Raw genomic sequence first — 72,089 nt, forward strand, 5'->3', positions numbered from 1 at the left:
GGTATCACACTCCCTGATTTCATAATATACTACAAAGCTATAGTTATCAAAATAGCAGGAACTGGCAGAAAAACAGACAGACAGATCAATGGGACAGAATTGAGAGCCCAGAAATAAAACTAAACATCTGTGGTCAGTTAATCTTCCACAAAGGAACCAAGAACATGCAATGGAGAAAGAAAGTCTCTTCAATAATGGTGTTGGGAGAACTGGACAGCCACATACAAAAGAATGAAAGTAAAGAATTATCTTACACCATACACAAAAATTAACTCAAAATGGATTAAAGACTTGAATATAAGGCCCGAATCCATAAAATTACTAGAAGAAAATATAGACAGTATGCTCTCTGACATCAGTTTTAGCAGTGTCTTTTCAAATACCATGTCCCCTCAGGCAAGGGAAACAAAAGAAGAAATAAACAAATGAGACTACATCAGATTAAAAAGCTTCTGCGTAGCAAAAGAAACCATTGGCAAAAATAAAAGACAATTCATCAAAGGGGATAAAATATTTGCAAATCATATGTCTGACTGGAGTTAATCTCCAAAGTATATAAAGAACTCATAGAACTCAACAAATAAAAAACAAACAATCCAATCAAAAAATGGGCAGAGGATATGAACATTTTTCCAAATAAGATATACGGATGGCCAACAGGCACATGAAAAGATGTTCAGCATTACTAATTATTAGGGAAATGCAAATTGAAACTACAGTGGGATATCGCCTCACTCTCTTGAGAATGACTGTAATGAACAACACAAAAGATGACAAGTATCACAGAGGATGTATAAAAAAGAGAACACTCATACACTGCTGGTGGGAGTGTAGACTGTTGCAGCCGCTATGGAAAATGGTATGGAGACTTCTTGAAAAACTAAAAATAGACATACCATATGATCCAGCTATTCCTCTACTGGGTATTTAACCAAAGAACATGAAATCAATAATTCCAAAAGATATCTGCACCCTTATCTTCATTGAAGCATTATTCACAATAGCCAAGATGTGGAAGCAACCCAAATGCCTATCAATGGATGAATGGATAAAAAAATGTGATATATGTAATACTACTCAGCCATAAAGAAAGAAAAATTGTGCCATTTTCGACAACCTGGATGGACCTTAAGGGCATTATGCTAAGTGAAATAAGTCAGACAGAGAAAGACAAATACTGTGTGGTTTCACTCATATGTGGAAGATAAACAAACACATGGATAAGGAGAATATATTGGTGGTTACCAGAGGGAAAGTGGGTGGGGGGAGAGCAAAAGGGGCGCTTATGTATGACGATAGATGAAAACTAGACTATTGGTGGTGAACATGAGTCAGTCTATTCAGAAACTGAAATATAATAATGTACATCTAAAATTTACACAATGTCATAAAACAATAAGACTAAAATAATTTTTTAAAAAAACTATTTCTGTCTTTTGATATTTCTTATTTACTCATTATTGTAAGCATATTTTCTTTTGCATTCTTAACTCTAGGTATAATAGCTGCTGAGAAGTCCTTGCATCTGGATTATTTTGGAGTTTGTCTCCATTGATTGCCTTTTCTCTTGAGTATGAGCCATGTTTTCTAGTTTTGTTGTGTGTTGAATGATTTTAGATTGTATCTAAAATTTGCCCAATGGAATTGTGAATGAGATGTAGAGACTGTGGATTCTATTTACTTCTCTGAAGAATACTATTATTATGTTTTTAAGCAGTTAAGTTGGTTGAATTCAAATTCTTAATCTTCCCTGAATATTACAGCAACTGAAATCTCTGCTGAGTTCCATTATCCCTACTTCGGCTGCTTGGCATCTCTCTCACACACGTGTAGTTAGAGATTTGGTAAGAGTTCATATGTCCAATTTGGGATCTCTTCCTCTGGATCTCTCTTTTACAGATCTGCTCGACCACTTTCCAGCTGCTGTGGTAGCCGCAAATCATTCTTTTTTCAAACCAATAAGTCTGTATGTTGCTAACTGAGTTTTAACTGTTTGACCCACTACCAATAGAGGTCTGCCTTCAAATCAAAAGTCAAAAAAACAGAAAACTCCCCCAATACTGTCCCTTTCTTCCAACTATATACTACACTGTAGACTTTAACTGCTTTTGTCACTCTCTAGTGACTTCATGTTTAGTTTCCTTTTTTTTTTCCACATTTTTCCCAGGTTTGTAATTCTGATCTACAAGTTAAGGGTGCTATCTTTTTAGAATGAATACCTCCATTAGTGGAAAGGGGACCTCAGGTTTACTAGCTATGCATATTTAGCAATGATGTTATGTCATGTGGTGGTTAATACAGGGATACTAAGAATAGATGTCTTTTTAGGTATATGACATGATTGAACCTGGAGGGGATTGGAGATCTCAGAGGTAAGTGTGTTTTGTGACAATCACAGTATTAGCAGTATTGATGGTAAACTTCAAAAGAAATGAGCTCCATTCTTCAAAGTCCTCTACTCTGTCCAATTCTTATTCTCTTCTCAATCCTTTCACAGGTCAATATCCGTGATTTTAATTCTCTCCATGTGAATCTCTGAACTGACCCCACATCTTTTGTTGACATCTTAGGACTTTGCTAAGAAACATTAGGTTTGTGGCTGTGTGAAATCGGGTCCCATCAAGATACCTGAAAAATTGAGCCAGTAGGAAACCTAAATTCAGCATGCTCCTCTTATCAAAATTTTTCACCAGAGCTGAGCATCTTGGTGTTCTCCATATTCTAGCTTTTGTGTTCTGAGTTACAGGGTAAGAAATTTCTCACTAGAGCTCTGTGTTTTGCTACAATTATTACTTCTCCTGATTGGAGAGGAAGCTAATGAGATAGCTCCCTCTTTGGCCCATGGACCTTTAACATTTTCCCGTTTGGGAAAACCTTAAAACTAAGTAAGAGTTAATGTGGTTAAAATGTGGTAGTGGAGATGAATTAAACACCAATCTGAGTGTCAGGAAGACAACAGAGATATGAAAAATTTTTAGTTAAATTTTGTCAAAGGGGAATCATATATATGTTAATAATACCATAAGAATAGCTGGATTTCATTATGTAGCAGAGCAATTGTGTTCACAGCAAGAACAATAAAATAGAAGCATGATTTATCATCCAGATGTTCAATTCAATTAAAATCATACTTACAGCTACAAGTCTATCACCTTATCATTCCTTATATGCAACAACTTCTAATAGGTCTGGGGCAATAAGCAACAAAATACAGAAAGTCTCTAGCAATCATGCAGGGATCTGTGAGGAAGAGGAGCCTCAGAAATCAGGAGAGGTAGTACATGGGAGCAGCCATGAAAGCTTTAGGAATCCTGGTGAACGTAAAGGAGAAGGTGATCTGTTCCAATTGCCTGGAGCTCCTGACAGAACCCCTGATACCTACACTGTGGCTACAGCTTCTGCCAAGCCTGCATCACCACAAATAACAAAGAGTCCAGGATCAGCCAAGAAGGAGAGAGCAGCGGCCCTGTGTGCTGAATTCCATATGAGCCTGGAAACCTGCAGCTTAATCAGCATGCGGCAACATAGTAGAGAGGCCTGAAGGCCACTTCTGTGCATTCCATTCAATTACAGAAATTTTAGCCTACAATACAGACTCTTAGCCAGAAGTAGACATTTTTGTACCTTGTGCTAGTAGGTGGAGATTTGGTGCCCTTGAAAAGCTCTAATTACCTCTGAACAGGAGAATTAACTGGAGAGTTGGGTGGATTGAGATGTAAGATCTTTCCTTGTCACCGTATCTGTTTTCTTCTTCGAGAATAAAGAGAATCAGTCTTCTTTTGGTGATGGGATGCTGACTTCTATTGCTTGAACCATAAAGAACACGTTCACCACCTCAGGTTTTCTTCTAAGTCATAGATTCTAATAGCTTTTCTCACAGTTTCTGTAAACTCTAGTCTCTGGCGATCATCCTGATTTCTTTCCCATTTATGCTTTATTCCGATGCTGAGAAGGCCCAGTGCTTGATTCTGGTTTGATTCCTTTTTCACTAGAGAAACTCCTGGAAGTTCTGGTGAAGCTGAGGGAGGATCAGTGGGAAGTTGAAGAGTTGGAAGCTGATGTCAGAGAAAAGAGAACTTCCTGGAAGGTAGGAGAAGACACTTCCTGAAGGATTTAGACTGAAATCTGGGCCAGACCTTGGATGTTAGCCACAAGAAACTTCTTTCCTCTTTTTCCCTGAGAGTTGATATGTCCAGTAGTCATTTGATTAGTCCTCATCTTTATCCTTTCCCTGATATGGTTGGAGGTTGAAAAGTGAACATGTCCAAGTGAATGCAGATATTTGGAGGGAAGTATTCACATAGATATGCTCTTTCCTGAGGATGGCTAGTGATTTCTGTGTTCCTTTCTTGTCATGTTTTTGAGCCTTTGACTCTTCTAAGGGAAGACATTTGTCAATGACTCATGGTTTTGTCCTCAGTGCTCAACTTTTGGCAATGGGTGAGGGTCAGGCATAATGCAGGAAGGCTTGAGTGTCCTGCACAGCTGTGTGAAAGCTGAACCACACTCAGGTATCCAATGTAGCTCAGAGTTGATATCAATAATGCAGATTTGAGGCCTTTATTTTCAAATGTGATGTAGAGAAAATATTAGGAAAATTAGATTCTGTAAGAATTGTTCCCTTGCTTCTATCTTACTTCCTTGTGAGAATTTCCCTAATAGAACAGTTCTTCATCTGTCTCCCAGGGTCTACCTGAGAGCCTGAATATCTCTCTCTCTTTCTCATTCCTGAAGAATCAAATACAAAATAAGAAAAAAGTGTCCATACACAGTCTAATCAAATGAGAGGTATCTTGGACTGTGAGGAGCAGAAGGAGTTGCTAAAGCTGAAGAATGAGGAGGGAGATAGTCTACATAACCTGGCTTCATCTGAGAATGAGCCCATCCAGCAGAGCCTGTTGGTAAGAGCTCTCATCTCAGATGTGGAGCATTGGTTGCCGGGGTCAATAATGGAGATGCTGCAGGTAAAACTTAGGTGGAAGTCCCAGCCTCTGAGATTTGAGGAAAATAAAGACTAGTTTCCTTCTCCTCTGTATTACTGTATTCTTTCCGGTGGTGACACTAAAATTCCTTTAGCCCTGCAGCACCCCTTCCTGCATCTGTTTCAGAGGTTATAGGAATAATCAAATGCAAGAATAACAGGGAAATTCTTGTTTTATTATTTATTATCAAGTGCAGTGCAAAGACTTGATCTTGGAGAAAAGATCCATTGTGTCCAGTGATATTCTATAGGTCCCTGATATCTGTGGTCAATGTTAAGCCTTTATCAGGTAACTCTTCATGATCCAGTTTAGTCACAGACAAACAGCTGCTCTTCGGATTCCAAGAGTTTTTGCTATTTTTTCCCTCACAGAATAAGTTGAGATTTCCCCAATCTTTCTCTACATTTTGAAAAGAATTTCTGAAGTACTGATATTAGTTAATCTTTAAATGTTCAATAGTATTCACCAGGGAAGCCATCTCACTCTGGGCTTTTCTTTGTGGAAAGTTTTAAAACAATACTTTTTGACTTGTATTAGGTATTTAGATTTTTACAATTCTTTAGTCAGTTTTCAATAGTGTATGTCTTTGTAGGAATTTGTCCATTCTCTCTAAGTTCTATGATTTGTAGACATAAAGTTAATCATAATAATCCCTTATGAACACTTTAATTTCTACATCACTCACAGTAATGCCCCCTCTTTTATTCCTGATTTTGGTGATTTCTTTTTTCTCTTTTTTGATCAGTTTAGTTATCTTTGGTCAATTTTGTTGATTTTTCTAAGAAGAAACCTTATTATTTCATTGATTTTGTCTATTTTTGTACCCTATTATATCACTTTTTTCTTTTCTCACCCTTAAAGTTTTCTTTGTGTGTGTGTGTGCATATGCAGGTGTACATGTGTGTGTGTTTTGGGTTTACTTTGTTGTTCCTTTTCTAGTTTTCTTGAAGTAGAATCTTAGATCACTGATTTGAGACCATCTCTTCTGATACAGTGCTTAATGATAAAATCCATTGCTTTAGCTCTATTGAATACATTTTTATTGTTGAGTTTTTATTTTCACTCAGTTCAACTTATTTTCAAGTTACTTTTGTGATTTTTTTTGTTAAACCTTGAGATGTTTGAAAGTGTGTTGTTTAATTAAAAATACTCCGTGATTTCTTACTTTTTCTTCTGCTGTGAATTTCAAATTTAGTTCCTCTGTGATCAGAGAACATACATTTTATTTTTTCAATATTTTAAATGTATTGACATTTGTTTTATACTTTAAAGTATTGTATGTCCAGAAAATTTGTCTGTATGTGTTAGAAAAGACTGTATATTCTGCACTCATTGGTTGAAATTGTCTATAGGTGTCAGTTAAGTTAAGTTGGTTGATAGTATTGTCCAGGTCTGCTATATCCTTGATAGTTTTCATACAAGCTGTTCATTCATTTACTGAGTGAGTTATTGAAATCTCAGACTATTATTATTGAATTGTTTATATTTTCTTTTAGCCTTCATTTGTGTATTTTGAGGCTCTATTATTAAGTGTATATAGATTTATAATTGTTACACCTTCTTGATGTACTGGACCTTTTATCACTATGAACTTTTCCTCTCATTCTTTCATAATACTTATTGTCTTAAAGTCTATTTTGTCTAATATTAATCTAGACATTTGAGCAATCTTATGATTACTTCTTTTATGGTATGTATTTTTCTATCTTTTTACTTTTACTCTCTTTGTGTCTTTAAATCCAAAATATGCCCCTGATAGATAGTAATACTTTAATCTTACTTTTTATCCAGTCCAACAATTTCTGCCTTTTAATTAGGGAAATAAGACAATGAGATTTAATGCAATTATTGATATGGCTGTATTTAAATATGACATTTTACCATTTGCTTTCTATATATCACCTGCAGTTCTCATTCTCCTCTTTTTCCTTAAGAAGCTTTTTCTGTGTTAAACAAATATTTCTGATATAAAATTGTAAGTTTTCCTATTTTCTAACTGTATTTTGTTTTAGTTTTTTTTCCCTAGTGTTTTCTCTAAGCCTTAGAATATGCATCCTATCCCATCACAATCTACTTCAGATTAAAACTAACAGTTCCAGTAAAGTATAAAAACTTGCCTCCAACCTATTGTTTCGTTTCTTTCCAACAACAGCATAGCAAGGCTTTTAATGTGAGCACCTGATCCAATGCAGGCCATGTGGGCTTCAGAATTTTTTGTGATAATGAAGAAGAGAAGGTCTCTTTTCTTCTGTCAGGAGATTCATGTCTCCTTCATAAACTGAGAATGGAGTCAACCTAGAGGGTGTAAATAGAATTTGGAGAAAGACATAGACCAAATCCTGATGACAAGGATTGAGCTTCAAAATGAAGCTTTGACTAAAATTACAACTGACCTCGAAAATACTTTTCTCTACTTAATCTAGTTTAATTTTGCTTTTACCGTATTACCACAAGAAAGCTCTAATTCAGAGAGAAAATTTATTTATTTATTTTTGCATTTGTAGACATAGTCATTGGCCTAATTTTTAGTGACATGGAGGAAGTAAGTCTGAGGTAAAAGAGACCAAATATATTTATGCATATCGTTCAAGCAAAGAAAACAATATCTGTGATGATGAAGAAGAAGATCAGATGGCTAAAAACTGCCAAGGATATGGACGAAAGTGACTTGGTAGAGAATGAAGAAGAGGATAAATATCGTAGTTTTTAGGACAGTGACCAAGGGGATATTGGTAACAGTGTTGACAATAGAGTATAAAAGAGGAAACAATTTAGTTTGTGAATAGTAAGTTACCTATTAGACATTCTAAGTTACTGATTCCTGTGGCTTCTTTAGTACTGAATATATTAACCTGCATTTAAGAGGCAAAATTAAGTAAAAGAAAGATTTGAGAATCAATAGCACATATGTGTGTGGTGAATTAGGAATAGATGAGGTTACTTATAGATGGTGTATAAAATGAGATGAGAGAGGCTTGAAAATGCCTACATTAATACATGTGTTTCCTTGTACCCTCAGCAAAAGCCATGTAAACTTCTTGAGGAAGATTATGATTATTAGTCATCTTTGCTTCTTCAAAGCCTGGCATAATACTTGGCAAATACCTGTATATCATTCTATATTTCCATTGAATAAATGAAAGAACTATGAATTATTCAATTTGTCTCATGGGGCACCTTATGCTTTTGGGGAAAAAATTATGGACTTCTTGTTTTCTTCATAAATATGTCTAATCTCCAGATATTGGAAGCCTTGTGCTGTACTTCCACTAGGGCCAAAGCTGTTTCTACCTTTTAGGAAACATAACAACATCTAATGAGGCTTCTGGAATGATTGGCCTAGGTCTTTTCTTTATGTTTTGGTTCTCACGTTGTGATCATCTATTCCCAATGGGAGTTGTGGGGATGTGATGACGCTTTGCAAGTGGAGAGGGTGCATCACTTCTTGACTTGTGTTTCTCTTTTCTCCTTAGGATATGAATGGCTTCATGGAAAAATATATGAGGGAGACCAGAGATGGTCCTTCTGTGCTGTGAAGAGTTTTAAATCCATTAGAATTATTTAGTGGTCAATTATAATAAAACATCACTCATGGCAAGACAGCTTTGGTGTAGTTTTATCTTAAATTTCTGTTCATAAATCATGGGTTGAGTATTCTCTAACTATTGAGAACGGACAAGATTCTGTGGTTGGCAATTTAGGTGGTGGGAAATTGCAGGGTTTGGATCAGTAGCAGTATTAGCAATAAGGCATTGCGGCATCAGACCTCTGTGACTTTATAAATTTTATTTACCCTGCGTGCCTGTATCTAACTCAGGTTTCTGTATTTCATTCTTTGCTGACATATCATGAGAAGTTCCTGTCTTCTTTACCTGCCAACCACCCAGAATTAGAGACAACTCCTTCATATTTAAATTCCTGCGCTGAGAATTGAAGAGACAGATCCTTCTACAGGGTTCTGTATAGATTTCCAAAAATAGACTTGAATCCCAGGAAATATTTTGGACCTGGGGCAAACAGCTGATACATCTTAGTCATGTACCTTAGAAGCCAGAATGGAAAGGCGGCATCCTTATGTCTAAATTTGCACACTTACCTTGAAGCATCAAGCTCTATCTGAACATACGAAATTCAGACCACTATTAGTTTGCTGTTCATAATGTCTTTTTGTTCCTAGTTTGGAGTTCATAATGTCTTTTTTCCAAGTGTTTATTATTGTTCCCCAAGAACCTAAAATCTCAGGTGTTATAATGAGGGCATCCCTACTGGGGAGCAGTTTTTAAAGATCTTGTTCCTCTCCAGAACGTATTCCCACACTTGATATGTCTCAACTTCTCAGGAAACAAGTTCTGCAACCTCACTTTCTGATCATCCCCATGGGGACCCACATCCATGCAGTGATTTTTCCACAGTTTATTTTTTCAAGGTAAAAATATTTTATTTTGTTTGTTAAGTCTGTTATTTCATATAATTTCATATGTTTTCTAGAAAGAAGAGAGGGAGAGGATAATGATTTCATTTTGGAAGGAAGAAACTGTGCCCTTGATGGGTCTTGATCATTCCAAGGTCACACAGAGTGTAACTGGGAACGTGGAGTGGGCACATTTCTGACTTGAAGTGGAACAGTCTACTATCTCCTTTCTCAGAGCCTCCAGGGAAGAAGGTTCAAGTGCATCCATGTGGTGAAAAGATAGAAAGTCAGTGGTTTTTGAGGAACAAACTGTCAGAAGTGTGTAGGTCAATTTTTTTCATCCTAGTAGTGAAATCTTGATGCTGAAGAAGTGAAAAACTTTTCATGAGCAACAAAGGAAAGTATCCAGGTTCCGGTCTAGTAGGGAAACTGCATGTGGTTAAAGGTGAGGAGAGTCAGGGGAAAGGTGTAGGTGTGGGATTCTTGTAGGATCAGGGACAAATGGAGGAGCAGATATTGTTTTCAGATGAGGGTAAATGAAAAGAGGTAGGCCTGACAAAGAGAGAGTGATCCTGCGCTAAAGATGATCAGAATTAAGGGTGAATGGTAGGGTGCCTACTTTATCATCTAATTCACCAGTTCCTAGCCTCACAAGGCATTCCTCCACAGTCTCGTTTCTAGAGAGAAGACAGATATGAGTGTTTACTCCTTTGATTCCAACAACATCATTGCAAACTTTGTCGTTTCAGACCTGACAGAAGTCTGTGCAACTGGGGTAAGAAGTTACAGGATCTTCAAATCTCCATGTCCTGATCCCGTTTTAGAAGTTTTGGTTACTACTAGGTCCCATGATCCTAGCTTCATGTGTTCTTTTCCAAATGTAGCTACATGCAAGAGTTCTTAAGTGTCCTGCTCATCTCCTACCCATCAACACAAGTTCTTCCCAGTCATCTCCCAATATTTCTCCTCACAATGTCACAAGACACACCCATTCTGTATCCCCCACATGACCCTGTAATTTTCCTATTTTCCTACAGTGGATGTCATGCTGAATCCAGCCAATGTTATTTCTGTTGTTATCATGTTTGAAGATCAGATACAAGCGACACTTACATTTTAAGATTTTTTAAAATGTACATCCACATGATTTCTCTGCTTTTGACGTCTTAGGCCACCAAAGTTTCCTCTCAGGGAAATATTACTGGGAGGTAGAAATGTCTAGGAAGATTGCCTGGATCCTCGGGGTATGAAGTAAAACAAGTAACCAATAGAAATGAGATCTCTGGGTTTATTTTTGGCCAAAAAGTTAATCATCCAAATTTTTATTCCAGATACAGACCTCAATATGGCTACTGGGTTATAGGGTTACAGAATGAATTTGAGTACAATGCCTTTGAGGACTCTTCCAGCTCCTATCCCCAGGTTTTGACTCTCCATGGCTGTTCCTCCCAGGCTCATTGTTTTTTTCCTAGACTATGAAGCAAGTACTGTCTCATTTTTTGATGTCACAAACCATGGTTCACTCATCTACAGTTCTCTAGTGTCACTTTTCTCAGACTTTTGATCCTTATTTTAATCCTTGGAACTGTCCAGGCCCCATTTCCCTGTGCCCACCAAGCTCCTGAACATTCTTAATACATAACCTACCTCTGCTTAGTGCCCTGGTCCTGTGGTTTGTCTCCTGCAGCTGAGTTTATTTGCACCATTCTGCCTGCCTCTTCCTTTTTTCCCATTCTTTTATTTAGCATGTCTTCGTTTTGGTCCACTAGGATTGCCATGACAAAATACCACAGACTGGGTGACTTAAATAACAAAAATTTACTGTCTCACAGCTCTGGAGGCTAAAAGTCCAAAATCAAGGTGTCAGCAGAGTTGGTTCTTTCTGAGAGTTGTGCAGACAGGATCTGTTCCCGGATTCTCTCTTTGACTTGTAGATGGCTGTCTTTGCCCTATGTCTCTTCACATCATCTTGTCACTATGCATGTCTCTATGCCTAAATTTCCTGTTTTTATACGGACGCCAGTCCTATAGGAGTGGGGCCAACCCTAAAATCATCATTTTAACTTAATTTCCTCTTGAAAGACCCTATTTCTAAATAAGATCACATTCTGAAATATTAGGAGTTAGGATTGCAACGTATGAATTTGGAGGGAACATAATTCAATCCATAACAATTTTTTACACTTCCCTACCCATACAGTGAAAGCTTGAAACTTTTCTTCCTTATACCTTGTTTTCATTAGGAAAGAATGCTTACTTTTTCTTTTCTATCTGCAAGGCAAACACATCCAATCCCCCCTATAGAAAGAACAGTATTTCTGTAAATCCTCTGACATCTCTTTTCTTCCTGTTGCCCTCTGCTGCTGAACAGAATTAGCAAGGAAAACTTGTCAGCCGTATCCATGTTATCTAGAGCAGGGCATAGGAAGCCGTGCCTAAGTAGTGAATACTTTAGAGTGCATAGCTTTACCAGTGGCACCCCATATTATCACAGAGTTAAAGCAGGAGGTGCATAAATAAAATCTTACCAAAAGTATATATTTGGTGCTCAGAGTTTCTGAAGTCAGATGCAGTCTTTTCATTTACAAGCTGTTTAACCTTGAATGTTACTTATCATCTCTTGTTCTCATTTCTTTAAATACATATTAATGATATAGATTGGAACTAATTCCTAGGATCATTTTGAGAAAATAAATTTTATTAACTCATACACTTTTTTATGAGTCTTAGATGCAAGAATAAATATTTGTTATTATTACTGAAAAAATGTAAGCTATTTCAATGACCTAAGGTACAGTTTTGTTTTGTTTTGGTGATTTTTTTCAATAAAATGATAATTGGCTCCACTGAAGTCTCAGTTTTCGGATCCCAAAACCCCACTGTGGACAGTACTGAGGTTTCATGATGTGTCCTGTGGAGAGGGTCATGTCTGGGCTCAGTTGTGCTTATGAGACACAGGTTTTTGATGTTCAATCCTTTTCCGTGTGATGAAACACTTGAATATAGCACTATATTTATTACCTTATGAACTTTTCTTCTCTTAAAAAAGAAGTTATTTTCAAACTAAGAATGAAGAGTAGAATTACCTAGGATAGCAAAGACACAAACTGTTCTTAGAGAAGTACACATTATAACTTAGGGCAGGCTATGCCACTGTACAAAATTTGAACCAAGATTTGCAGTGCTGAGGGGGTTTGAGCCTGCTGGCCAGGAGTAGCAGGGAAGTGGTGGGCAGCCTCTACCTTGGGAAACATTCGAGAAGTGCAGACACTAGTGGAGACCAAGTGAATGTGAATTCCCAAAATGTGGTCAACATCTGGGCCTGTTTACATAGAGTATGTAACTTAATCATGGCCAGATCATCTCTTATTTGTTAAAATCAGGAGGTGTTGAAGAGATTCTTACTGCAAAAGCAGAAATACTAGTCCAATTAGCATCAAGGAGAGAAATCAGGAAGATTATGGGATTGAAATACGATGATGACAAAAACCTCCCCCAGCTGAATGAGTCAGAACAGCCCTCTTTGTTTCAAACTATTTGGCCAAACAAGCTTTCCCTTTCCCTATACCTTCAAAGCAGTGGATTCAGCCTAGCTACAGAATGAGGGCCTCACCACACCACCTGCATCACCCCCTGTGGATGGCTCACCTCCGTTGCTCACCCCTGGGGAAGCTCCCCTGCTAGTAGCCTTTCCATGGGACCACAGCTCTTTGGCACTTTCTCAGAACTTTGATGTGTCTGCCCTTTCTGCCAGACTCAGCACACCAGAAAGCACTTCCTGTTTGTCAGCCACCAGTGAGTCAGAGTTGCTCACTGTTCTCTTCTGCCCAGTCTAAGCCAATAGTGTCTCTCGAGCCTCAAAATGCATGTGTACGAGACTGGTGCCAGCATTCCATTGATTTTTCTTCACTGGAGCATTTCCATTTAATATGCAAGAGCTAGACTCAAGGTGAGGATTCAGGACCCATCTTTTTGATAAAATGATTTCATTGACATTGAACTGGGCCAAGAAGAGCTCACCTACCAAGAATTGCTCAGAGTGAGTTACTGTGAGCTGAGTGTTAATCCATATCAAGTGGATAAGATCAGAAAGTTATCCAGAGCTCTGGTAAGAAAGGATAAAGATGTTGCTTAGCTCTAAGATTTCCAACTGTTGGAACTGGTCCTAATGGTAAGTGAAAATAATTTTCTGTTCAGAAATGCTGCATTCACACTGACTGAAAGATCTTGGTAAAACAAGACAGTTTCAAAACTGACTTGGTAATATACCAGGGACTTTTATCACTGGTTATTGTGACAGTGTGTGTCACCTCTGAGCCCAGGAAAAGCCACTGATCTAAATGCCTTAGAGGTACAGGAGGACTCCTTGTCCCACTGCATAGAATACAGTAACATCATTCTGCCAATATAGGAAGTCCCTGACCCCCAAGCAGTGGTACCACACTTCCAAGCCTCTTGGTGCACACTTAACCTATTGCTTAAAGCTATGAACAGCTGAGAAGTGATCTGGAGAGGCACAAGCCAGTGGTTCTGTATTCAGTGTGTTTTACATGAAGAATGTAAGAGAGATGTCTATGCAGAAGTTGAGACAGTGCAGAGCCTATTTCTAGCCACTCTTATTGACAGTGCAACTGAAGGACTGGGATGCTCTTTTCTTTGTGTTGCATTCTTCCAACTCTCCTGAGATGTGAACTGACTAGAGAAAAAACTGGGGAAATCACCGGTACTAAACAAGGAAATTTTAGTGTGGCTCATGGCTGTTAGGTTTCACATAGCATATTTGTAATTGCTACCTACTTGGGTTATTTAAGTATTTAAGAATACATTTACCTAGTTGTAAATATGCTGGAAATCAAAAGAGCTTCCTCTGCCCCACCTTTACTTTCTAAACACTCATGACTGCTTTTCTGTCTCTAGTCGGCCACTTCTAGAACGTCATCTTGAATTAAGTGCCCTTTGTGATAACTACAGAACTGTGATGCTTTCTGAAACAGCAACCTCTTTTTTTTTTTAACTCTGAAGCGATTCCTGTCATTTATGTGTTTAATTGCACCACAAACATTGCCAGTCTGTGTTGTCCACTTTCATTTTCCACTGGAAATGAAGAGCAATTTTTAAGACAGAATCTACTGGCATTTTAAAGGTTATTGTGAGAAACTGAGCTAAAGAAGTTAGTATTGGTACTGACTAAGGGCTCTCTCCACCCAAAGCCCACAGAAGCAACTACTGTGGTACACTGGTGTTTGTGGGAAGAAAATTTATTACACAATCGATTGGTTAGGAGATAGAAGGAAGGCTCTCAACTCTGGTTCCCAATCCAGGGTATAGGGTAATGTTTAAAGGATCAAGGAGGTCAGGCTGCTATGTGGAACCACTGGCAAGATGAGTTTCGATTGGCAGATCAAAATTTTTTCTTCTGTGCATACTCCTGTCTGGCTTCCTGCCCTTGAAAGTTAGCCTTAACATTCTGTTGTTAAGAAGAAGTCAGCACAGTTAAAAGGATAAAGTTGTTATGAGATTTCAGTGATTGTCTTCTTTATTGATGAGAGTTTGGATATTTAGTCATCCTCTCCATCCTGGCTCAGAGAAATGCACCCTTACAAATGGAGATTTCTCTTATAAATGTCAATTGCTCTTACAGATGGGTAACTTCTAGGATTTCAGAGCTTCGTCTTTTTCTGCTCTTTGGGCTGCAATCAGCCCAAAGTAATTTTTATAACAAAGAGACATATTTTGGGATGGCAAATTTTCTTTCTGGCCCTGTGATTGCAGTATCTTTATTTTTAGATCAAAGATAGAAGATATTTTAAAATTATTAGGCTTTTTACACAAATCTGAAATTTGTTGCTTTTGGAAACAAATAGTTTGATCTTAGGGATTTCCCCACTGCCACCACCAGTCCACTTAACAAAGTCAATTGCGAGTCTACTAAGCTTTGTTCTGGAAAAATCAAACACCTCAAAAAACTCTTGAAAATGGCATAAGAATTTTTCAAAATGCTTCAAAGATTCTTTTTTCCTTTAGTGTCATTAATGTTAAAAGAAAAGCCACTCTCTTGTTCAAACAAGCAGCTTAACTTTAGAAATAAGAATGAGCACACTTCCATAAACAGGAGAACAGGGTTTGAAGCCAGCTGTTGAAGAGGATCCCTGCTGTTTTTAGATTTTTCCCCATAGTGCCTATGGATTCCAATAAACTTAACTTCCCAACTGGGTTAATTTTACTGAGATGCTAGAATTGAGAGAGAACATAGAGAAGATGTCAACGCAAGAGAATGATGTGCTAAGATAATGGTTTCCTGCTGCTGCCTAAATTCTGAACTTGAGGTTGAGGTGTTTTCAAGGCCAATTTCATAGAGTCACTCTGTTCAGTGACTTAATTGTATTCCACCAATGACTGATAGTGAGTTACTGTACAGTGTTTACACAGCAGAGTAAAGGTTACTTATTACCCCCTTTCTCTGGAGTGCTTTAAAGATGAAACCTCTCTTGTGTTTCAATCTATCAGAAGCTAGTTTATGTAGACATACTACACTTTTCTTCCCTTCCTTTTGGAAAAAAGTTACAATGTATTGATACGATTAAAGCTAGCTCTATCCTAGAATAAATAAATTCAGTATTAATTCGTGTCTAAATTATTAGAGATAAAACTCTTCCAGGAATCCTGATCAATTAGAGATTCTCAGAAGAAGTGGAGGCCCTTGACTAGGTAATGACCTGCAGAGGAGTAGCTCCAGGGCATTTGTTGGGCTTGGAAACAGGCGAACGAGGGTCTGACATCTCCAATGAGAGATGGGCCAACACTGGTCTCTCTTCTCCTTTAGGAAGCCCTCTGTGGTCAACTGACTCCTGAGTATGGCAGCAGGAGAAGACTGTACATTTACTGGTATGTGAGTTGAAAGCCTCAATCTATGCATCCAGATAAATATTTTTACATGCTTCATGTAATTTATAAGAATATTTTTTTGTGTAATTTATAACAAGGAATTCATGGGTTAGCTGTGAGTTGTCCCCTTCTTCTCAACTGCATATTTAAAGCCTATGCTTACACTATGTGTAAACACTCACTGAGGTTTTTTTCTTTGTGCTTTGCTGACTATTAAAACATAACAAGTATTATCACTGTTACCAGACAAAGAGCACAATCTGCTCACCAAGAGACAAAAGCTAATCATCAAGAGGCAAGATGGTGGCAAAGAAAGGGCATTTTATTACAGTTTGCTAGCAAGAGGGAGGATGGCAAGCTAATGTCTAAAAGAACCATCCTAAGAGGGGCACAGAATCTTGAAGAAGTTATATAGGCCAGTGGGTTACAGGGATGGGTGTTAGGAATGTTCACTCTCTGATGTTGCAGACTTGGAGTGGCCACAATAGAAAGACTCTCTGCCCAGGGGTCATCACATTCCCAAGGAACTCAAAGGAACAAAGTTATCATCTTATCACAGCTGGATGGTACCTTTGCAAGCAGGGATCATAAAATCTACAGAGCAGTTGGATCTCCTGGAGGGTGCTTATCCAGCTGGGTTAGTCAGAGGTCATCCAAAGTTACAATATGGTTTCTTTTCTACAATATGGCTTCCCTTATGTCAACCTTGTGTTCAGCCAATATCAATTCCCCCCTTTTGACTTTTGTTCCTCAATCTTGAGTGGCATCTTCTTGATGAGGGGCGTAGTTGTTCCATCTCATTGAACCAGTCTCTTAGTAAAATGGTGATGCAGGTGGGCTCCCAAAGTTAGGCCTGTGTTGTGTAAGCAAGTAGCCAGGTATTTAATAAGAAGCACTTCTAGAGAGACAAAAGAAAAACAAGGTTAGTGGTATGAGCAAATTATAAACTAATTTCTGAGTCCAGGTGGCAGCCAGTTAAAAATATTTCTAGGTGTCAGAGTCAAAGCATCTTTTGCAGTTTGACACGTCTCTGATGATTTCATCAGGTGTTTAGTTATCTTACACAGCAATAGACATGAATTTCTCTTAACTTTATATCTTGTTCACCAGCTTCACTTGGCAAGGCTTCAGTAAAAAGGGCAGGTTCAGTTCTCAATGATTCCAAATGAAAGTGACAGAAATTTTTTTTAAAAACATTAGTTTGGATATTTGTAGTCAGATATTACAGGAAACTGGAAGAATTCAGGATCAAGTCCAAGTAATAGCTATAAAACAAAAATATCAAAGACAATTAAGAGAACCAGAATCTAATATCTATGAACTTGTACTGTAATTTCTACAGAAAGACAATTTTTCTCTCTAAAATCACCCTCATTTTTAATAAATGATAGCCAAATTGAAATTAACTGGTTTGCAAAATAAGTCTAGCTTCAATGAAACATTTCAATAAAATGTAATTCAATTATTTACATACACACATCAAGAATAGCCATTGTTCACATAGGCTCCTTTAAGTCTGCTTTGCTGGAACTTTTTCTAAGGAATCACAGATTGAACTTTAAAGGCCACTTAAAGCCAGAAAATCCAAGCCAAGGATTTGTCCTCAGGCTTCATCTGCAATTCTTTAGATTTAGGTGAATTCCTCTCTTCTCTTGAGGTTCCCCAAAATATTTTGAGGTGCCTTGCAGCCTCCAGATAAGTGATCTTCCTTACTTACCTGATAAAGTTGCTGGGAACTCTCTAAACGAAGTACCAGGCTGATATTTTCAAGTGGCATTTTTCCAGAAAGTCCATCTTTATTCTTTGAAAGCTGTCTTGTCATATCTGATTCTGCATGTTTCTCTTGAATATGACATTCCCCAGTCAAAGCCTTGGTAATATAACCAGTTTCCAATTTTGTCTGTTATAAGGAAAACAGATTCATATTGAACTTATGCAAATAACTTAGACTGTCATGAAAACAATACTCACTCACTAAGAGTTTCCAAGTTCCGGATGGATCAGGTAGGGAGAAAAAAATAAATGTTTCAATTATGCTTACAAAGGTATAATTTACCAAGTTGCTTTAAGTCATAATTAGCTTGAGAGAAAAGAGACAGTAATATTTCACATGAAAAATCATATAAATTATAATCATCCTCATCAGTTCATTCAGTCTTGTGTAATTGGTTCTTGATCTTAATCTTCTGTTAGCAGTTTCGTAAGGTCATCAGTTTCTCTGTTAGAGTACAGAATTTCTTGCCCAGTTCAGTTTTATGCTTGGAAAGTGTATCAGAAGGCTTATTCTAGAGTAAGTGTCAGAGTCCTTTTCATTGATTTCTCTGAAGATGAAACATATTTTGCAAAAGCATCAGAGTAAAACAGCAACTCTTCACAAATGACAGAAGACTCAAAAATGTGGTTGACACAGAAACCTGGCTATTTCTGTGACATACAACACTTCAAGATAATAACTAGAATTGTGGCTGACAACCAGGACAGATCAGAATTTTAGGAATGCTATATCATTTTTAAAACATTTATATCAATAATATTTTCCCATACAATACCACCTGAGAAGATTTATCATCACATATTTGACAATGCTTCCCATGTAATTTAACATACTAAGTAAGCCTAATTAGCTTAGTGTCTTTTTCTTTATAGAAAGAGAGAACATAAATTTCTTTGAGTCATCCTAGGGGTCATCTGAAAATTCTCAAAGAAAGTTTTTTCCCTCAGGTCAAAATAAAGACTTTATTTAGGATTTGAAATTTGGGGGAAGCTTGTGAAAAATATCAAAAGGGTTTAAAACACTTGGTCAAATAGGAAACAATGCTCAGTTATCCATTCAACCAAAGTGACAACAGAAACAGCAAAGGGCAAACAGAAAGTTAAAACAGTCAAAAAAAATATTAATAGAGAGACCTCAGTTTTTTTTGAAGATAGGAAATTATTTTATAAAACATAGTTTTTATGTCTTTTTAGGTAGACTTACTCAAAAATAAAAAAAAAAAAGATTTTATAACCTCTTTATTAAAAGCATACTAAAAGTCCAGGAAAAATTATCCTTTTAAGAAAGAGAAAACCAAATTTAAATTTTTTGTACCAGTTTAATTCTAATTTTTGTTCCAGTTTACTTCTGATATTAAAATATTCATTTAAGTAAATTGATTTTAATCTTAGCCAACTTGACCATGCACAAAATTCATTCTTACGGATCCTCTTCCACAAGCCTTCTATAACTTTCTGTTTACATTCAGAATTTGCCCCAAGTTTTTTCCCCTGTTTTCTTCTCTAGTTTTTTTTTAAACAACAAAAATATCTATTTTTATACTCTACTGAAAACATGTATCTTATTTTCCTTAAATGCAAAGATGTTTTCCTCATTAATTTTTAGTAGTTTTAATTATATACGTTAATTAGAATGTTTAACCCTTACAGACCCTGGTAAAAACTAAACAGCAATTATGAACTTTTATATTAACATTCTGTGGCTTGGGAAATTCATAATCACTTTTGATAATTTCTTGAAACGTTATTTCATAGAATTATCTTTAATAAAATACAAGACGTGTTTACTAATAGACCAAACATTTTTAGTTTTTCTGTAGTAAGATGCCAAAAGTACATAAACCAGATTTAATAATTAATATCTAATATTCTATCTTGTTTGGAAATTATCTAGATGATCGATGAATTTATATCATTCACTTTAACCTAGCAAAACTTCAACGTTTCAGGTTACCAAAGAGATTTTGGAAGCTATTTTAAGTACTCATGTCCTAAACTATAATTATTGCCAAAAGTTTACTTATAAACTCTTATCTCACTTTCTGCTAGACCATTTGTTTGTGACAATCATGTTTGGATTACTCACAAGAATTTTATGTGCGACTAAAGCAGTTATCCATCATCGTCAATTGTTTTACGTACACACATTGTAACATAATCATTGTTAAAAAGTTTCCCCAGAAGTTTTACCCTTTTAGATTTATTCAGTTTACCTGTTTCCAATAATTACTTAGATTGCCTACAAAAATTCACGAGACATTAGACAAAATTAGCCATAATTTTAAGTTATTATTTTTGGTAGCCAGTTTTGTGGTAGAGATAATCAACTTATTTGACCAATAAATTTAGAGTAAAGGCTGCATGTTTACATCATAGCCAGTGCTGATAATTCAGAGGACTTGTCTATTTTAATCAAACCAACAATCTTAAGTACGTTTTCAGTTACCAAAGACTATTTTATATTATCTTAACTTAAAAAGACAATTGGGTTATTTCCTATTACATTTATATAAGCTCTTACTTTAAGCCAATTGAATAGAGTTCCAGAGACAAAATATCACACATATAAGATACATGTAGACACCCATACACAGAGCCTTCATAGCTCTTTTAAAATTACTGCCATGAATCAGGTACAAGCTTCCCTAGTTATGAATCCAAATTTTATTTTAGGCCTTTTTTACTAATATTTGTGGAAAAGACACTCAAGATGCTAGATTTTTGGTAAGGACACTCTTATGGCCATTTTTCTTGCTTTTTCATTTTTTCCCTTCTGTCATAGGAATCACTGATGCGCTAAATATTACTCAGAGGATTTGACAGCTCTTTGAGATAAGAGAAGTGAGTGAAACCTAAATTGACTCTAGAGATGTATTTCCAGTCTTACAAGGATTTTTTTTTTAAAGACAATTGCTCTTAATTTCTCAGACATTGGGTTGTAACTTAAATGAAGTTATAGGTTGATTTACCTCTCTGACTATATCATAAATGCACAGAGAAGCCACTTGTTTCCTCCAGGATGGAGTTTTTGGCTTATATTTGCCTTATCAGGTTTTTTTGTTTTTGTTTTGGTGAGGAAGATTAGCCCTGAGCTAACACCTGCCACCAATCTTACTCTTTTTGCTGAGGAAGACTCGGCCCTGAGCTAACATTCATGCCCACCTTCTTCCATTTTTTATATGTGGGACACTTACCACAGCATGGCTTGATAAGCGGTGCATAACTTCGTGCCCTGGATCCGAACTGGCAAACCCTGGGCTGCCAAAGCAGAGTGCACATACTTAACTGCTGCACCACTGGGCCAGCCCCTGCCTTGTCAGTTTTTAATGTCCCAGTACCTACAAGAATTTATGACAACTATGATGCAAGAGGCATCCCCAAAAGAGAGTGCAAAAGGAGCAACCCTCATAATATCCAGAAAGTTCATTCCCAAAAATAGTCTAAGAAAGCAAAAGCTTCTGCTGCACAGGTGGTAGTGCACTAAAAAACAACAAATGTTGAGATGACAAAGGCCCCTGATGGACTGGGAACCCTCATAACCAAAGAGGTCACTAAGCCAAGCTCTCAAGACATAGCACTAGACAGAAAGAAAAATAAACCTCATCTTATATGCACATTAATAGTTTTAGCTACAGTATGGGTGTCTAAGAGCCAGACTAATACCTGGAGGGAGGTGCCCTGTGTTTGGGGATTGTGTATGAGACTTCTCTAGGTGGTGAGGACCTTAATGGCTCTTAACTGCTTGACACACGACCACCAATATTGCGGCTCTTTTGTCTTGCAAGACACCATTAGCAACAGCTTCCACCTTATGCTCATTTCCCACAGGTGGACCCTGCAGCAAAGCCTACTTTGGGCCCAGCTAGACAACAGGCTTATGGAGTTACTGCATCTTGCTCTATGGTTTTTCCTTTTTATGACAAATGACACATACACAAAAAAACAGAGAGAAGGAAAAAAGTAGCTGTCTCTAGGAAGAGAAGGGTCAATACAATGAGTACTCAATAGCTCATACTACTTACTTGTAGCTAAAAGTCACCCAATTTGTGAAATGCAGCCAGCCTAAGGGGCTACAGGTGGGAGTCAAATTAGTTTTTCCTGAGTAAAACCTCCCAGTGCTGCCTTTCCTAGCTGCTGTGAGCACTTTGGATTCAGACTTCCTGCTGAGCTAACCTTCACACCTGACAGTTCTGACGTTGAGACAGAAGAGGATGGCTGGCCTTGGCTCCTGCACTTTCCTCACAGAACACTTGCAGATGTCATCCACACTCAAGAGGCTGATGAACTGATATCACAGACAAAAAGTCGCTGAAACTGACTGCCTGTGGTTGTTTTGAAACGAAGGAATACATGGAATCATTCAGTCTGGACAGGGAACTCCAGGGCAGGAGGCCCAACGATGGGAGGCCACATTGGGAGCTCTGTTAATCTGCTGCCTGATTGTATATGTCATGCTTGGGGTGCCCTCACATTGTAAATTCTTCCTTGGGGACAACATGTACTTCCTAGGATTATATTTCTTGTATGTGTACCCTGACTATCTTGACATTGCTTCAGCAACCTCTCCTCCCAAGAAGGCTTCAGGTCATCTTCTGCTGTGCTACAGCTGCAGATGTGCTGTGCCTGAATTAATGCCTTGGGACACATAAGAAGGATTCCTATAGAAACTTAAGGAGAAACCTAATTTAATCGCTAAGGGATATCTTTTCCTGTGTTGCTTAGTGTTGAGACACATGGTTACATTCACTCCTTCAGACAGGCTTCATTATCCTACTCAGAATGGTCACAATCATGGCCTTAGTCCATCGTTGCCTCAGACTACCCAATTTCTTACATAATCCCTTAAAGTCTCATCCATTAGTGTCCATGATGGTGTAGGCTATGTTTCTAGCTTGTGCCTGAAAAATTAAGGGGAAGAGTTGAAGAGTCCAACTCCAGCCCCATATCCTGTGTAATATTTTAGGTCCTACCATTGGTAATTACAAAGACTTTATCACACAGGGCAAAGCTGCCCTCCCTCGGTCAACTTGGTGCACAAAAAGTGCATGGCAGTCTGTGAAGGGAGCTGCAGTCAAGGACTCAGCCCCTCCCCCTCCCATACCTCTTTGAGCTATGCACTCTTTCAGCTCAGGTGTTCTCATCTTGTCTCTTTGAGGTGGAAAGTGTGGCAAAATTTTGCTCCTGAGAGTCGCTTTGCCTCTGAGACCCTATGGGTGCATTCCTAGATCCTGAACAACAGGAATGAAAAATAAAACAAGGATTATGAGTCAGGGGTTTCACAAATATATAGATATTCTGGGTTCCAGAAGTAGAAAAAAGAAGTGGTAACCTAGAAAGAAGTTTAGCTCCTGCAAGGTTTTAATAAGTTTTTTCATGTAGAGGACCAAAACTGAGGTTACTATTTGAAGCCAAGAATGATGGATACAGTCCCTGATCAAAATGTAAAGTAAACATACACACACACACCCAAAAAACCTGGTATCAAACCATTTTCCAGATTACAGTTTATAGAAAGTAGTTTGCCTAGAGATGTGAGAGGATCAAATACATTCTGCCCTCAGGAACTGAACCCATTTTCTTTCTGTCTCAGAAAGTAGATCTATGATATCCACAAAATCATAACAGGATAGGGTCAGAAACTTCCACAGTAAATTTTGGTTGGGGACAGAATGCCTAGGAGAATAGGATGAGGTTACTGGAAAGATGAGCATAAGAAGATAATAAAAAAGAGTGCAGTCAGAGGGGATCTCCCACTCAGAATGATACTGCAAACCACTGGGATATGTGAAAACAGGCAATGTATGTGTATATAACAATATAGCCTTAACACGTAAAATATTAACTAAGAAACTCAGAGAAACTAACAAAATAAAATGAGACATTCAAATGCATCTATTATTATTAAAATATCTAGTAGATTAAAATTAATCAAGAGTAGTGTGTTTGACAAACATAATTTATAAACTATGGAACTTGGTGTAGTAGGTACTACACCAATAATAATGGCTACTCTAACAATGTCCTCATCCTAAACCCCTGTGATTACGTTAGGTTATATGGCTAGGAAGAATTAAGTTTCAGATGAATATCACATGAAACTAATCAGTAGACCTTAAAACAGGAATATTATTCTGGATTATGCAAGTGGCTCAGATGTAATCACAAGGGTTCTTAAAAGAGGGAGAGGAAGTTCAGAAGATGCAAGTCAGAGGGCAACGTGAGAATGGAAAGAGGGCAGAAGTAACATTGCTGGTTTTGGAGATGGAGGAAGAGGGCTTCTAGATGCTGGAAAAAGCAAAGAAACATTATTTTCTAGAGCTTTCAGAAAGGAATGCAACCTTCTCGACATCTTGATTTTAGCCCAGGGAGACCTATGCTGGAGTTCTAAACTACAAAACTATAAGATCACAAATTTGTGGGGTTTTTTTCTTTGCCAAGGAAGATTTACCCTGCACTAACATCTGTTGCCAGTCTTCCTCTCTTTTGTGTATGGGCTGCTGCCACAGCACAGCCACCAACAAGTGGTGTAGGTCTATACCCAGGAACCAAACCTGGGCCACCATCATGGAGTACAATGAACTTAACCACTAGGCCACTGGGGCTTGCCCAAATTTATGTTGTTTTAATCCATGAAGTGTGTGGTAATTTGTTATGGCAGCTATAGAAAAAAATTTTCTGCATACAACATAAACAGTTATTTGAATTTTTTAAGAACACATGGATATCTTAACCCATTATTGAGGAAATTAAAATGGAAGCATATATCATGTATACGTGCAATATTCACAATAGGAATATACAGTATTATAAACATATTAAGTATTTCCATATTGATATATACATTCAATGCAATCAAAACAAACTCTAAGGTCTAGCTCAGAGGTGTCACGGTTAATCTCACGCACACTGCTTCAGTGGCCTGGGGTTGACACATTCAGATCCTAAGTGCAGACATAGGCACAGCTCATCAAGCCATGCTGAGGTGACATCCCACATACACAAAAGAGGAAGATTGGCACAGATGTTAGCTCAGGGGGAGTCTTCCTCACCAAAAAAAATAAATAAAAAATAAAAAAATAAAAATTCTAAGGGTGTGTGCATAAATTGAAAAACTGCTTACAAAACTTTCCTGGTGAAGCAAAGTGGCGAGAATAGCTAAAAATTTTTTGAAGAAAAATTTGGAGCACTTACATTCCAATATCAAGAGTATAAAATTTTAATTATAAATGTACAGTATTGGTACAAGGCTAAACAAATAGACTAATTGAAGAATACCCCAAGTACAGGAACATTCTTGGTCCTCTGAGAATTGTTTCTTAACTAACTGTATCTGAATGGTCTAGACTGAATTGCCTAAGGATCCAATATCCACAGCTTACTAAAACCACCGAGTTATGTTCTATCTCAAGGGAGAGGAATTAATGTAGTTGATTTTATTCCTTGTCTGGGAATAGGAAATAGGGGGCGCATATAACTTGAGTTCAATCTCCCAGGGATACAAGCAAATGGATAAATTTTTTCATTTTACCTCTTACAGAACCTCTCCTAGCCTAAAATTTTACTTGCTTCCTTCTAAATAGGTACTTCCTTCTACTCCTATAAAGCAAGTGATGGCAGAAAGAGTTTGGTGAGTTGAAAAGTTTAGATAATGAGGGAGGAAGAATATCCAACACTATCCCTGTTGTTTTTTTTTTTATCAGATATTGTATCCTAGCATATACTCAGTGTCCAGTAGAAGCTGTGCCCTGGAGGACAGGATTCTAGGAGGAAAGACTCCTTCTGATACCAATGATTCCATAATAAGGAGACAGACGCTGGCAGGAAACTATTGATTTTAAGTGCAGACCAACTAAAGTGGTTAGAAATACAGCAGAGAATTCAGAAGAAAGAAGAGCTCTTTGGGTAGAAGAGCCGAGGTCAGAATAGGATTTGATTGAAGCAGCAGACCTTGGTTTGAATGTTTTATTTTGGCCCCATTCATAGTTTTAATGATTGGTGGTTTATTTTTCTCTTCCTTGAATTTATTCCCTGTGACCCTGAAGAAATGTGCTTCATATCAGGAGATAGTGAGTCTATGCTCCAAGAGACTGAGCTGAAATCTAGCCTAATTTGTAGTGACATTTTGGGACTTTCTCAGTCTACCTGATATGGAACCTGAAGTGAGTTCACTCAGCCATTGCACAGTAAGCCAATCTCTGACACTGGGTGTACTGGAAGAAAGTAGGACTTTATTATTGCACAGCACTGATCAAGGAGAAAGCGCAGCTAACACTGAAATCCCAAACTCCATGAAAAGCTAAAAGGAAGGGTTTTTATCTGGGGTTTTAGGTAGGGGAGGGGGAACATATAGCCTTGCTCATTGGAGTTTTCCCACCAGCCTGTCTTTGGCCTTGAGACTACTTGCAGAGAGGAGGAAGACCTTGACCTTGCTGGTCAGCAGCTTTCCCACCAGCCTGTATTGCTTTGTGGGAGGAGATAGTGAATCCAGGTGCTCGTCCTTGGCTGTGTCTGTCTCCATGGAGGATAGTGGATTCTGGAACCAGGAAGACAGAGAGTAAGCAAGGAATGAGTGTTTTGGTTTTAACCCCATATGTGCTGGGTTTAATGTAGGGAAACTGATATCAGGGCTCATATAATACCTGCTTCTTCACACTTCAGAAGATGATGTGGCCATTCTTTTAATGAGGATTTTAATGAAGACTCTGTTGCTATTGTTATTCTAATAAAAGCTCAGTGCCTGTAGGCGTTCAGTCTGCAACAGATCCGGAGGAGTGACTTAGAACATACATTTTTATGGGTCTGGGGGTGGAGGGAGCTGCTTTTGGATAGTGGGAACTAGTCACATTCCTCTTAGTAGATGTTTTGTTCACTTTGGATAATTAAGGACTCTGGCAATGAGGAAACCAGCCCCTAAGTGAGAGAAACTCACTATGTAAAGCTGGCAGAGATGTCCTAAAATCCTGCACAGCTTGACCCATTCTCTCCCCCTTGTGTACAAAACTACAAATTCCAAATACAATAATACAGAGCTGTTATAGCTTGACCACAAAATCTGCTGCCTTTCTTTAAAAGCTTTTTGAATGACTTTGTAAATTTGTTTGGGAGGGTAAGAATTAAGCCTCTCCAAAACTGGTCTAATGATGGCTCAAGTTGTGCTGGGCCTCTCCAATGCTGTGTTCCCTAGTATCAATGCTACTGATTCTGTTTTCAAAAATACTTCATACAATAGATCACACCATAGAGTTGAAAAAAACTCAAGGGATATTTTCAATGCAAAAGGCACCTCCAAAGGCAGGATCTATTTAGTGCAAAGGTGAAGATTCCCAAAAATGAGATCCAAGCACTGGCAGACCAGAAAAGAAAACATTGGGGCAAAACTTTACTTCACGTCTAGTTGGTGAGAATTTGCTCTGTTTTATTTTGCCTAGGCCAAATCACACTGGCTGATACCTGTTAGCAGGCAATTCCAGCCTCACTGATGGATAGATCTGTCTCTCTTACTAATGCTGGGAAGACAGTCCTCCAAGGCTTAGAGCATTGCCCCTGAAGCCATAAATCATCCTTTGAGCTTACTGCTCTCAGCCTGAGTCAGCGGAATGCTGCTCACTTGTCCTTGTGCATTTTCTAGTACATGCGTTTTCTTACTCTCTTATATTCATATTCTAGTAAGCATATGTCCTAAGCTGAATCATATTTAACCCCTGTGTAATGAAAGCTCCTATAGCTCCCACAGTACTGGAATCTGTCCTTTCATTTTCCTCCCTTTTCCTTATCTTTTTCTACTGCTTCATAGAAACTCTTCAGTTTATTTTATCAAAGCCATTGTCTGAAGCATAATATTTGCTCTGTAAAAGTCAATTATTCCCCTTTCCTCACAGCTCATCACATTTAATATTTTTAATATTTTTCTATCCCTCCCTCCCTCTCTCACACACATACCTCCTTCCTTCACCTCATGCATATTTCTTTTTCCATTTGAACCTGGGCCTATACTAAATAATCTGCATTAATAAAGAGATGCAGTTATTCAGGTTTAATCATGTGAAATTACTGACCTACAAAAATAATCACTCCAAATGGTTTATTAATAAATATATAAAGAAATGAACTGGGGCTAATCACAAATAAAAGTAGCAAAAATGAGTCAATTATATATGTGCCAGCTCATTCAGGGGACAGGAGGTACTTCTCTTGTAGGAAACCTGAATGTGACAATTGCAGTCCTCAACCATGTGCAGCACCTGAGTGGAATTCTTATTTTTCACAGCCCATTCTGACAGCTCATTTGTCCTCAGTGCTCAAAAGCCAGTGGATCTCAGATTGAAGAGAACATGTATAACTTCAGCTGCTACAACCCTGGTTCCTTCATCCTTGTTGGAATACCTGGCCTAGAGAAGTTCCACATCTGGATTGGGATTCCTTTTTGTGTCATATATGTTGTGGCTATTGTGGGCAATTGCGTCCTCCTCTACCTCATTGCAGTTGAGCACAGCCTCCATGAGCCCATGTTTTTCTTCCTCTCTATGCTTGCAACCACTGACCTCATCTTGTCCACTGCCACAGTGCCCAAAGTGCTCAGTAACCTCTGGCTTGGCTCCCAGGAAATAACCTTCTCTGGTTGTCTCACCCAGATGTTCTTCCTCCACTTCAGCTTTGTAGTGGATTCAGCCATCCTGTTGGCTATGGCATTTGATCGCTATGTGGCCATCTGCTTCCCCTTGAGATATACCACAATCCTGACTCCACAGGTGATGATTAAGCTTGTAGTGAGCATTGCTGTGAGGAGCTTTTCTATCATCCTTCCAGACATTTTTCTGCTGAAACGGTTACCCTTCTGCGGGACACATATCATCCCACACACATACTGTGAGCATATAGGTGTCGCTCGGCTTTCCTCTGCTGATATCTCCATCAACATCTGGTATGGATTTTCTGTGCCTCTCATGACTGTCATATCAGATGTGATTTTTATTGCTGTCTCCTATAGTTTCATCCTCCATGCTGTCTTTCAACTCTCATCGCAGGGTGCCCGCCAAAAGGCCCTCAGCACCTGTGGCTCCCACGTCTGTGTTATCCTCATATTTTACACACCGGCCTTCTTCTCCATCCTTGCTCATCGCTTTGGACACAGTGTCCCTCGAAACGTGCTCATCCTGTTTGCAAACCTCTATGTGGCCATCCCTCCTGCTTTAAATCCAATTGTTTATGGAGTGAAGACCCAGCAGATCCAGGACAAATTTAACCTCTGCTGCTCTTTGAACAAGAAACAGTGAGTGCAGAGGGCCACTGAAGGAGAAATTTAGGTAAAATTTATTAGATGAAATTTTATAAAACACAGGAAGACATAGAAATAAAGCTATAACTCCTATTAACTTGAAATTTTAGAGTTCTACTGATGTGCAAAATATAGGCAAGTGGGAAAGAGGAAAAAGAAAATCAAGAGCTTTCTTGGTTTAGTTTTCTCATCACTGGTATGAAGAAGGTGATGATGGGTCCAGAAGAGCACTGATAGCAAGGGTTACATGTTTGCTTTTGCTGCTTTTGAGATGTTGGAAGGCCAGATATTTCCTAACGTGCAACACAGCCCTGTGTTTCTCAGTTCCATAGTTAAAGGCAAAGCCTCCTGCCTTCCCTCTTTAAGCACCTATCAACTCTTTCTACTAAAACTGCCAAACACACTCCTCACACTTTAATCATGATTCTATACATTATTATTTCATCCTCCTGTGTCATTTAGTTATTTTACATTTTTCTCTACACATTTCAGATTACATAGAGTTGATTATCTTTTGTATATCTTTTCTTCAGTTGCATGTTCCAAGAAAATTTTCACTACCCTTTGTCCATATTTTACAAGTTTGAAAATATTTTTTAAAAAGTAACTATAAGAGGGTAATATTAGTTAATTCATTTCACAGATGAAGAAATAGGGACTTATAAAGATTACAGAAAGACAATTAGATTTAGAATCCAAATCGTCTGTCTGGTTATGGATTCCTTATCCAATTGCTTTCTGGAAATCTACTTACTTGAATGGTTCACAAACTCCTCAAACTTAAGTTCTCCAAAACCGACCTGGAAACTCATTAACTTCCTACATAGAAAGTGCCCATCCTTTTCTGTCTTCGTTTATGGTAAATGGCAACACCACAAACATGAATTCCAAAGCCAGAAACCTGGGACTTGTCCTTGGTTTATACTATGTCACTCTCCAACAAAATGAACTTAATTTTTGAGTTGAATATTTGAATTTTAAGTGCTTATAAGTCATTCCAGTAGACATATTCATCACATTCTCATATGGCTATTGACCTGGTCTGGCACTTTTCTAGGATCTATCTCTTTGAGTGTATTTCAAAGTTATCCTTTTAAAGGAGTTCCAATCTTGCTTCATCCAATCCACTCTCTAAAAAACCTGGAGTGATCATTTCATAGTTCACATATGATTGTGTCACTTTGCACCTTGAAACTCTTCAAAAATTCCACTGTCCTCAAGATCATGCATAAGTATTGTTCTTAGGATCACTGCAGGGAATGAAAGACTAAGAGAAAGAGCAATCTTCCATGAAAGTCAGAGCTTGCACTTAATTTACATTTATTTACACTTCATTTATGTTTGTTTGCACTTCTTCTGCACTTCCCTGGCTCTTTGAGCAAGTAATTCCAAAAGTGATGTTCTTCTTTGTGTTGTTAGATGCATTGTCCTGTTCTTTTACAAAAAATAAAACTTGGTGTGGGTAGTGTGTGTCCTGGGTGGAGTTGGGTGGGAGCCATCTATGCTCCTCTTTAGAAACTGTCTCAGGATAAAAATACCTATTTCCTAAAATCTCTATTGGAGAAGAAGATATACATTTAATCAAGATGAACATATTATATTACTTGGTAGTAAGAAATAAAGAGTAAAAGTGGCATAACAAGACAAAATCCTGTGTATGTGTGTTGATATTTCCTTTGCTGTCTGTAATATCATTCAGGAAGTTCAGAAGAGACGTATGCAGAGGCTGCTTTATTCACACCACTATTATAAACCATCATACTTATTTGCTTATGTATTTATGTATCCATACCTATATTATGAGCTCCTTGAAGGCAGAAACTTAGCCCTAGGCATATTCTTATGCCCTGTCTTATGAAAATACTTGACCTACCATGTGTTCTCAGTAAAGGTTATATGCATATTTAAACTTCATCAGAAACCCTTTCTCCATCCATTATCCCAAACTTTTCCTTTCTTCCTTCTCTACCCAGTTTAGATTGCATAGTGTGTTTATCTTAAACTCAACTTGTCTTAAACTCAACTGTCTCTCCTACATACTTAGTTGAAAAAATATTCTAGGAATCTTAATAAAGTTAGACCTGTATTTTGGGGAAGGTGGAGAAAATGACCCCCCCAGGGAAGACTGATACTACTGTTAATGAATTAAGACAGTACACCTCCATACTTGCCTACTCTTTATTCATTTTTTGGTAATTTCTATTTAGGCTTTAATTAAAAATCATTCCTCAGATTGCCATAGATGTTAGCTCAGTGGCAATCTTCCTCACCAAAAAAAAAAAAGAAAGGAAAGAAAAGAAAGGAAAAAAATCTTTCCTCAGATATTCCTTCGTTAATCCTGCTTATTGGATTAGTATTTCTTGTATACTTTCTCATTGCACAGTGTACTTTTTATTGCAGGACTTATGACAACTTTAATAGGATGACTGTATACAAGGTGGCGTGTATACTTAGTTGTTTAACATCTATACCCTCTATTACATCCCTGAGGACCAAGTTAATTTCTGCCTTGTTTACCACTGCATTCCTATCACTTGCAAAGCTACTAGTTCATAAGAGGCATGCAATAAATATCTGCTGAGTAAAAGAGTTGAGGCAAATGAGTTTTAATTAATAAAGTAAATCCTATTTTGCATAGTGGTAATCTATCTGGATTTGTAATTCAATCTAACCAGAGGGAAAATTATGGGCAATCATGGAGAAAGTCTTATTTTCTCCACAGTAAGGTAACAGATGTTTCCCCACTTATTCCTCAGAGCTCTTCTTTCAATTAAGCATTTCCAAGTTATTATTCCCTTTCCTTGGGTATGAAAACTGATTTCCAGAACAGTTAAGTATTTTGATACAATACAAAAGAAGGGATGAGTGAAACAAGGGAAAAGTTCCAGATTTTCAGATACTAGACATTGAAAGTTGACTTGCTTTTTGGACTGATGGGAGGGTATGTGGAGAGTTTCCCTATTGGAAAGAAGAGACTGTAACCAGGCTGGCTGTCTACAGTTTTCAGACCTACATGTACTTTGTGTTAGAGATTGCCCCATATAAACAAATTACTACGCTGTATGCTAGATAATGGACTGAAGATGAAGTTAGTGATGATTCTCCATTGAGGGAAGATGGAGAGAACTGCCAAGCAAGATTGAACATTGAAACAAGTATCTAAAAAGAGAGGCCTCTTCACACCTGGGGAAATGGCAGCTACAGTGAGAAATGTCTCCAGGGTTTTGGTACGTCAGGCTAGAAGCAGATTTATTTCAATTCAACAGGTACTTATTGATTGTCCACTAGGAAATAATCTCTATCAGAGATTCAAAAAAAATGAACCAGTCCCTGTACAAGAAGTTTTAGGAGTTCTAGACTGGGCCTGGAGACATAGTAGATCTGACTCTTGCTGTAGTTTCTTGATCAAACTACTGACTAAGTTAGATCAAGACTCTGCTGAGAGTCAGGTATGCTATCATCCCGGATTCCAAAATTCCCAGCCACCACTAATTTGAACAGAGATATAAGTTCGTAAGCTGGGAAAGTGTTAATTTTGTCGAATCCTTGCTCATATCCTAGACTGACTTGGGGCCTTGGGACCTGAGGCCCATAGGTCCCCTTGGTTCAGAGCCTTCTGTTGTAACTTATCCCTAATCCCTGGAGAAGACAAAGAAAGTACATTTGCACTCCACTCCTCCAGGCTCTGTGTTTGTTCTTCCCTACTGTGAGCATGATCCTATGTCTGTCCTTTTTGTCACTGTTTCTGTCCTTACTGATCCAAGAACTGCTTCTTTGGATCTTTGGTCTGTTTTATGCCTGCTGTCTTTCTGCATTCTCTGGTCCTTACCCTGCCTTTGCAAAACAGTTTCAGGACCACGATTTCCCAGGTATAAGCTGGTGGTGAGCAATATAGAACTATTAGGGAGTATAGCTGGTAAGGAGTATAGCTTATGAGAAATGGAGCCAGGTGGAGAGGATAGAGAGAGCTGGTGGAGGCTCCAGGAAATAAGAAAGACCAAGATTAGAACTTTGAATATATATTCTAGAACTGATACTCATGGTAAGAGAATGGTATAAAATAGAAGTGTCTCTTAGGAGCTTAATTCTAAGCCTCTCCTATTGCTCTCTCCAAAACATTTCTAGGTTTTTCTGATGGTTAAAATTTATAATGGTAAGGATTTAAAAAAATTAAAGTGAACAAGCAGTCATGGTAGACTAGGACTGGCCATATCAGACTGGGGCCAGCCATCTGGAGATTGAAGTTGGATATGTCACCTCAGAGACTTTTAGGTTATCATATATGTGTAAGTGTGTGTTTGTATGCTTGAATGTATGAATGAGTGTCCTGTTGTTCTTTTGGGATGATGGCAGAAAATGCTAAGATATCCATCCACCCTACACATCATGGAGGGCACAAATATATAATGGAGTGGAACAGCTGCTTTCTGAATGGATCTTACAGCACGTTTTCTGTGACCCATTGACCAAGTATGGATAGTTTTTTCCCCTAAAACTGGAAGAGGAGAGATCTTCACACAGACACACTTACCCTGAAAAGAGACATAAAGGACAAGGTATGGATTACAATACTTCCTGATCAAGATATTACTAAAGGATATGTCCTGTGTTCAGTTTAGTGCTGGAGGAGATGGAGCATGTAGAGATGTATAGGAAGTGCCACTGCAATATTCTTAGTCTTAGGAGAGAGGAGAAAAATGCTCAGCAATCAGAGACCAGTCAATAAAGTGAGAGTAGAATGTTTGCTAAATATAAAATACTATTCGGGATACTGTGATCACAGACAAAGACAGTAATAATAGATTAAAGAGAATGTATAGTTAGTGACAACTGGGAAATTTCAACAAGGACTGGAAATATAAAGCCATGGACCTTTTCATTGTATCTAGAACTTTGAAGGTAGAGGAGGAAGGTGCTACTAATTTCTCACATCTAGCTGTCTTTCCTTCCAGACCGTCTTTCAATAGTGTGTTGTGTCTGTGGATTCTCTTGGTTTGTTTGGTGGAAGTCTTCATTTAGTTTGGAAATATTTAAATATGGAAAGCAAGTTTTCATGTTTTTCCAGATTTTCCATTTTCCAGAGTTGAAGTGTAGGAGCTATCTTGTGTTATTAGGGTAGGCTGTGAGGATGTAAGTTTGAGGGAGACGTAGGTGAATGGTATGGCAGAGAACATAAGTAAAACATAAGTAAACTGTATTCACAACACTATTTGGATGACCAAGTTAATTAGTGCGAAGTCCAATGGGTCCTCTGTCACTCATTCATTCAACAAGTATTTATTGAGCACTTAGCATCAGAAATTGTTCTAGGAATAGAACAATGAAATAAGCATACATGATATCTGTCCTCTTAAAGATTACCATTTATTATGTGAAAAAGGAAGGAACATAAAATGAAAATAGTGTTACAAGTGCTCTGATAGAATAATGTGAATTGCCCGGAGTGTACCTGGGAACATTACCTAGTTTGAATATTGTTCAGGAAAGCTTGCTGTGTACTGTAGATGACAGGCAGTTAGCCAGAGGAAGAGACAAAATGGACTAAGGTGAAGAAATGTCCAAGATCAAACGTAGGTGAAAAGCAATTCAGACAAGAGTATTTCCAGAAGCTGAAAATCAAACTGGAGCTGACACACTTAGTGAACTAAAGTTATCTCTTTTTGACATGGGAGAGGGCTTTATAGCCTCTCCAACTTTGATGTTTCCATCAGGGATCTGGTGTTAGTATAATCCTTGTTTAAAACTGAACAAAGGACATCATTGAAGGTCTTTAAAAGTGGCATGGAAGAACTATATGCCAACAATGATGTCAATAATGCCATGGGATCTGCTTAGGTAGAGAATCATGAGCTGTATGCATATTCTTCAGTTATGAGGTATGCTTGCAAGAGAACTATAGAAGGATACTATTCACACCACCAGGTAATCTGTCTTCAAGTTAATATCTATTTGCTAACCTTAGAGATAGCAAACAAATGGGATTATATATTTTTCTTTTGAGGAAGATTAGCCCTGAGCTAACTGCTACCAGTCCTCCTTTTTTTTCTGAGGAAGACTGGCCCTGAGCTAACATCCGTGCCCATCTTCCTCTACTTTATATGCAGGACGCCTACCACAGCATGGCTTGCCAAGCGGTGCCATGTCCTCACCTGAGATCCAAACCTGCAAACCCTAGGCCGCCAAAGCAGAATTGTGCGTACTTAACCACTGCGCCACTGGGCTGGCCCCAAATGGGCATATTTTGAGTAATTTTTAAAATTATTCTCTAAAAGCAGGAGACGAAGAAGAAACCAAGACAACAAAACAAAGAAAAGCAAGCTTGGCTTAAAGTTCTTGGTGATGGAAGAGTTTGCTGATGTTTCAACATCTTACTACTTCTCTTTCCCTCACCTCTCTACTAATTGACAAGTCCTACCAGTTCTGTCTTCTTAGACCTCTGAAGCCAATTCATTAATCTTTCCTGTTATATTAACTCAGGCTACCATTATCTACTCACTACAGTAATTAGCATACTCTATTGGTTGTTTACAGAACAATGAGTTCCCATTCCATCTGAGTGCACATTAGGGTTAAAAAATATCCTTTGAATGAATGAATATATTTAGGCTTTACAAAATGGTTATAACAGCCTTTAAAATAAGCCTAGAACATTTTCAGGCTCAGTATATGCTCAGAAATCAATTGTATCCTACACGAATTTTCTGCTCTTTAAAAATAAGAAGACGTGTTTGATTAAATTGTCTAGTCTAGGCACCATTTGGAGGGATGTAGTTCTCTGGCAAACTTTTCTGCTTATTTCATGTAAATTGATTGATCTAGGTTTTATGATTATTTGTGAATCATATTTGTTAATTTATATTTTCCTGAGTATCATCAATTTTACTTGTCAAAACATTAGAATTGATTTTTAAGATACCATTGTTAGAAAATATACCTTCCTTACCATTAGAAAATTTAATTTTTGATCTTTTATCTTGGTTTCAATCAACATGTTTATGTAATCACTTGTGACTTCAGAGATTCACTTCTACTGATTACATTTACTACTTTTTGATCTTTTTAAAATAATTGATTTCCAATTTTTGGCTTTTTAATATACTTATATTAATTATGTCTTATTCAATTGATAATATATTTAAGACTAAAATTTTGCGTCTTAAAGCGACTTGTACTACTTTTTGAAATCTGTCATTTAAAGAGGTCCTTGGTGGTCTTTTCTAGTCTATATCTACACTTTTGTCTTTCTACCTTACTTAATACTTGTTGCTTATTTATTCACTTAAATGTATTTCTCAAAAACCTAATTCTCATAGAGAGTTCAGGTAGATACCCTTTTAATACAATTTACAGGTTTCACTGTGATTTGATTTACATATATCTTTGTAATTCATAAGGAAATTTATTTCACTTAATGTAAATGGTGGATATAGCTGCATTTCTTTCTATAATACATAACAAATAATTTCCAAACTATTTGTGGAATAACTCAATATTTTCCCATTGATTTAATTCCTCCAATTGCATATAGCATTATAAAAATTACAGCCAATTTGGGGCTATATATTCTGCTCTTTGGACATATTTATTTTTGAGCTGGCAATATACTATATAATTCATTTGTGTGTTTAATTTATTTTATGTATTTATGAACTTAATAAGTGTATTCAAGTTAATCATGCCATTTTATCTTTAACTCATAAATGGTATGATTTCCTTCTTTATTATCATTTAAAATATTTTTCTTATATATTTTACTGTTTTTTAAATAATATCCTGAAATTATGTTACAGTTAAATATAAATCTCAAGTCAATTTTGATTCATGTTGCATTACATATATAAAGTAACCCAGTAATTATTTTTTAACACTTTATTTTAATAAAAACTTACTTTGTAAAACAAATAATTTGCATATATATATGAAGTAAAAAGTTCAAACTTTCTTCCCCACCCCACCCTATATAACTCTCCCATAAATATTCCTTGGAATAGTTGATGTGTATTGATCCTGCCTTTTAAATGCAAATACCAACATGAACACCAAATCAACACCAGTAACGTATACTAGCACTGTACTCTAATTTGCCTTTTTTCACTTAAATATATTTTGACATCTTTTGATCCCCATACATAAAGCTTTACCTGATTCTTTTTAAAAGCTATATACTGTTCCACCTTATGAACATACTGTAAATGCTAAAATAGTCCCCAGATTAAAAATTAAACTGGTGCCAGCATCTCAATTTTCATTTTTTCATATTATAATTCACTTTAATTTCATATTATAAATACTGCTGCTGTGAATAACCTCATGCCATTTTTTATTTGTATATCTGTATCTTTGGAAACATTACTATATTTGGAGCTTCTGGGGCAATGGAATAGGTGCATTTTATGTTTTGAAACATATTACCAAATTAGCCTCTAAAAATATTATACAGTAAACCCTACTAAAATAGTTGTAACAGTTCTTATTTCCTCAGACCCCTTATAGAGTTGGATATTATCAATGATTTCATCAATCTTTTTAAGACTTTCCTCATCTGATAAAGAATGTACCTCATGAATGTTTTATATTGAATTTAATTATTTATAAGATTGAGAATATTCTATATATTTATCAAAGATTAAAAAGTTTTATATGACTTGTTTGTTCATATCCATTGCTACTTTTTCCACTGGATCAAGGGCTTTGTTTTTGTAATCTGTAGAAAGATTTTAAATAAGTATTAATGGAATTACATATTTTTTTTTCATTTTGATTAGTCTTTGTGATATTTTTGTCACAGAATTTATTGTCTCCTATTTAATTATTCTTTCTCTGTAATAGTTTGTCCTTCCAATTTCCATTTTGTCCTTCTTTCTTCCCTTAGATGTCATCTGGGTATTTACATGGTTTGAGATGTGGGATGTCGGGAAAGCAATCTTACACACTGTTTTGTGTCAGTAAATAGGGAACCTGGATCCTGGATTCTGAACCCTAGCTGAGGAGTCTGAATGCATTGGCCTCTGCTGAAACTGCATCTGTTTTTAATAAAATGGACCCTTCCCAGATTTGAGCACAGATAATATTCACTGCTGCTGACTGCCAGCCTTGCCATTTATTCCCTTCTGGAATTACAGGCTCTCCACTTTCTTTTTCTCTCTAGTTGGAATAGACCCTACATCACATCTACCTTTAATTGCTCAAGGAAAATGGATGCATTTGTGTTGGGAGACCTATGCAGAGGTCTTGGTGAGAGATGGTGGCATGTAGGAAGGAGCAGTTAATGCAGGGTAACAAAAAGTGTATGTAATATAGAGATACTTAGGGAGAGATTACCTGTAATATGAGGAAGATGACTGTGTGCGAGGGAGATGTGAGTAAGATAATTTCAAGGCTTCCAGATTGAGAAACTGATTGTTTTATATTGTCATTTGATGAGTTGGAAAACATCATAGGAGAAACAGATTTGGAGTAATGGAAGGAGGAATGGGGTAGTTTGGAACATGCTGAGTTGGATGCACCTGTGGGCTTTCTACATGAAGATGGCAGGTATAGGATAACTAGTTCCAAATTGAGGCTTAAGATAACTAATTCCAGAGCTGAGAAGAGCTGGATAACTTCAAAATTATAAACTTTAGAATCCTCAATGTAAGAGTCACAGTTAAAGTCAAGGCATTTTGGGATTTCACCCAGGTGGAGTTTGTTGACCTAGAAAGCAGGAGACATGGATCGAGCACCACAGAATTCCAAAATTCAAGAACAGGTGGAAAGAAAATTGAGTGACTACTGAAGCAGGAGAAAAAGAGTTGTGTATCATGTCACAAAATAGAGGAGTTTTGGCAGAAGAGCTAGACTGTTTCAATGAAGTCTCACAAGAATGAGTCATTATATAGATTAGACAAGGTTAAGAATGTCATTGTATAATGTCGCCGGGAGAGTGGGCTCCTCCTTCTGCAACTGTCTTCTGTGAGGGTTGAGAGGAGGGTTCTATCTTCCTTCCATGAGACAAATCTAATATAGTAAGTTGTTGGAGAATGTATTTTCTTGTAAACTTCTCCAACCTAGAAATATCTAAAGTGGCAGATTAAACCAACTAAATCTTAGATTTTAGAGAATAATATTTTTGTCACCTCTTTATGTTTGTGAACTTTTCTATAACACTAATGAGAGCCAGGGCAGATGTTCTAGTGTGGAGAGAAGAGTAAAGAAGAAAAGAGACAGCATGGTGAGCTTTGGTTTTAGACATTGAGCCTGCCTTCTTTCAGCCCCTTGAGATCCTTGAGTTCTTATTCCAGTTCACCGGAGCTGGGACTTCACATTGAACTTTGCTCCAAATCCCTCACTAGCAATCATTTCTCTGCCTAATATTATTTTGTGCACATATTTTTAGAAAACTTCCTGGGCTGCTTATAGCTAGGCAGGATAGTATTCAGAATTATATGACTGTGTCTCTGGTAAAAATTATTTCAATACCACTTCTTTTATGACAGAATTGTGGATAAAAATTTGGCAGATATTTATTAGTAAAGAGAAAAGAAGACGGATAGTTTAGTACTTTCCACAGCTGAAAGTGATGGCATGATACTGGAGAAAGCACAGAGGTGGACAACTGTAAATCATTGTTACAATCAGCTGTGAAATTTTTATTTTCAGTCTATGAGACACATCCAATCCAAGACCATGATGGCCACATTCAACTTGAGCAGCTTCAATTCAGGCCCATTCATCCTACTGGGAATACCAGGGCTGGAGCAGTTCCACATCTGGATTGGGATTCCCTTCTTTATTATCTACCTTGTGGCCCTTGTGAGCAACAGTGCCCTTCTCTACCTTATTTACATGGAGCGCAGACTTCACGAGCCCATGTTCTTTTTCCTCTCCATACTGGCTGCTACAGATCTCATCCTGTCTAATACATGTGTACCCAAAACCTTCAGCATCTTCTGGATAGGTCCCCAGGAAATAACCTTTCCTGGATGCCTTACTCAGATGTTTTTTCTCCATTACAGCTTTGCCATGGATTCTGCTATTCTGCTGGCCATGGCATTTGATCGCTATGTTGCTATTTGCTTCCCTCTAAGATACACCACTATTCTCACCCGTCAGATTATTACTAAGATTGTAATTGGTATTGTCAGCAGGAGCTTTTGTATCATCTTTCCATGTGTGTTCTTATTAAAGCGACTGCCTTTTTGCCAAACACTCATCATTCCCCACACATATTGTGAGCACATAGGTGTTGCCCAACTTGCCTGTGCAGATATCTCCATCAACATCTGGTATGGCTTTGCTGTTCCTATAGTGACTGTTACATCAGACCTAATCCTCATTGGCATCTCCTACGCTCTTATCCTTCATGCTATCTTTAACCTTCCATCCCAGGATGCCCGCTGGAAAGCCCTCAACACATGTGGTTCCCACGTTTGTGTCATTCTTATATTCTACACACCAGCCATGTTCTCTGTCCTCACCCACCGTTTTGGTCACAATATTCCTCACTCCTTCCACATACTGATTGCCAACCTCTATGTAGCCATCCCTCCTGCACTGAATCCAATCATTTATGGGGTGAAGACCAAGGATATTAGGGAAAAAATCATCCTACTCTTTTTTCTTAGAGGGACTAAGTGACATTAGACCGAGAGCTTGGAAAAATAAACAGATAACTATATTGATTTTGGAATGAATTTCATTTTTTAAAGCTAGAATATCTATAATAGTGAATTAAATATATATGAAATCCTAGAAATCCACTATGAGTTGTAGGAATCAATGAGACAAGATAAGGAGGTACATGTCAAGAGAGGCAACAAAAAAAAGTTGAAGAAGATATATCTGCATGAAAAGATAGATCAGAGGGAAATTTCCATCTTATTTTGAGACAGATTTCTAAGACTTATGGGATATGATGTTGATCATATATAATATGGAGAGCACATTATTCTTATAAACAGTTTAAAAGAGAGCAGTAAAGGTCTAACAATTTGGGATACGTTTGAAGGACACTTTCCAGATGAAAGTTGGTAAAGCTAACCTCAAATGATTACCCTCTTTTAAGAATCACCCAGGAAAATTGATAATTTAAAAAAGTGGCTCTGAATTGTTGGTGGATATCAAAATCACCAGGAAAACTTGGTAAAATTATCTCTAAACTTGGTAAAATTAGTCTCTATCCTACTTTGATGGGCCCCTATGTTCTTTAATGGTTCTCTAGGTGATTCTGATACCTGAGAAATTTGAGTCCTTCCAGATGAGAAAAGTCCTAGTCGTTTGAAAAACCCATAGACTTGGTTCCTGTAGTAATTTTCTGGGCCTGGAAGTAACATAGCTTTCCTTTATGCTCCATATAACTGCTTCTTGCTTAGTATTATTTATCCATCTTAAAACTCCAAAACTTTAAATCTCACATTATCAGAATATGTTACCAATTATATCTACTTATTTCAGGCTTTGAAGAACTCCGGCTTCTGGAACAAAAAATTCTTTTCAAGATTTTTGGTGATTTTAATGTCCATGGAGCTGACTACTTAATAACTTAGTGTGGTAGATTGTATTTTCCAAAGATAGCCACAATAATATATTCCATCTTCCATGCTTTTCTGCAGTGTAAACTTGCCATTTCTACATCAATAGTTAGAGTTTAATTCTACTTCTTTTGAATCTTGCCTGGACTTAGGGATTCCTTGACAAAAAATTCAGTGGAAGTGACATTCTAAGCTGGCCATAAAAACATTTGCACTTTCTACCTGGGTCTCTTGAAATGCTTGATCTTTTTTCTTTTTTTTCTTTTTTTAAATTGGGTCCTGAGCTAACATCCGTTGCCAATCTTCCTGTTTTTATTTTCTTCTCCCCAAAGCCCCCCCTAGTATATAGTTGCATATTCTAGTTATAGGTTCTTCTAGTTTTGCTATGTGGGATGCCGCCTCAGCATGGCTTGATGAGCAATACTAGGTCCTTGCCCAGGATCAGAACCAGCAAAACCTTGGGCTGTTGAAGCAGAGTGCCCAAACTTAATCACTGGGCCATGGGGCCGGCCTCTTGAAATGTCTGATCTTGATAGGCTCCCTCTGGGAAACCAACCACTATGCTATGAGTATCCCAAGAAACATGAAGAAGCCACGTCTAAATATTCTGGTGGATGGCTCCAATTGAAATCTCAGCCAACAGTCAGAAACAACTGTCAGTTATGTTAGTAAGTCATATTGAATATCCAGTCCGGTTGAGACATGAAATACCTGTAGGCTCAACTGACACCTCACTGTAATGTGTGACAGACTCAAAGAGAGAACTAGTTAACTGATTGAAGCCAAGCCATAAAACCATAAGAAGTAATAATTTGCTATTTTCTAAGCTGATAAATTTGGAGATGGTTACTTATATAGCAATAGATAAATGATACAGAAATTGGCAACAGGAAGTGGGTTGTTGATGTAGCAAAAACCTAAAACACAGAGCATTAGCTTTGGAAAGGCAGCAGGCAGAAGCTGAAAGGGTCTTGTAGAGGTTGTTAATGAAGGCTTGAAAGACAGTGAGAAAACTATTATTGGAGGCTAGAGAAAAATGTCTGAGTGGTATGTAGTCATAGAAAATTTGGCAATATCATAGCTTGCAATAATACGGAAAATAGAAAATATATCTAATTAACTGATGCATTTGGCCAAGGAGATTTTGAAGCAGAGTACTGAAAATAACATTATTTTTATGCCACATATGATAAGGTACAGAAAAAGAGATATAAAATAAAATGAAATTATTCAGTGTTCAAGCATAATTTAGAGTAAATACAAAAGAGTCACAGCTGGCTGCGTTCAAATAAGAAAGTGAGTACTTCTCATAGCTTCTCCAAATGACAAAAGAATCTCAAAGGAAAAAATGTCCTCAGAAATATAACATCATTTCTAGGATGAGATTGTAAGATACTTTTCTGAGAATAGAGAAAATGCCTACTAGGGTATGACTAATAAATCTTTTCAATTAGACAGAGAAACTTCTAAGAATCTTAAGGATATTTTCCCAGAGAACCTTAACTCTCAGGCAAAATCAGACACAGGAAGCAATCTGAAAGATACCTGTGAGTATGAATTTTGTCTAAAGGAGTAAACCCTGAAAGATCCATAGAGAGCTACAACTTTTAAGAGAAATGTACACATGGGGACATTTAGAAATGTACTAAAAGGGACAGAGTCAGCACAAAATGAAATGAGGCTTTTGGGTTTCAAACTTTATTAGGTAGGCAGCAGATGGAGAAAAGTACTAGGATGTAAATACAAGTCTTTTCTCACTGAGAAGCAAAGATGACATAGAATATAGAGCCAATTTCCCAGAGGTTAGCCCAGAGATTTGGAGAATCATTCCCAGGAAGCAGGATTGGGTCCTTATTAAGAAACTGGTGATATATCTCTGGCTGGATTTTAGAAACTGTAATAGACTCGTGACTATAATACGACTCTTCCAATATTTTATATGTGAATATCTATTGCAGTTATTGCTACATCTGTATCACTATGGTATGTTGGCTGTGTAGGTGGCAGATTCCTTTCTCATTTCTTTACTACACAGTCTTCAGATTGAGAGGAACTACATTGAAGGATCTATATACAAGGAACTGAAGAACTCTAAGAGGCTTATTCACACTTTGTCTTGATTTAGAGGCTGAAATCCTGGATTTTGAACTAATCTCATAATGGGAATGAGACTTTAGAATCTTAAGGAAGAACTGAATATATTTAGCATGTATGAGGAGGTATGCATTATTGTGGCCAGAGGGTGCACTGTTGCAGGTTTTATTTTACAAAGATGGCTCAAACAGTATCTTGTATCCCACATACTTTTCTGCAATATGATTTTGCCACTCCTTCAAAAGTGTGGTCTAATTCCACTGTTCCCTTATCTGGGCTGGCCTTAGTGACTTTCTTGAAAAAAGAATGCAATAGGTGTGATATTTCAGGATATTCAAGGCTAGACTACAAAGAACTTTACATCTTCTTCATTAATGTCTTCGAATATTTGTATTTTGGACACTCTAGGACACAGTAACCACAGTGTGACACTCCCAGGCCACATGGAGAGTTCATGTGGTTGACGTCCTGGCTGAGCTCATAGTTAACAGCCAGAATCAATTGCATGAGTTCTAAATGAAACTTAGGAGATGATTAGAGCTCCATCCAAAATCTGATTGCAGCCACATGACAGAGAGAGAGAGACCCCAAATTTCAACTGCCCGTATGATCCCAGAAAGTCTATAGAATCATATGGGATAATAGTAAATTGTTTTAAACCACTACTTTTTGAGATAGTTTGTTATGCAACAATAAATAACTGTAACAACTTTGATTCTCAGTACTGTGTATTTTTCTTCAGGGAGCTTGCATCCTGTCTCAACTAATTAATTCCTTGGAAATAGCTTAGAATTTGTATTTCCACAAACATATGCAAATTATTAATAATCTAAATCTTAGGCATTCAGTTCCTGACCTATCACTTCCTATTTTTCCAATTCACTTTCTCTTGAATGCCAATTCACCAATCTTTCAACTTCAATGCATTGAAAATAGAGTGGTCTGATTAACTTTTCACATTTTCTTCATTTCTTTTTCTCCTCCTTACCAGCATTAATTTTATGGTTCATTCTTAGAATTACTGTTTAATATAAATTCTTTCTCTTTCTCTCCTTTTCACCCCCCCCACCTCTTTAACACACACACACACACACGTGACACACACTTTATTGTGTTTTTTCAAGAACCCTCTCTAAATCTAACTCTGCACTCACTTTGTGCCTGTAGCTATGGGATAAAAGTTGTAAATGTTCTGACTCACCTTACTTTAAATTTAAGATTGCTATCACAAGAACATTTTTAGTTAAAGAGACAACATATAATTTTAAATGAAAGGAGGAACTATTAGTAATTTCATTTAGACAACAGACATAAATTGGCCTTTCCTGGGTAAATTGGAATGTATGGTCACCTAACTTTTTATTTCATAGCAATTATGTCACTATTCTCTTTCCATTTCTTCTCATACCGTTTTTTTTCCCCTTCCTTAGGCCCTCAGGTCCCTGCGGTGGTGGCTGCTTCCCCTGGGTTGTGTGAGTGCTCATGGAGGCAGCCCAGTTTCCTCTCTTGTGTGTGTGTCTTGGCCCGGCCAACTTTCCTGCCTGGAGTTGCAGCACCCCCTGATGCTCCAGAGCCTCCCAGGCCTTGTCTGACAACAGTTCTATTTAATCCTCCCAACAAGCCCATGAGTGAGGTGTTATTATCCTCATTTTATAGATGAGGAAACTGAGGCCCAGAGAGGGTATCACATTGCTCAAATTCACACAGCTAGAAAATGAGGAGCTAAGATTTTAACCCACACAATGTAGCTCCAAAGTCCACATTCCTAACCACTAAACCTTACTACCTGGAAGGCTCAGAGAGGGATATGGATTAAATTTAAAATGCTATGCACTCTTGCCTTCACTAAATTTAATTTCTTGGGAAAAATATTTCCTGGCCACTGTGACTTGGAAGTGTTTGTGGAGGGGGATCCCGTTAGCCTTCCCTGGCCATTTAGACTGTCCACCTCCCAACAACGAACGCCCAGAGCATGGGTCACCCACCTGGGTCACTCCTGGCCCAGTGGGCCCTAAAGCCACGTCCACCCACATCTACAGATCACCACCCCAGAGCCACGACTATCAATCAGAGCCTAGGCGTCCATGCCTTTGCCCACTGCTTCCCACAAGCTCTGCTGCCCCCTGCACCCACCCAGGTGGGTGGGACTGGTGAGGGAGCGACACGTGGAGGAGCCAGTGGGTCACCTTCAGGAGCAGAAACTCAGCGTGGGAGATCCCTGGTGCCTTCGCCAGCGACCACTGAAGTTATGAGATTTCAGACATCCGATTGGCTACTCAGTCTCAGGGTTTCTGCATTGCGTCCGAGAAATGGGTTGAGAGGGCTGGAACAGAGATCCTTAACCAGGAGTTAATGGATCAGGCTGGACTCCTAAATCATTTGAAGTTACTTGGAAAATGTGAGGATATAATATCAGCATTGGTTTAAGATGTGGGCACTGGGGGGAGACATTCTGGGTTTCCTGGACACTTGCTGCTGAAGTAGCCTGGCACAGGGAACCGCTGAATCTTAACAGTTATCTGGAAATGGAGATGAAAGAAATATCATAGGGACGGTGTGTAGTACCGGCTCAGAGAAGGCTTCGGAAAATGCTAGCTATTTGTTTTTCTTTTTGCCTTTTGACTCCCTTCACCCTTTTCTCTCATCCTTTACCTCTCCCCACACCACCAATCACAAATCTGTTCTGTATATCCCTGAGCTTTTTGTTTTTGCTTTTTTTTGGATTCCACATATAAGAGAGATCAGACAGTATTTGTCTTTCTCTGACTTATTTCATTTGGTATAATGCCCTTGAGGTTCATCCGTGTTGTTGCAAATGGCATGATTTCATTCTTTGTTATGGTTGAATAATATTCCACTGTGTATATACTACAATTTTTTAATCTGATCATACATAGATGGACTCTTAGGTTGTTTCCATATCTTGGCTATTGTAAATAATGCTGCAATAAGCATGGAGGTGCATATATCTTTTCATTTTCTTCAGACAAATACTCAGAGGTGGAATTGCTGAATCATATGGTAGCTATATTTTTAATTTTTTGAGGCACCTCCATACTGTTTTCCACAGTGGCTGCATTAATTTACATTCCCAGTGACAGCTCATAAGGATTCTCATCTCCACATCCTCACCACTGCTTGTTATTTCTTGTCTGTTTGATAATAGCTATTCTAACAGGTGTGAGGTGATACCTCATTGTAGTTTTAATTTGTATTTCCTTGATGATTAATGATGTAGAACATCTTTTCATGTACTTGTTGGCCGTCTGCATGTCTTCCTTGGAGAAATGTCAATTCAGATCTTCTGCCCATTTTTTAATCAAATTGTTTAGGTTTTCTTGCCATTCAGTTCTATGACTTCTTTATATATTTTGGATATTAACTAGCCCAGTGGGGTAGTGGTTAGGTTCACACACTCTGCTTTGATGGCTGAGGGTTCATAGGTTTGGATCCTGGGTGTGGACCTCCACACTGTTCATTAAGCCATGCTGTGGCAGCATCCTACATACAAAAAAATAGAATAAGAGTGGCACAGATGTTAGCTCAGGGCCAATCTTCCTCACCAAAAATTAAAATAAAATAAAAATATAAATAATTAAAATTAAAAAGAAACCTTAACAGATATATGATTTGCAAGTATTTTCTCCCATTCAGTAGGTTGCCTTTCATTTTATTGATGCTTTCCTTTGCTATGCAGAAAATTTAAATGTGATATGGTCCCACTTGTTTATTTTTCCTTTTGTTACTCTTGCTTTTGGTGTGAGACTTAAAAAATCATTGCCAAAACCTCTGTCAAGGAGTTTACCAACTATGTTTTCTTCTAGGAGTTTTATGGCTTCAGGTTTTATGTTCAAGTCTTTAATCTACCTAGAGTTGATATCTATGTATGGTGTAAGATAGGGATCTAATTTCATTCTTTTGCATGTGGCTGTCCATTTTTTCCAACACTGTCTCCTGAAGAGACTATCCTCTCCCCACTATATATTCTTAGCTCTTTTGTTATAAATTAATTGATCGTACCTATGTAAGTTTATTTCTGGGCAGTCTATTCTGTTCCACTGAGCTGTGTGTCATTTTTCATGTTGATAGTGTACTGTTTTAATTACTATAGCTTTGTAGTATAGTTTTAAATTGGGGAGCCTGATGTCTCCAGCTTTGTTCTTCTTTCTCAAGATTGCTCTGACTGTTCAGGTCTTTTGTGGTTCCATACAAATTTTAGTATTGTTTGTTCTATTTTTGTGAAAAATGCCATTACTATTTAGATAGGGATTGCATTGAATTTGTAGATTGCTTTGGGTAGTATGGACATTTTAACAAATTTAATTCTTCCAATCCACGAGCATGGAATATCTTTCCATTTATTTGTGTCTTCTTCAATTTCTTTCATTAACATCTTGTAGTTTTCAGTGTACAGGTCTTTCAACTACTTGGTTAAATTTATTCTTATTTTATTTTATTCGTTTTGATGCAGTTGTAAATGGGATTGTTTTCTTAATTTCTCTTTCTACTAGTTTGTTATTAGTGTATAAAAACACAGCAGGTTTTTGTGTATTGATTTTGCATCCTGCACCTTTACTGAATTTATTTATTGGTTCTAACAGTCTTTGATGCAGTCTTTATGGTTTTCTATATATAATATCATGTTTTCTGTAAATAGTGACAGTTTTACTTCTTCCTTTCCAATTGTGATGAATGTTATTTATTTTTCTTGCCTAATTCCTCTGGCTAAGACTTCAAAACTAGGTCAAATAAAAGTAGCAAGAGTGGGCATCCATGTCTTGTTCCTGATCTTGAAGGAAAATCTTTCACATTTCACCATCGACTATACTGTTAGCTGTGGATTTGTCATATATGGTCTTTACTATATTGAGGCATGTTCACTCTATACCCACTTTGTTGAGAGTTTTCACCATGAATGTATGTTTGATTTTGTGAAATACTTTTTCTGCATCTATTGAGATGATTGCATGATTTTTATCCTTCATTTTGTTAATGTGGTGTATCACACTAGCTGATTTGCAGATGTAGAACCATCCTTGCATCCCTGGAGCAAATCTCACTTGATCATGGTGTATGATCTTTTTAATGTATTGTTGAATTTAGTTTGTTAATATTCTGTTGAGGATTTTTGCATTTATGATCATCAAGGATATTAGGCTGTAATTTTCTTTTCTTGTAACATCTTTGTCTGGTTTTGATATGATGGTAATGCTGACCTCATAAAATGAGTTTGGAAGAGTTATCTTCTCTTCTGTTTTTTGAAAGAGTTTGAGTTGGCATTTACTCTTCTCATTTGATATAATTCACTCTTAGAAGTCACCAGTGAAACGTCTGGTGCTGGGATTTTGTTTGTTGGGAGGTTTTTGATTACTGATTCAATCTCCTTCCTATTAATCAGTCTGTTCAGATTTTCTATTTCACCATGATTCAGTTTTGGTAGGTTGTAGGTTTCCAAAACTTTATCCATTTCTTATAGGTAATCCAATTTTTTGGTATATAATTGTACAAAGTAGTCTCATATGATCCTTTGTATTTCTGTGGTATCAGTTATAATATGCCCCCTTTCATTTCTGATTTTATTTATTTGAATCCTTTTGTTTTATTGGTGAGTCTAGCTAAAAGTTTGTCAATTTTATTTATCTCTTTAAAGAACTAGCTCTTAGTTTCATACTCTCATCCACTTTAGATTATTACTTCATAACTTCTTTTGTCTCCTCAAACCTCCAATACTTGTTTTCCTATCATCACGCTCAGTCATGGATGACCTTGCTTTTATTTGCCTGGAAACAGAAAGGCAAAAAGGAGAGAACTTCCTCAACATCCACAACTACATCTACACATCTATCAGCATCTGCACCTTTATTTCTACTTTCCCTCTCGTTACTATGGATGCCACTATCCAAAATGAAACTCTCCATTTGTGCACTAAACTTCATTGTCTAATGCCTACTTAAAGCCATTGTCCCAGCAATTCTCCCCTTTTTTTAAAACTATCAATTATCTCTTTCTGTCAGATCTTTCTTCATCAACTTAAAAACTTGGTAATATTCTCTCATCTTAAAATTCTTTCTTGACTCAAATTCCCTTCCAGCTATTTTCCCAATTCTCTCCTTCTTTTTGCAGCATAACTTCTTTAAAGAGCTGTCTATATTTACGGACTTTAATTCTTTCCCTTTTGTGTTTAACTCACTCCTGCTCAAATTTCATATTACCACTGTGCCATTCTGTCCTTATCAAGGTCAATAATGACTGCAATTGTTAAAAACAGTCGTTTCAGTCCTCTTGTTCCTTGATTTATCATCAGTATTTTATATAGTTGGCCATTTCCTTCTTTTATTCACTTGGCTGCAGTGGTTTTTCTCCTACTTCATAGCTACTCCTTGTTTGTCTCTTTCACTGGTTCTTCCTCATCATGTAATCTTTAGATATTAGGGATTAGTTTATGTGCTCTTTAAATATATCCACTCTCTTTTGATTGCATTTAACCTAAAGGCTTTCAATATTATTATTATAATGATGATTAATAAATATATATCTTCAGTTTGGACCTTTTCTTTTAAGTCCTGACTTGTTATATCAACAACTGCCTACTTGACTCCTTTAGTTGCTAGAGTCATCTAAAACTCAACAAATCCCAAAGTAGACTCCTGTCTTCACTCACAAACCTACTCATTTTTTTCTTACTCATTCCAGTAAAAGACACCTCAAATTTTCAAATAGTTCATGCCAAAATGTCCAAAGCCATCCTCAAATTTTCTATATCTTACTTCCACGTCTAATCCATCAGCAAATCCTGTTGTATCTACCTCAAAATATATTCAGAATCCAATCTCTATTCTGCACCTTCATGGCTTATAATCTGGACCAAACCAGCATAATTTCATCCTGAATAGTTGCAATAGCCTCATAACTGATCTGCCTGCTTCTGTCCTTGCCCTCAAGTACATATTATTCTAATAACAGTACCCAGACTCCTCCTGTTAAAATGTAAATCTAGGCATCACAGTTCTCTTATTAAAACTTTCTAAAGGCTGAGCCAGCCCTGATGGCCTAATGGTTAAAATTCAGTACTTTCACTGTTTCAGCAGCCTGGGTTTGGTTCCCAGTCATGGAACCATATCACTCATCTGTCAGTAGCCATGCTGTGGCAGTGACTCACATAGAATAACTAGAAGGACTTACAACTATGATATACAGCCATGCACTGGGGCTTTGGGGATGGGGAGTGGAAAGAGGAAGATTGGCAACAGATGTTAGCTCAGAACAAGTCTTTCCCTGCAAAAACAAAACAAAGCAAAACAAGGTAAATTAAAAACTTCCTATAGGCTATCCAACTACTCAGGGTAGCAGTCAAGTTCCTTCAAAGGCCTGAAATGTTTACATTATTCAGGATAGGATAAGAGATCAATAATAAATAATTAAGCTATGGTAACAAATAAACAAAATAGTAATAAAGAAGAAATAATAAGTAAGCCTCCAGATTGCAGAGATTTGACAAAACAAAGTTTTATTTCTTATATCCACAAAGTCTTACAGTAGTTGATGACTCTCTAGGGTAGCTTTTCTCTATGCAGTGACTCAGAGAACCAGGCTTCTTCTAACTTTCCATTCAGCTAATACAGCACATGGCCTCCTATGTCACAGTGAAGAGCAGGTGCAGAGAAAACATACAGTATTCACAGTTGTTCTTAAATGTTTTAGCTTTACAGGACACTTGCCACTTCTATTCTAACTTCATTGGTCCAATATAAATGCATCAGGAACTCCTGTTACTGATATGAGATAGGAGAATAAGTAGATATGAGAATAAGAAATCTCTATTACAGAATCCAAACCAACCTTGACTTCTTGTACTTCTATGATCTCAACCTCTACTACGTTTTCCTGACCTACTTGCTTTTGCCTTCTTGAGTCTTCTCAAACACATCAAGTACAGTCTCTCTCAGGGCCTTGATAATCCACCTGCCAAGGTTTCATGCTGTATCAATTAAATCAGCATGCATTTTTCAAAAATCCCCAGGAGGTGACAGTGTACAGTAAAATTTTTTAATCATAGACATAAAGTGTAATTAATAGCTCTATTTTACAGATGGCAGAAACTGAGGATCCAAAAAATTAAACAATTTATTCAAAATTTCTGAGCTAGTAAATGTCAGAGCTTGGATTCAAATCTATATCTGTCTCATTTCCATTTTCTCTATTTCCTGAAAAAAATAGATTCTTCTGTATGGTAGCACTAGATTAAAGGAAATCACATTTTAAGTTTCTTTGCACTTACTCTCAAATTGCTTTCTAAAAATCTTGAACCAATTTACACACCAACTTGCATGAAAGTCACAGGAATATTACAAATATTATTGTTCTCTAAATATGTATTTATAGTTCAATATCAATGAGTGAGAAGCTGAGGTTTGGGGTGAAAGAAGGAGAAGAGTAGTGACAGGATAACTAAGATGTTTACAATGATGTGAGATCTGCCTGGTGAGTACACTTAAAATGAATCTGAGTCCACCTGTCCATCCTTCTTCCTTGAAAGAAGGCTCAGATATCCCCTAGTCTTGGATACTTCCAGATGATGATCCAGTTCTGGGAAATGCCATTGTCCCCTTTCACATCTTTCTCAAGTACACAATTTCCACATTGCCTTAATTTATAAGAATCTCTCCTGACTCAATCAATGTAGCATATAATATCACATGTGCATTCTAGGGTATCTAGATACTTGGCCTGAGTGAAAGTTTGATGGAGGACACTGAAGAATATTTCAAAGGGCCAACATGGTATTTTCTCAGTGCATTACAGGAGTAGTAAGGATTTCATACTGAACTGTAACTAGCAGTAACTTTGAGTAAGTAGCTTATCTATCTGGCATTGTTAGATGACAGAGCAAAGACAAAGAATTACCCTAATGAAGACACAAAATGTTAAAGAGAAATAAAAACTCAAGCTCAAGGTCAACCTGGAGGAATTCAGATTAAATGAAGTGATTATTTTTCTGGAGAACAGGAGATATATGGTACTCGATTAGGCAACCAAAGGAAGTAGGGCAAATTCCAACTTAAGGTATCACTCTTCCCAGTCTAGCCTCATTCCATTTCACCTCCTTTGTGTCTAAATTTCTGTCCCCAACACCTTGACACAACTTGGCTACATTTTTTGTCCAATGGCTGAGCAGGTATTAACATACTGCAGGACAATGATGACCCCTTCTCTTACCTTAAAAAATGTTCAGCTTTTAAGAGTCTAATGTGATTAGCATGTCTCCCCAGAGATCTTATTTGCAAATTCATCTCTACTTTTTGCAGCTGGGACCATTGATGCTCTGAGCCACATCACAGCCTCTCTGGTCACAAAACTCTTGACAGCGTGGAGATAAATGGGACCAAATCTCATAACCAGGAACTGTGCTACCTGTGCTGGATCAGGATTTCTTCAATGCAGCTGACCACTGAGGCTGGGGTGAGTGTGAAACGGATGAGATGTATGGAAAATAAGGTTGGGGTTAGTTCTGTAAGTCCAGGAGCAGAGGTTGGGGAAGATATAGAGGGAGGACACACATACAAGACATTGATGTCCTTAGCTATTCTGGAGGTCATCTCAGATTGTCCCCTGACTCCATTATAAAAGATGCAGTTTCTTGAATCCCTCAGGTATTTGGGCAGCCTTATTGCATACCAAAATTTATCATCAGTAAGCCTTTCTTTTCTTTGTACTTCAATCCTTTCTGTTGTGTTTAGAGACTCAAACTAGTCAGGCCAGCCCGGTAGGATTAAAACTATATATATTTGTAAGAGATTAACCATGTCCTTGAGTACCTAGGACCCTCAGAGTGCCCCCTATTCATCTTTTCCAGGGAAAAATCAGATGATTGACTTATTGAACCCTTTGTATTGAAGGACCTCAATATTGGAATTGTCCCTTGGTCCCAAGGGAGATTGATTAGGGGACCTCAATGACATTGGCATATTGATGGAATGGGATCATTGAGGAACCATTCCATCTTGTGTTTTGTTAGAATCCATCTAGTCCAGTTGACTGAGGACCAGTCTTAGATATCTCTGAAGACAGTTCTTGGTTTAAAAGACAGTGAAGGGGCCGGCCCGGTGGTGCAGCAGTTAAGTTCGCACGTTCCACTTCTTGGCGTCCTGGGGTTTGCCGGTTCAGATCCCGGGTGCGGACATGGCACCACTTGGCAAAAGTCGTGCTGTGGTAGGAGTCCCACGTATAAAGTAGAGGAAGATGGGCACGAATGTTAGCTCAGGGCCAGTCTTCCTCGGTAAAAAGAGGAGGATTGGCAGTAGTTAGCTCAGAGCTAATCTTCCTCAAAAAAAATAAAAAAAAAAAGACAGTGAAACCACAGTGACTTCACCCTTAGATTACAGACTCAAGAAAGACCAATATGCCTTTCAAATTGAGAAACTAAAATTCCTCTTTTGAGAGACAAGTACCTAATTAGGACAATTGATGCAGAGATTTGCAAAAGCATGAGAAAAATCAGTGAGTATTATGACCAGTGTTTATTAAATTACAGAGACTCTATTATGTACTTCACATGATTTTTCGCAATTAATTCTTCAAAAAGCCTTATGAAGTAGATGTTATTATCTGAACTTTATTATTATGGTTATTTTTATTATTGGGAAACTGAGAACAGAAGAGAATAAGACAATTGCTGAAGGTAATATAGTTTTCAAGAACTGCAATCAGGTCAGATTTTGAACCCAGGCAGTCTGAATCTAATCTCACACCTCTTTTTTTCCAGATTGGGCCACATTAAGAGAGTGACAATCCTGAGAAATGAGTTGTACAGAGATGTTTGAAGCTTTTGAGAAAGACTCAGGTTTGGAGACTAAATTTCATTTCCTCAGGGAAGCTTTCTCTGAACAGGAACTGGTTTATGTATCTCTTTTCATAGCATACATCAATGTAGCATTTTGATGCATACATTGGAGATTATTTGATTAATTATGTCTTCTCATTAGACAAGCTTAATATATCATGGAGCATGCATGTTCTTACTCTTTAGTATGTACGAACATCTAGAAGAATGCCTGGTACATAGTAGACTGTGCATAAATTTTTTTTTTTTGAAAAAATGATGAAGTAAAAGAACAACCTTAGAAATAATATTCATGTTCATAAAATTGGAAAACTAAGACGCTGAAGAGGAATCATGATTGTTTGATGTGCATTGTATTTATAGACATTGACTTAACAAAAGAAGAAACATTCTCAGAGTCAGAGGGTCTGAAATTGAGAATGCCTGCCTCAATGAAGCAAATGTTTTCTGTCACTAGAGTTTTGGCAACTGCCTGGTGACCACTTTTCAGGATGTCACATTTAGGATTCAAGCATCATATAAGTATTGAATTATGTACGCTTTGCGACTTATTTCCTAACTAGATGACAAGATTACATTCCAGAAATACAAGAGGTATTCCAGGGTAGAAGTAAAAAACATTGAAACTTTCCAAGATGAGTGTTAAAATGCTTAAAATTACTTGCTACTATAACTTGTTTTTTTAATTTTTAAGGGTATAAAAAATTACAGTGGAATTAGCAGTAAATTCTGTTTTATGGCTTTAAAATTCCAACAAAATAGTACTTTTATTAGTAATTAAAATTTGTGATAACATTATTACCTACACAATTTATAGCTACAGTGACCATTAGGATGAAGTAATAAACTTGCAGTAGTATATGAAAATGCCTATTGCAATTAATAAAACAAACAAAATTAGTTGGTCCTTTAATAATACAGTTGAATTTGAATAGGAGATTGAAGGAAGGGTAATTTTTAATTACTATAGAACTTTTTGATCTTATCTTAGGTGTTTCCTCATTCTAAACTTCTCTTTAGGTGAGAACAATCAGGTGAACTTAATGTTAAAGTCCCTTCTATCAACAAGGGTCTTTGAATCCCAAAGACTAGACTTCAGTAAGATAAGAATGATGATTCTGACTTCACCTACAGGAATCTCTCAAGGCAAGATGGTTCTGAAGAAAGATACCTTTTTCTCTCTTTTCTCCTTTTCTGTTGGCATAATCTCAACCCATGGCCCAATTACACTGAGAAATCTTCCCTGATTCAACTCACCAGTAAGCCCCTGTCTCTGCCTTTCTTCTTCCCTTCCCATGGCATGCTTCACTTGGATATTTCCTGGAGAGCAACACCTGTGTGTCTCCTGTCCTGACTGGTCACATCAGGGCTCATACTTTAAAGCAGACAAAACAGATTAAGGCAGATATGTTTTATAATCAAACTAATACATGTGGCCAATCAAGAAAGCAGACAGAAATTTATTATATAGATGGACTAGACTAGATTAGAAATGCATTGAAGAGCTAATAAAGAGCACCTCCTAGAGTATACAGAGTGAAAAGAACATGGGGGATCGTAGATCTAGTAAGGGAAGATCTTTTCTGATTCATAAGGAAGATTTCCAAGAAGAAACACCATTTTTCAACATTGGTCACTTACTCAAGTCTGTTAAAAAATTCAATTGCTGCATTCAATTCTTTATCCATTTACCCATCAAACATTATGTATTGGCTTAACATATACAAGGCATTGATGCTGGATATAGAGAAAAAATGAGATTCAGAAATTCCATAGTGTAATGGGGCAAGAGACATACACATAATTATAAAAGAAATTTATACTTCCTAAGAGAAGGATGCTGAATGTATATGATTCTCTCAACATAGCAGAAGGGATTATAGAAGGGCGTCACAGAGGGGGATGCATATATATGAGTTTTTAATGACTATTAGTAGCTAGCTAGGTGACCAAAAGGGAGTAACCATTCTGTGCAAAAAAGCACGGTGTGAAAAGGCACACAGCTGCCATAAAACATGCTTTTGGACATTTCAAAATGCTTAGATGTAGCTGAAACATGAAGTACATGGTAGTGTATGGGGGTAAATAATGCAACATAGGTAGGCAAGAGCAAGAATGAGAAGAGTTCTACACACAGTGTATCAAGATCCCAGCAAGAAACAAAGTCATGCCCCAACTAGGGAATTTCAGGACTGTGTAATGCAGAAACACTTTCAAAGGTGTGGGTAAGTGTAGAGAAAGCGTAAGTACTTGTGAAGTTCCTGGATTAGTGACAACAGGCACTGTTACAACCCTTGGACTAAAGGGACAAGAGGAGGATATGGTTATAGGAGGAAACCAGAACCAGACAAGGCTTTTAGCATAGAGACTCAGCAAGCTTGCAACAACCCTGCTGGGAGGGAGCTGAAGGAATAAATCCTCGACCTGTCTCTAATATCCTGTTCATTTTTCCTATTGTCAAATCCATCTAGAAGTGGGAGGGCAGGGGAATCTGTTGATGTCCCAAGTTCCAGTTTCCCAAGTCTCAGGACATGATAGAAAGTGGTGGATGGTAGACCAGAGCAAGATAATGCAAGATATGGTGAACACCACACACTAGGAAAGGTTATATTTTTATTATAGTTGACAATTTTCACATGTCAGAATATTTATGCAGCAGTGTAGAAGCTTCGCTGGAGGATAGAAATCCTAGAAGGGGTCATATTAGTTACAAAGCTATTTTAGTGACCCAGCCAAGAAATGGGGAAGGCATGATTTGGAGTAGAATTGGTGGGAATGGAAAAAGGCAAGAAATCGAGTGGATATGCAGGAGGAATAAATGACATCTAGGATGACTTAATTTCATTTTCTAACCACTTTTAGAAAGATAAAGCCTTCTGTTCTCTGGATCATTATGCTCTCTGCATCTGTCCCCAATGACACTGCCTTCCATCCTTCTATATTTATTCTACTTGGAATCCCTGGGATGCAAGACCAGCATGTTTGGGTTGCCATCCCCTTCTGCTCCATGTATATCCTTGCTCTGGTTGGCAATGGCACCATTCTCTACATCATCACAAGGGATAGAACTCTGCATGAGCCAATGTACCTCTTCCTGTGCCTACTTTCCATCACTGACCTGGTACTCTGTTCAACCACATTGCCCAAAATGCTAACAATCTTCTGGCTTAGATCCCACATAATTTCTTACCCTGGCTGCCTCACCCAGATGTTTTTTGTTCATACAGTCTTTGCCACAGAGTCAGCTGTTCTCTTGGCTATGGCATTTGACCGCTATGTGGCTATCTGCCGTCCACTTCATTATACATCCATCCTCAATGCCACAGTGATTGTGAAGATTGGTCTGGCATGTGTGGTCCGTGGCCTTCTCTTTGTTTTCCCCTTTGTCATCCTCATTGAACACTTACCTTTCTGTGGACATCACATCATCCCCCATACGTACTGTGAGCACATGGGCATTGCTAAGCTGGCCTGTGCCAGCATCAAGCCCAACACCATTTATGGTCTCACTGTGGCACTTTCAGTCACTGGCATGGATGTGGTCCTCATCACCACATCCTATGGCCTGATCCTGCAGGCTGTGCTGCGCCTGCCCTCGAAGGATGCCCAATTCCGAGCATTTAGCACTTGTGGGGCCCACATTTGTGTCATTCTTGTCTTCTATGTTCCTGCCTTTTTTTCGTTTTTCACTCACCGCTTTGGCCACCGAGTACCTCCTCATGTCCACATTGTACTTGCAAATCTCTATCTCCTCGCGCCCCCTGTTCTCAACCCCTTGGTCTATGGCATTAACAGCAAACAGATACGCCTAAGAATATTTGGCTTTTTTATGGGGAAGAGATAGCTATGCTTTCTACATAGCTTGACGACCATGGGAAAAGTTATAATTAATGTCCTACCTTCTGCAGCACCTCTTATCCTGGGACTAGAGTTGCTGTTTCTGATAATCCCAGCAAGCCAGTATCATGTATTATCTTAGAGTTTTTAAAGTATTTAGAACAACTCATTTATACCTGCTACATGTACAGAATATCATTTTCCTCTCAAACTATTATGTGGTCTGCTAATGGGCCTGTAGGTCTTGAATCTTCCTAGGGAAAAGTGAGGAGGCATGGTAGTACTTTTGACAGTAAGAGCCAGAAAAAGTTATTCTCTCTATGCACAGAAAACCCAGTGCTGGGGGAGAGGGAAAGTAGTCAAAAAAGAACTATTTTCTAATAGCTTCATGAAATTAAGAACACACTCCCCCCCCCCACACACACACAAGTTGACTGATTGATTGTTAGCACTTTTTTAGACCAAGCGTATTTGCAGCAAGAGCACCAGCCCTAGGGCAGAAATGGCTGTGAGAGCCCAGGATCCTCTGGATCTGGGATTAGATTTTAAACAGATGAACGTAACTGCTGGGTGCAAGTGTGAGAAGTCTGAAAGCACATATATCAATGGGAAAGGCATAGCACAAGTTTCTCAAGGAATTACTTCAAAAGATGACACTTCGTAGCTAATATACTCATCTCATGACTGTTGACTTGTGCATTTTTCCTGATATGTGCAGCGATGAGCTTCATATGCAGATGATTTTGTGGACCACTGTGGACTCACTGTGGAATTTTGTTTACCTCATGTAGTCGACAACACTTTGGGTATATAAGAATTCCCAGGACACAGATTTTCCTGCTAATGCTAGCCAGGGTAACCCAGGATAGTCAGGATTGACAAGTGTATTTCTCCAAACAGCTGGCCTTCATGCATTATAAGTGTCAGATAAACAGAGGTTAAAAAAAAAATAAAAAAACTTATTGTGTTATTATAAAATACATGTAACATAAAAGTTGTCAGTTCAACCCATTACATTGTGCAAACATCATCACTATCTATTCTGAAAATTTCCAAAAATTTCAGTAGCAAAAATAGAAACTCTGTAACCATTAAGCAATAACTCCTCATTGTTAGCTCAGCTCAGGCCTTGGAAATCTCTAATCTACTTTCTGAAGAGAACAAACCTTTCGCAAGAACCTTAGAAACTGCATTCATTTATTTACTCTTGTAGTTGAATATCTCATTCAAAAGCATGGTTCAGGGGCCCAGCCCAGTGGTGCAGCAGTTAAGCTCACACATTCTGCTTTGGCTGCCCAGAGTTTGCTGGTTCTGGTTCAGATTCCAGGAGTGGACCTACACACTGCTTGTCAATCCATGCTGGGGCAGGCATCCCACATATAAAGTAGAAGAAGATGGACACGGATGTGAGCTCAAGGCCAGTCTTCCTCAGCAAAAAGAGGAGGATTGGCCACAGATGTTAGCTCAGGGATAATCTTCCTCAAAAAAAAAAAAGCATGTATTGAGGATCAAATATATACTTGGCATACTAGACATTGAATTTCAGGAAATTCACACTCTAGGGAGAGAAAAAAGTAATTACAGCAGAATATGGTATTTGCAGAGACAAGGTATAAAATATACTACTAGAGCAAGGAGGAAAATATGTATATGATAAGATAATTCTATTCTTTTCTCACAGTAAAGTAATCACTAATTTTATTATTTTTATAGTGAAGTAATCATTTATTTATGATCCATCCTGATTCTAATGCTTCTTTCCTTTGGGCTGAGACAAAAATGTATAACCTGTTCATAACTTGAGTACATATTTTTAGTCTTCTCATGGTTCCTATGTTGAATAACTAAGCCATTTCTGTGAAAAATTCTTTCAAAAGTTAATTGTAATAAGGTACTTCCAGTATATTGGATAAAGGACAATAAAACAACTGTGACAACTGTCTCCTCTGTTGGAAATCATTGAAACTGACCAACCTTAGACCACCAGGAACATATCTATGGTCAAAAAGTTAAATTTACTGATTCTACCCTAGAAGAACCTTTGTGAAACCCATAATAGAGAGTTGGGAGGGGATTCTTATAGTTGTGAAGTTTTTTTAATGATTTTAAGAATGGATCTTGGAAGTTTGGGGGGTTCTAAATTGGATATGGTCAAGAAACAAGGGTAATTTGGTGATTGTATCTTAATATTTTTTACCAAGGAAATATGAGAATAAATGTGGGCTAGGTCACATTGGTAAAGAAAAGGCAGTGACTCCTGTTAGCCAGGAGAGCCAATTCTGGATTGGCCTTCTCTCTATCTTCCAGACATTGTCACAGAGTGGCCTATCCATGTGTTGATTATCTCCTTAGGCTTTGTTTTTGTTCGTTTGGGAACGATATGGACTAACTGCTGGCAGGGATTTGTTTTTTGCTCTCTCAATTCCCGTTTTGCCCAAAAGTAGATAAGATCAGTCTGCAGAACATTAATTTGTATGGTCCATACCCACACCATTGTCAGAATTTTATTGATAGAAATGTTGTTCAGAAAACACAGCCTGAGTTAGTCCTGTATGTTTTTTGGTTAAAGGATAAACTGTTGAATTATCTGATATAACAATATCTATGCAATAGCATTTAAGACTCCAGACTGGGTACATTGAACAAATGCAATACAATTACCAGAAGCTAAATGATTATTAGTCCATGTAACAGGCTGTGGAGCCAGGAATCTATATCAACGAACTCAGGCCACAAGAAGCATGACCAAAATCCATTTTAGTATATTCTAGAGATTCAGGAGATTATTTCTTAAGTCTAGAGACAGTCTGTTTCACCTAAAATGTGCATTCACATAGGTGCTACAGAAAGTCCTAGACAAAGTGAAAACATCCAGGTTAATGGGAACATGGTTAGTTAGGAAGAAAGGAGAGAGAATTAGCCACAGATTAATATGGAAAAATGTTACACTTACACGTTGGGGCAGGGAGTGGGGGGTAAGAAAGGTGATTGAAGTCCTATCACTTTTAAATAATTTTTAGGTTCATATCAATTTTTTTTTCCCAATCACATTTTTGCATCTTCTGGCTCTACCCAAAGACAGACTGGAGTGCTTGAGCTCAACAGGTGTAAATTCCTCAACAGCCTTTTCCCTTTTTGGCGTGACTCTGGAAGTTTTCAGAGAGGAGATTTTTGAGTCTGATGCATGTTTACAAGCCTAATCACATCAATTAAAAAAAGCAGATCCTTGGCTACATTGTTTACTTTTTGTTTTTAGTGCTTCACAAATAAAAATTATTGTGCACATCAAAATCTCCCCCAAAGACTAACCATGGGGCAGTTTATAAGAGGGCACTGAGAGAGGATTTTTACAGAATTTTGTATTAGTCAGGTTTTCCAGGGAAACAGAACAAATAGTATATAATTGATTAGATAGATAGATAGATAGATAGATAGATAGATGATAGATAAAAGAGGATATTTATTGTGGGAATTGTCTCACTTCACTTAACTTCCCACAATCTGCAGTATGCAAACAGGAGACCCAGGAAAGACAATGGTGTGAAAAAAAAGAAGCCAATGGTGTGAGTTTCAGTCTGAGTCCTACAGCCTGAGAACCAAGAGCACTGAAGTTCAAGGGCAGGAGAAGATCATTGTTCCAGCTCAACCAAAGAGAGCAAATTGTCCTTTCCTCTCTATGTTCTATTCATGCCCTCAGGGAACTGGATGATGCATCCCATATTGGTAAAGTTAATCTTTACTTAGTGTATGAATTCCAATGCTAAGTTCCTGCAGAAACACCCTCATGGATACACCCAGAAATAATGTTTTAGCAATTATTGAAGCAGCCCTTAGCCCAGTCAAGGTAACACATAAAATTAACCAGCACAAATTTTTATTGAGTTTGTAATTGTCCTTTTGCTACATTATTTTTAAAAAGAATAATGGAAACAGGGATGAATCTGGATTGGGAGTAGTGGAATATCTATATATATATCTCTATACATTCATAACTATGTATCCAATTTGTCTTATAAAAATGTTTAAATTTAATAATGTTAAAAATGATTTTAAAAGATGATAAAAAGATAATTACACCAATATATCCCATCCTGCATGCTCTTATTACAAAATGATCTTGACACTCTGCTGAGAGATAGAAGCTATGTTCCTTCTCCTTAAATATGGGCTGGCCTTAGTGACTTAATTCTAGGAAAAATAATGTGCTGGCAATGCTAATATGTGATTTGCTTCTGAAGCTGGGTTATAGAAGGAAATTCAGACTGCTTTTTCTCCTCCTTTCCCCCTCTGTCCCCTCTTCATTGCCCTCCTTCTCTCCTCTACTCCCCCGCTTCTGATTTCTCTCTCTCTCTCTCTCTCTCTTTTACATGTAAGTATTCCAGCTTCCTTGAAGCTGCCATGATATCATGTGGAGATGGAGAGAGATTAATGAGGATTTCTAGCTGTTCCATCACTTAGCTATTTAAATCCTCCTATCCCAGACACCAGATTCTGGAGGAAGTCAGTACTCAGATGATTCAAGAACCCTATCTGAGGCCAAACAGAGCCAGCCTTTGAGCTGCCCCAGCCAGGACCCAGGGAAGCAGAAACAAACTTTCCCTTCTAAGCCCTAACATTTCAGATTCACGAGCAAAACAAAGGCTGTTGCTTTAAGCTGTGAAGCTTGAAGTGGTTTCCTACACAGCAATAACTGGAACAATGTCTAACATAAACAATTTTCCTTATGATTAATAATGGTCTAATAAAACTAAGAAAATTCTTGTCTACCCAATGTTTATAGTTACCTGAGGTTGGCCAAGCTGCAAATCTGAGGGAATAGTTCGCCGAAGACCACCCTCACTTTGAACATCACCAACTAGTTCACATGACCCCGGGACCACCCCTACTTCAGAATAACTGGCTAAATATGTGGGGGTCGCCAAGATCACCCTCATGTTCAATAATTTTCTATAAAAACCCACAAAATTCAAGAAAGCACTGACTTATGATTAAAGTTTTATTATAACAAAAGACATAGATTAAATCAGCAGAGGGATGAGATGCATAGAACATAGTCCAGGAAGGATACAAATGAGGAGCTTCTGGTCATCTTCTCCCTGTAGAGTCATGGATGGGTGCTACCTCCACTTGTCACCATTTGTGACTATACACAGAGTACTTCCAACCAAGGATGCTCACTTGAGCCTTTGGTGTCCAGAGTTGTTGGGGCTGCTTATATGGTGATTTTTATTCCCTAGACCCCCCAGGTCAGGCTATACCTGTAGTCTCCAGTTCTTCTTGACATCAGAACTAAGATGATGTGACCCAAAGCTCCCATTGTAGATCATATTGATAGACTATCCAGTGGCCAAAGCCCCCAGGCAAAATAGATGCATTCCTGTGAGACAGGACACTGCAAGGGCCTAGAGATCATCTCCCAGGAGCTGAGGAGCTGAGGGCAAAGGCCAGACCTCTCTTTGCATAAAGTTAATTTTTCACTACTGAATAGTACTTTTGAAATCTTTTGTTTGTTTGGTTTTTTATTTACATTTTTTCACTAATTTTGATCTGAAGGGTAGAAGAAAGAAGTTTCATTAAAATATGGTAGGATATATGTACACCTCCTCTAACCACTTCTATTCAATAATGTGCTAAAAATCCAAACTGACATGATAGGACAATAAAAAGAAAGAGTTTTAAGATCACAAAGGAAGAAATAAAAATATAATTATTAACAAATAACATGATTTTTCTACAGACGAAACCTATAAGACTCAAAAATAGATTTTTAGAACCAATGATATTTCAAGAAATTTGTTGAATTTGAAGAAACAAAACTCAAAAGTAATTAATTACATTGTCATATAAAGCCACCATTAGAAACAGATATTTTATGTTATGATTGATAATAGCAATGAAATCTAAGTACTTATAATAAATATAATGGAAGTGTACATGGCTTCTATGTTAAAACAATTAAGAAAGGAATTAAAAGATATTTTTAAAAGGTCAAAAAAGGTGCCAGCCTTGTGGCCTGGTGGTTAAGCTCGGTGTGCTCAGCTTTGGTGGCCTGGGTTTGGTTCACAGGTGTGGACCTACACCAATCGTCAACCATGCTGTGGCAGCAACGCACACAAAAAATAGAGGAAGATTGGCCACAGATCTTAGCTCAGGGCAAATATTCCTCAGCAGGAAAAACAAAAATGAAAAAAAAAAATGAAGATATATATTACAAAGTTCATGGATATGAAAACTGATACGAAAAATAAAAATAGTGAAAGATAAGGACTTGTGCTTATCAGAAGAAATATGGATAGCCAATACACTTATGAAACAATCCTCAACAATCTGAGTAATAAGGAAAATGCAATAAAAACCACTTTAACACCACGCGGATTGGCAAAATGAGACCAAATATCAGATAATACTAACGATTAGTAAGGATGTAGAGAAATAGGAACAGTTATTTACTGCTAGTGGGATACTAAATATGAATCAACCACTTTGAAGATAAATTCATAAATATTTAGAAAAGTTAGAGAGATGCGTATCCTACAAACCAGAAATTTCACTTCTAAAATATAAGCCCAGGAGGCACACTGCACAAGTGAACAAGATATCCTTATATAAGGATATTAGTAACAAAATTATAATCATAAAAACGTTGCAAATAACATATATGTTCATCAAAGAAGAATGAATGAATTAAATATAGTATCTTCATTCAAATAAACAAATTAATTAAATGTGGTATCTTGACTCAATAAAATATAGCATTATCGTATGGTACCTGAAAATAATAGTAATAAGTACGCTTTATAGGAATAATAAATACCTCACCAGACCTACATGCATCAACATGAATGTTTCTCACAAATACAATGCTGAGCAAAAATCAAGCTGCAGAGACATGATGACTTTACGCCCTTTATATAAAACAAAAATATGCTTTAAAATTTATGCTTTAATTTTTAAGATTCATATTTATATAGTGAAAGCGTAAAAAATATAACATGTTATGAGAATTATAATGACACAATTCATCTCTGAAGGATAAGGAAAGCAAATGCCACATGAAAAGCTACACGGGAAGCTCTTACTGTTTTTTGTGATATTTTGTTTCTTAGTCTACATTGTGCATATATAGATGCATGAAATGTTATTCTTTATAACCTTCGTGTGTCCAAAATAGATTAAAGTAAATCTAGATTTGACACTAGAAGAAATAAAAAATTGTGAGTGATGTGAGAAATAAAGATACAATTATTACTATATAATTATATTATCTATGATCTATCTTTTCTCCAGTGTTTTGAGATATTGTCTTTATTATATAATATATTACATATATACTTGGGTATTTGTATTGATGCTATTCTATTTAAATAATCTGTCTATTTCTGCACCACAGCCTCATTGTGTAAAGTACAATTTTATAATACATTTTCATCTCTAGTAGGGTAAGTGCCATTCTGTTCTATCATTATTATCTTCAAATGTTTGTTCTTCCAATTTAACTTCAAAATCATTTTGTCAAGATTACAAGCAGAAAGAATCATTGAAATTTCTTTGGATTTTCCCTGAATTTATAAATCCATTTAAGGAGAAGGTATAGCCTTTAAATGTAGGTGTGGTTTTGATGTTTATATAAACAAGAAAACAAAAAAAATGTAATATCTTGTGAAATAGGATATATATTTACTTCATAAATTAAGTTATTTCCTTATTCATTCATTTATTTGACACATGTATGCTTACTCTGTGCCAAACATGATGCTAGTAATAGGGCTGCAGGATTTGGGGAGAAATCAGACCAGGGCTGTTATCCCAGAGTTGTATGATTATCCAAAAAGTGAGGTTGAAAGTTGTGACTGAGGTGAGAGTCCTCTGGGCAATAATTTAATAGAACTTTTGGGGATAGTCTTCAAGAAAATTTCTCTAGAACTTGTATTCAGGTATTTGATAGGGCCAAGTATATAAAAATGGGAGAGCAGGGCAAGGATTAAATGATTATTTTGAGTTGCTACCTGTCATTATAAACCCATCAGACCACCTTGGGAAGGGGAGGAAAAAATGACTAAGTCTAGGATTTCTACATGTTATTAGAGCCACAGCTTTGTGCAGGGCATACTATGTGGGTGTGTCTATCAGCAGGTGCATTGTGCTTGCCTATTTAGGTTGACCTTTTCTTTCTGTTGATGTATTGATTGTTTATTTATTTATTTATTTATTCTGCCACTCACTTTCCTCTGCCACTGTTTCGCTCTTACTGACCCCTGGTTCTGAACAAAGTCTCCCCACAGGGCCTCTGTGCAGACAGAACTTGCACCTATCAAGTTTTAGAATCTGGCTCTCTGAATCCTGCTTCTGTTTAGTCTTTGAAAGATTTTGTGACTGTTTTGTTTTGTCTTGTGCATTTTGCAGTGGACTTGGCAAAATATTTTCTGAAGACTTTAATACCTTGCTTCCTCTGGACTAACTAGAGAAGAAATATGGTCACATTTGGACCAGAAGTTGAGGGGATGATGGGACACGGGAGGCTGTGGGGGCTGAAGGAGGAGGTGGGAATTGCAGAAAATGTCCTAGGGAATGTCTACGGCAAAGCCGTTGCCCTGAGAAAAAGCTTAGAGTGAAAATAAGAAAGAGGCTAGGGATACACAGAACTTGAAGCTGCTAACACAGTGTTACCAGGGTATCGCACAACAGAGGTTGTACCTCTGTGCCTTCCTGAGCATGACTACTACTCCAGCCATTGAGTAAGGCCCTCCCTGGTTCTCACACATACGTATGCTTGGGAGTGAGAGCCTTCGGGATACCCTGCCAGGCCCTAATTTAGTTCAGACTCAGCTTTAACTTCACCTTCTCTTTCCTCAGGCTCCTCCCAGACTGGCAAAGACTGGAATATTCCCAGAATCCTTATGTCAACCAGCCTCATTTCCTGGGAAGTCAGGGAAACTCCAGGGTCAATTTTACTCATAACAGTACTGGTGCCTTGTGTGTGTGTGTTTGGGGAAGGAGGGAATAGCAAGGAGCTAATTCTGGGCACCCTGGGGAGCTTTACTTAAGTTACTTAAAGGGACACATCATGGGTTCTGGGTACCCAAAGGTAGTGAGTGGAGAGATGCAGCGCCATGAATGTGCCCTCCAAGAGCTGTACGTATGTTTGCTAAGATACAGCTACATACATCTGTACACACGCACACACATAGGTTTGAAGAAGGTGTCTGGGACTGGCTTCCCACTCTCACATTGCCTCACATTCAGGTAAGTGATTCTAGGTGAGGGTGGGCTTTATATTCACATTCTGGTAGCATATTCTCAGGTGCCCAGAAGCCCATCACCTACTTCATTCCTGATCATTATTGTACAGTTCTCATAGAAAAGGTGCCCATAGGCCACATATCTATAGAAAATATTTGTTATTTAATTTTTGAATGAAGCATTCTGTTATAAGCTTTTTTTTTTCCCTCTGCTTTTTTCTCCCCAAATCCTCCCAGTATATAGTTGTATATTTTAGTTGTGGGTCCTTCTAGGTGTGGCATGTGGGACGCCGCCTCACCATGGCCTGAAGAGCGGTGCCATGTCCGCGCCCAGGATCTGAACCAGCGAAACCCTGGGCCGCAGCAGTGGAGCACGTGAACTTAACCACTCGGCCACGGGGTTGGCCCCCTGTTATAAGCTTTTAAGTTACCTTTTTTCAAAAAAAACTTTTTGTTGACCTATTTGACCTCTTGGTTGCTGAGGGAGGATGTAATACTTCATCAGTTTTTCTTTGTATTTCTATCCAATTTTGTTTCACATACTTCAAGTTACATTATTTAAGTGGATATACATTCAAAAGTATACATAATATATTATTATAAATTTAATGGCATACTGTGTTAATGAATAATGAATCAATTTGTCCTTAATAAATCATTTATTATCAAATGCATTCTTTCAGATATTAACGTTGTTATACCACACTATTACTACCGCAAAACTACATCATACTACTATACTATATGATACATAATATCATTTCAGAATCATTTTTGTGAATCTTAATATTCCAATTCTTTTTTCTACTTTGAAAATCTTGATTCCTCTTTAAATTGAGGCTCATGTAGTTACTTAATTACTCTTCTCAGGTACTTCACCAGGGTGCCACCATGACTGCTTGCAATGCCACCCAGGGCCATCCTTCTTCCTTTATTCTCCAAGGCATTCCTGGGATGGAGGACAAACACAGATGGATATCTATCCCCTTCTCTTCCATGTACTTCATCACCATCCTTGGGAACTGTACCCTCCTTTTCACCATCTCAACAGAGTGCTCACTGCATAAGCCCATGTTCCTGCTCCTCTGCATGTTGGCCCTCACAGACCTGGGCATGTCCACAACCACCATTCCCAAGGTGCTGTGCATCTTTTGGTTTGGCCAGAGTGAGATCAGTTATGAAGGCTGTCTGGTCCAGCTGTTCTTCATCCACTCCATCTCTGCTTTGCAGTCTGCCATCCTGATGACCATGGCCCTTGACCGTTATGTGGCCATTTGTGAGCCACTGCGCTACGCTACCATCCTTTCCAATAGTCGCATTGGGCTCATTGGCCTAGTGAGTTTAGTGAGAGCCACCCTGTTCATTCTCCCCATGCCCATCCTCCTTCAGCAGATGCCCTTTCATGCCGAACATGTCATCCCCAGCACCTACTGTGAGCATATGGCTGTTGTGAAGATGGTGTGTGTGGACACTACAGTCAACAGGATATATGGTCTAGTGGTGGCCTTGTTGGTTGCTGGGCTAGACATCTCAGCTATTGCCTCATCTTATGTGCTAATCATCCGGGCTATAATGCGGCTCTCTTCTAAGGAAGCCCACCACAAAGCAGTCAACACCTGCACCACACACATCTGTGTCATGCTTGTCTCTTATACTCCCTCACTATTCTCTTTTCTCACTCATCGCTTTGGCCGGGGAATTCCACCCCATGTCCACACCATTCTTGGCAGCCTCTACTTCATTGTACCTCCAATGCTCAATCCTATTATTTATGGAGTGAAAACCAAGGAGTTTAGGGACAAATTGGCCAAATATGGGTGCTGGAGAAAGGAGCTCATGACCCTTGCTCATGGTCAGAAACCTGTCTGATCATCCAGCAGTGGCGGATATGAGGAAAAAATGTTAAGTGGATGCAGTTGCTGGGGGAATTGGATAGTGGTAGAAATAAGTCATATTGGCAGATTAACTGCCATAATCCTTGGACAGAGAGGCTAAGACATAGGGGACCTCCCTGTTCTCACTAATTCCAAATCAAGGCAATTATCTCCTATGAAATGAAAATAATGATATATTCTCTCCATACCTGACATGGTAGTTGGGTAAATTATATGTGACAATGTATGTAAAAGCACTTTGAATAACAATACGCAGTGAACACATGTGAAATGGGGTGGAATGTTTCCATATGCAAAGAACATAAGAGCAAACAATAACTTGCCCACCACTTTGCCAAGGCAAGGCCAAAGTATGTGTAGACGTGGGTGTGTATTTCTATTTGTGTGTTTAAGGAGAAGTGGGAAGTGGAGATTGTTTGGAGGGAGTGAGAAGGGACAGGGAAAATACAATATTGTACTTAGAGTCACTATTTTATTATCCCTGCTGCAGAAGCCTACATTTGGGCAGCGGGACTTGTTGCTTCCTTATAGAACTAGGAAATATGAACAGGAAACATCTTCAATTCCTAGAGAAATTCAGAGGAAATGTAACAATGGGGAGCTCCTAAGCTTAAAATGTTGATATGCATTTTAACTAATTTTGTGCTTGTAAAAGCTCCTAAGGTCAACTCTCCCATTTGTCTCAACTAATTCCAGCATCTGACAAAAATCTCTTACAAAGAAACAATTCTCAGAATGTTTTGTTAATGGTTATAATAATAAAAGTCACATTTATACAGGAAATCTTTGGTTACAGACCTCTGCAGGGCAATTTCTCTGGAGTCCAGGAAGAAGTCACAAACAAGTACTTACGGCAGCCTCGTGGAGCTGAGATCCTGTGCCCAGATATGGGACTTCATTAAGTTCAGGGGTTATTGCTTATCACTTCTAGACAATGATTTGGGATATCATGACATATTTTAAGATGCACTAAATTTGAAGCCAGAAAGATTCTAGTGATTTCCTTACATTGTAGAACTAACATATGAAGGCAGTATTCAGTGAAAAAGACACCTACCTTTAAGGCCACATGGCCACTATTTAAAGTAGATTCTTACAATATTCAAACCAGAGGAAAATAAATGAAACTTCTCCAGAAGGTGGTACCAGCTATAACAAATATTAATAAAGGCTTCCAGTACACTGAGCAATTCAACAACAAGGGTTGAGAAAGATGAGATATTTCAGAGCTTGAAATAAAGGGCACAACCTTCAGGAGGAAAAAAATTGAGAATTGACTAGGAAGTGCCTTTTCTATAAATGGACAAAACTCACAGGAGCAGTAATGATTGAGGAACAGAGTACTGCCTATCACCTACCTGAAATGAATGCCAAGAGTAGCTATTTAACCCACTACAAACATACAGACCCCCCCAAAAAAAACTCTCAACAAAATATTTTGTAATTATTAACTTAATGACAAATAGGTAGCAGGTTGTGAAAAGGCCTGAGGCACTCATTACCTACAAGCTGTGGTAGGCACAAAACTTTCTTTCCGCTAAGACCTGAGAGTGAATTCTTTTTCATCTGATTTAAATGGATTCAGGTAGAGAAGCAGAACCCATATGCTACAAAACATTTTCTACCTCTCATATTTATTTTATTGTCCTTTTGTTTTTTGGTGAGGTATTTTGTAAATATTAGAAGTCTATTTTTACTGAAATTATGGGCAAAAGTTTTATTAACACTGGAACATAATGCATATTGTGATAATTGTGCCGACAAAGCTGGGAGTAGCAGCTGATTCTGGGAATACTGAAGGAACTGAGAAAACAGGAAGGAAGGCTGACCGTGTCTATTCTTTCTTTATTGGGCTTTTTCTTTCTTTTTTTGGGGGGCGGGGAGGGGAAGATTAGCCCTGAGCTAACTACTGCCAATCCTCCTCTTTTTGCTGAGGAAGACTGGCTCTGAGGTAACATCCATGCCCTTCTTCCTCTACTTTATATGTGGGACACCTACCACAGCATGGTGTGACAAGCAGTGCCATGTCCACACCCAGGATCCGAACCGGTGAACCCTGGGCTGCCGAAGTGCAGCATGTGCACTTAACTGCTGCACCACAGGGCCAGCCCCCTTTTTTCTTTCTTTAAATATGCTACTAATCTATGATTGATTGTTTTTATGCAGTATGAACTTGATTGCTCTCCTGTGGGCCTGCTGGAAATGTGACAGATTGATACTGAACCTAAAGTGAGTTTGCTCACCCATTGCACGGCAAGCCAATCTCTGACACTGGGTGTGCTGGAAGAAAGTAGGAATTTTATTTTTGCACAGCACTGAGGAAGGAGAGAGGGCAGCTAACACTGAAAT

The 72,089-nt window shown here is 37.8% G+C and overlaps 4 protein-coding genes and 2 pseudogenes across 4 annotated transcripts; all 6 read left to right on the forward strand.

Annotated features, from left to right (window-relative positions):
• The first annotated feature begins 10,550 nt into the window (after positions 1 to 10,550).
• Positions 10,551 to 11,168, forward strand: LOC103565916 (E3 ubiquitin-protein ligase TRIM22-like; annotated as a pseudogene).
• A 1-nt stretch (position 11,169) lies between these two features.
• LOC103565915 (ankyrin repeat domain-containing protein 40 pseudogene) lies at positions 11,170 to 13,537 on the forward strand (annotated as a pseudogene).
• Positions 13,538 to 28,382: 14,845 nt separating this feature from the next.
• On the forward strand, positions 28,383 to 29,324 carry LOC103565909 (olfactory receptor 52H1-like). The gene has a single exon (XM_008542102.2). The coding sequence runs from the start codon at positions 28,383 to 28,385 to the stop codon at positions 29,322 to 29,324; it is 942 nt and encodes a 313-aa protein (XP_008540324.2).
• Positions 29,325 to 39,991: 10,667 nt separating this feature from the next.
• LOC103565908 (olfactory receptor 52H1-like) lies at positions 39,992 to 40,942 on the forward strand. Its single transcript, XM_008542101.2, has one exon. The coding sequence runs from the start codon at positions 39,992 to 39,994 to the stop codon at positions 40,940 to 40,942; it is 951 nt and encodes a 316-aa protein (XP_008540323.2).
• Positions 40,943 to 57,662: 16,720 nt separating this feature from the next.
• Positions 57,663 to 58,613, forward strand: LOC103565907 (olfactory receptor 52D1-like). The gene has a single exon (XM_008542100.2). The coding sequence runs from the start codon at positions 57,663 to 57,665 to the stop codon at positions 58,611 to 58,613; it is 951 nt and encodes a 316-aa protein (XP_008540322.2).
• A 9,057-nt stretch (positions 58,614 to 67,670) lies between these two features.
• Positions 67,671 to 69,714, forward strand: LOC103565914 (olfactory receptor 52P1-like). Its single transcript, XM_008542114.2, is given in 3 exon segments — positions 67,671 to 67,742; positions 68,685 to 68,726; positions 68,728 to 69,714. Coding segments are annotated over 3 exon segments (1,101 nt in total).
• Positions 69,715 to 72,089: the final 2,375 nt, after the last annotated feature.

This window comes from Equus przewalskii, chromosome 6, assembly GCF_037783145.1.
Source record: "Equus przewalskii isolate Varuska chromosome 6, EquPr2, whole genome shotgun sequence".
NCBI lineage: Eukaryota > Metazoa > Chordata > Mammalia > Perissodactyla > Equidae > Equus > Equus przewalskii.

Bases quoted from the DNA above. Each gene is read 5' to 3' on its own strand.
- LOC103565909 (XM_008542102.2), top strand. From the start codon at position 28,383: ATGTATAACTTCAGCTGCTACAACCCTGGTTCCTTCATCCTTGTTGGA.
- LOC103565908 (XM_008542101.2), top strand. From the start codon at position 39,992: ATGATGGCCACATTCAACTTGAGCAGCTTCAATTCAGGCCCATTCATC.
- LOC103565907 (XM_008542100.2), top strand. From the start codon at position 57,663: ATGCTCTCTGCATCTGTCCCCAATGACACTGCCTTCCATCCTTCTATA.